This window comes from Salmo salar, chromosome 12, assembly GCF_965601325.2.
Source record: "Salmo salar chromosome 12, fSalSal1, whole genome shotgun sequence".
Taxonomy (NCBI): Eukaryota; Metazoa; Chordata; class Actinopteri; order Salmoniformes; family Salmonidae; genus Salmo; species Salmo salar.
This window is the reverse complement of record NC_138302.1, coordinates 93,667,881-93,739,494: the sequence shown is the minus strand read 5'-3', so window position 1 is coordinate 93,739,494 and position 71,614 is coordinate 93,667,881. Positions and strand designations below refer to the sequence as shown.

Below are 71,614 nucleotides of genomic sequence, written 5' to 3'. Positions count from 1 at the left end.
AGAAATTAACAGCGGTGGCTGTGGAGATATTTGGGGCAGTGGAGAAAATGATAACAGTGTATGAGGAAGAAATGTCCCGCTCAAACGAGGAGAGTAAAAGACTACAAAGACTACTGGATTCTGTTTACAAACCAGAGATAAGATTACATAAAACAGGTTTGTAGCTAACAGACTGGCTTACTGGGGAGGGTCAAGTGTTTTTTTATTTAAATCTAGTCCAGGGGAGGGTCATGTTATTTGTAATTATGAAATGTCAATATTGATCAGTGTTTTAGAATGATTTGCTTATTAGCCTATACGCTGAGTGTACAAAACATTAAGGACACATTAAGGGTAGTCTAGTCTATCATGTCTTTCCGTGACATTGACTGATCAGGTGAAAGCTCTGATAACTTATTGATGTCATTTGTTAAATCCACTTCAGTCAGTATAGATGAAGGGGAGGAGACAGTTTAAATAAGGATGTTTAAGCCTTGAGACAATTTATGAATGGTCAAGACAAAAAATGTAAGTGCAAAAAGAAATGCAACAATGAACGAGTATGGTAGTAACTGCCAGGCGTATTGGTTTGTGTCAAGAACTGCCACGCTGCTGGGTTTTTCACGCTCGACAGTTTCCAGTGTATCAAGAATGGTCCACCACCCAAAGGACATCCAGCCAACTTGACACAACTGTGGGAGGCATTGGAGTTAACATGAGCTAGCATCCCGGTGGAACTTTTTTGACACCTTGTAGAGTCCATGCCCAGACGAATTGAGACTGTTATGATGGCTAAAGGGGAGGTGCAACTCGGTTTTAGGAAGGTGCCCTTAATGTTTTGTACATCGATGCTGCCCCTCATGATTCTCTGCTGGAGCGCCATATCAAGTGCGCCTCTAAGCTATTTAGCGTGGTCTCAATCAAATGATCCATAGCATATAGCAGGGGCGGAAATCGCGGGGGGGACGGGGGCGACACGACCCCCCCATCCTGGGAAAAATATGATTTGTCCCCCCCAATATATCACTGAAACATAACTATGTAATTTAAATAATATTAATAATACGCAATGAAAGCAATTGTGCTGATTATAGACACTTAATAGCACGTTTTTAAGTTTCAAAAGATTGCGACCCCCCCCACCCTTTTCCTCACAATGGTTTGATCCACTGGCAAGGTAACAGAGGGGTCGTAGCCACTGTCTGAAAGGCACTCAATGAACGTAACTGACGTGAGGTTAATCCAGTCAATCGCGCACACACACTAGCTGAATATGCAGAGCTAGTGTGCAAATATTAACTATTAAGCTAGCTAGTAGCTAGTACCTATTCCATTTATGTGGCCTCGTCAAAGATGGAATCTTTGCTATGGTCAATTTATTCCGAGATCAGCATGCAGATGATGTAAGTTAGTGCTTCAAAGTCCCTGTGATAAGGTTAGCGATAAACTGAAGTCCAAACTGAACAGAACTACACTCTCTTCTACCATTGTCTTAAATATATTTAATGGTCTCGTTGCAAAAGCTAAATTGTCGCAAGGGAACTTTTATTTATTTATTTTATTTCATCTTTATTTAACCCGGGTAGCAAAGATTATAGCAAACACCATTGAAACAGAATTGGTGCTCGCTAGCTTTGCAAATTCAGCTATTGTTGGAAGCCAGCCAATATGAAACAAACTATTAAAATTACAAAAGGTTGCAGCATATGTTGTGTAAATGGTGAACTCATACAGCTGTCAACTCTTGTCATTTTAATCCGTTTCACATTTGCTAGCTACCTTTTAGATCGAAGCCCAAATAGAATGATAAAAGATAAGATGATAGAAGCCCATCTCCTACTGTAAATAACCTACACACTGTGTGTGTGTGTGTAGCCAGCCAGCCAGGTAGAAAAATGGCAGAAAAATAAAAGACGGACATCAGAGTATTTTTCAGTACACCAAAACGCAAAGTAAGAACCCTAGTAGCCTAATATCTCAAAGACTAGTTGATAAAATGTTCATAAGAAAGAAATGAAATTCTAATGGAAATGTTTCACAATGATGTCATTAGGCAGAGCAGGCAACAGATGGCACACAGACAGCAGAGTTGGGGACAGATATGCAGGGACAGACTGGCAGAGACAGGGAGTCTCAGGTAAGTTTGTTGAGTCTTTGTTTGGCAACATTACTAAAGGTTCTCAATTTTTTTGACTTGTAAAATAGGAACATAATTGGAAAATGCCATGGATACCCCCACTCTCAACTTAAACTGGTGACTGAACTAAGATTTGTTAAAGGCAATGGTATTGCTGTTGTGATTAGTTGTGTAGTTTTGGGTACCGGTAGTTAGGAGTACGGCAAACACCTTATTTCTTTGGTTCCTCAATATACATTTACCATATTACAATGTAGGCTATGTGTTACAGCACTACTTTTGGTGTCCCCCTCAGGAATTGCTCTTGAGAAAATGTCATGTAATTGTCCCCTCCAAAGTTGATATCAGATTTTCGCCCCTGGCATATAGGCTACAAAGTGCATGCTCGGAGAAGGGCAGTTATATTTCTAAGAGCTGTTGGGGTCATGTAAATAAAACTAGGCTGCATGGATAGTCCAACCCTGAGCCCCAGGCTGCTCAGCTAATAAGTTTTTGTGTGTTGCTTAACCATTGACTGTGTTCATGCTTAACCATTGACTGTGTTCATGCTTAACCATTGACTGTGTTCATGCTGCTTAACCATTGACTGTGTTCATGCTGCTTAACCATTGACTGTGTTCATGCTGCTTAACCATTGACTGTGTTCATGCTGCTTAACCATTGACTGTGTTCATGCTGCTTAACCATTGACTGTGTTCATGCTGCTTAACCATTGACTGTGTTCATGCTGCTTAACCATTGACTGTGTTCATGCTGCTTAACCATTGACTGTGTTCATGCTGCTTAACCATTGACTGTGTTCATGCTGCTTAACCATTGACTGTGTTCATGCTGCTTCACCATTGACTGTGTTCATGCTGCTTCACCATTGACTGCGTTCATGCTGCTTCACCATTGACTGCGTTCATGCTGCTTCACCATTGACTGCGTTCATGCTGCTGCTTCACCATTGACTGTGCTGCATAGGTGGCAGATGAGGAGAGTCAAAGGTTTCTAACGTAAATATATTTTATTTTCTTGCTCGTGGACTAGACTATAGCCTATATTCTGTTCAGTTTGAGAAGGAGAGCATGAAGATGAGGAGGAACAGAGGTCAACTTTGATAGCTTGCTACTACTATCATTTATTTGATCAAAAACACTGTTTCCTGGCCATTATGTATTTATCAGAGTTATTGTGAAGTCAATAACTTACATTGTGGTGCTGAAACATAAAGCAGCTGCGGAAATAGACAGCTCGTGGTGCTGAAAGTAGGCAGAATTCATTTCAACAGTCTTCATTTTAATTAGACTGAACAAGAGGGCTTTATGTTGGAGCTTATTTCTTCTAATTTAAGAAATGAGGTAGGCCTAGCTTTTTGACGGATGAAATTGGGCTACAGGCTGCTATATCCATTAATTTGTCAGTCAATTCTTCCACCCACCATGCACTCTTTAAATAGCCTACCTCCATGTCAGTGAAGGGCTGTTAAAGCCAAGACTCTAATTGAGGGGTATGAGAGGGTATGCCACAGGCCTACCTTTTTATTAAAGAAAATGCCCCCAAAATCACAGGCCTACCCCTTGTTAGATTAACATTTTGAAGAAAATAAAATGGATCCGATTTATATAAAGTGATCTATAACAGGCTTTGGTGCGCAATGCTTTTATGCTACAAACAAGCTGTCAAATACCCGGGAAAGACGTGACTCCGATGCATATGGGGATATCATTGTTTTGAAGTCTAGAGACTTCCTTAGATTTCGTACACCAGGCCTACAAACCTGACTCGGTTACACCAGCTCTGTCAGGAGGAAAGGGCCAAAATTCAAGCAACTTAATGTGGGAAGCTATGAGGGCTGCGTGGTCCCATGGTGTTTATACCTGCGTACTATTGTTCGCACAGATGAACGTGGTACCTTCAGGCATTTGGAAATTGCTCCCAAGGATGAGCCGGACTTGTGGAGGTCTACAATTATTTTTCTGTGGTCTTGACTGGTTTCTTTTGATTTTCCCATGATGCCAAGAGGCACTGAGTTTGAAGGTAGGCCTTGAAATACATCCACAGGTACACCTCCAATTGACTCAAATTATGTCAATTAGCCTATCAGAAGCTTCTAAAGCCATGACATAATTTTCTGGAATTTTCCACGCTGTTTAAAGGCACAGTCAACTTAGTGAATGTAAACTTCCAACTTCAACTGTACAGTCGTGGCCAAACGTTTTGAGAATGACACAAATATTAATTTTCACAAAGTCTGCTGCCTCAGTTTGTATGATGGCAATTTGCATATACTCTAGAATGTTATGAAGAGTGATCAGATGAATTGCAATTAATTCAGAAGCTTCTAAAGCCATGACTTTCATTTTCAGGAATTTTGCAAGCTGTTTTAAAGGCACAGTCTGTGGAGTGGTTGAAAAATAAGTTTTAATGTCTCCAACCTAAGTGTATGTAAACTTCCGACTTCCACTGTATATACAGTGTATTCAGACTAGAGGTCGACCGATTATGATTTTTCAACGTCGATACCGATTATTGGAGGACCAAAAAAAGCTGATACCGATTTTAATCGGCCGATTTGTATTTATTTGTAATAATGACAATTACAACAATACTGAATTAACACTTATTTTAACTTAATATATCAATCTATTTAGCCTCAAATAAATAATGAAACATGTTCAATTTGGTTTAAATAATGCAAAAACAAAGTGTTGGAGAAGAAAGTAAAAGTGCAATATGTGCCATGTAAAAAGGCTAACGTGTTAGTTCCTTGCTCAGAACATCATCAGATCAGAGCCTGAAGGTATGGAGGTGCCGTTCCCTTCACAGCTCCGTAGGCAATCACCATGGTCTTGTAGCGGATGCGAGCTTCAACTGGAAGCCAGTGGAGAGAGCGGAGGAGCGGGGTGACGTGAGAGAACTTGGGAAGGTTGAACACCAGACGGGCTGCGGCGTTCTGGATGAGTTGTAGGGGTTTAATGGCACAGGCAGGGAGCCCAGCCAACAGCGAGTTGCAGTAATCCAGACGGGAGATGACAAGTGCCTGGATTAGGACCTGCGCCGCTTCCTGTGTGAGGCAGGGTCGTACTCTGCGACTGTTGTAGAGCATGAACCTACAGGATCGGGTCACCGCCTTGATGTTAGTGGAGAAAGACAGGGTGTTGTCCAGGGTCACGCCAAGGTTCTTAGCACTCTGGGAGGAGGACACAATGGAGTTGTCAACCGTGATGGCGAGATCATGGAACGGGCAGTCCTTCCCCGGGAGGAAAAGCAGCTCCGTCTTGCCGAGGTTCAGCTTGAGGTGGTGATCCGTCATCCACACAGATATGTCTGCCAGACATGCAGAGATGCGATTCGCCACCTGGTTATCAGAAGGGGGAAAGGAGAAGATTAATTGAGTGTCGTCTGCATAGCAATGATAGGAGAGACCATGTGAGGATATGACAGAGCCAAGTGACTTGGTGTATAGCGAGAATAGGAGAGGGCCTAGAACAGAGCCCTGGGGCACACCAGTGGTGAGAGCACGTGGTGCGGAGACAGATTCTCGCCACACCACCTGGTAGGAGCGACCTATCAGGTAGGACGCAATCCAAGCGTGGGCCGCGCCGGAGATGCCCAACTCGGAGAGGGTGGAGAGGAGGATCTGGTGGTTCACAGTATCAAAGGCAGCAGATAGGTCTGGAAGGATGAGAGCAGAGGAGAGGGAGTTAGCTTTAGCAGTGCGGAGAGTCTCCGTGACACAGAGAAGAGCAGTCTCAGTTGAATGACCAGTCTTGAAACCTGACAGATTTGGATCAAGAAGGTCATTCTGAGAGAGAGATAGCAAGAGAGCTGGCCAAGGACGGCACGTTCAAGAGTTTTGGAGAGAAAAGAAAGAAGGGATACTGGTCTGTAGTTGTTGACATCGGAGGGATCGAGTGTAGGTTTTTTTCAGAAGGGGTGCAACTCTTGCTCTCTTGAAGACGGAAGGGACGTAGCCAGCGGTAAAGGATGAGTTGATGAGCGAGGTGAAGTAAGGGAGAAGGTCTCCGGAAATGGTCTGGAGAAGAGAGGAGGGGATAGGGTCAAGCGGGCAGGTTGTTGGGCGTCCGGCCGTCACAAGACGCGAGATTTCATCTGGAGAGAGAGGGGAGAAAGAGGTAGGGCAGTGTGAGCAGGACCAGCGGTGTCGTTTGACTTAACAAATGAGGATCGGATGTCGTCGACCTTCTTTTCAAAATGGTTGACGAAGTCATCCGCGGAGAGGGAGGAGGATTCAGGAGGGAGGAGAAGGTGGCAAAGAGCTTCCTAGGGTTAGAGGCAGATGCTTGGAATTTAGTGGTAGAAAGTGGCTTTAGCAGCAGAAACAGAAGAGGAAAATGTAGAGGAGGGAGTGAAAGGATGCCAGGTCCGCAGGGAGGCGAGTTTTCCAACATTTCCGCGCGGCTGCCCGGAGCCCTGTTTTGTGAGCTCGCAATGAGTCGTCGAGCCACGGAGCAGGAGGGGAGGACCGAGCCGGCCTGGAGGATAGGGGACATAGAGTCAATAATGCAGAAAGGGAGGAGAGGAGGGTTGAGGAGGCAGAATCAGGAGATAGTTTGGAGAAGGTTAGAGCAGAGGGAAGAGATGCTAGGATGGAAGAGGAGAGAGTAGCGGGAGAGCGAAGGTTGAGACGGCGCAATACCATCCGAGTAGCGGCAGAGTTTAGTGTTTGAGGAGAGCGAGAGGGAAAAGGATACAAGGTAGTGGTCGGAGACTTGGAGGGGAGTTGCAATGAGATTAGTGGAAGAACAGCATCTAGTAAAGATGAGGTCAAGCGTATTGCCTGCCTTGTGAGTAGGGGGGGAAGGTGAGAGGGTGAGGTCAAAAGAGGAGAGGAGTGGAAAGAAGGAGGCAGAGAGGAATGAGTCAAAGGTAGACGTGGGAGGTTAAAGTCACCCAGAACTGTGAGAGGTGAGCCATCCTCAGGAAAGGAACTTATCAAGGCGTCAAGCTCATTGATGAACTCTCCAAGGGAACCTGGAGGGCGATAAATGATAAGGATGTTAAGCTTGAAAGGGCTGGTAACTGTGACAGCATGGAATTTAAAGGAGGCGATAGACTGCTCTGTCAGACTGCTCTATCAAATCATAGACTTAATTATAACATAATAACACACAGAAATACGAGCCTTAGGTCATTAATATGGTCGAATCCGGAAACTATCATCTCGAATATAATATGTTTTTCCTGTCTGTGAAATACGGAACCGTTCCGTATTTCATCTAACGGGTGGCATCCCTAAGTCTAAATATTCCTGTTACATTGCATAACCTTCAATGTTATGTCATAATTACGTAGAATTCTGGCAAATTAGTTCGCATCGAGCCAGGCGGCCCAAACTGCTGCATATACCCTGACTCTGTTTGCAAGAGAAGTAACACATTTTCCCTAGTTAAAAGAAATTCATGTTAGCAGGCAATATTAACTAAATATGCAGGTTTAAAAATATATACTTGTGTATTGATTTTAAGAAAGGCATTGATGTTTATGGTTGGAGCAACATGTACCTAAGCGATTATATGCAACGCAGGACAGGCTAGATAACTACACATTGTTGATATTACTAGTTTAACTAGTGATTATGATTGATTGTTTTTTTATAATATAAGTTTAATGCTAGCTAGCAACTTACCTTGGCTTCTTACTGCATTCGCGTAACAGGCAGGCTCCTCGTGGAGTGCAATGTAAAGCAGGTGGTTAGAGCGTTGGACTAGTTAACCGTAAGGTTGCAAGATTGAATCCCCGAGCTGACAAGGTAAAAATCTGTCGTTCTGCCCCTGAACAAGGCAGTTAACCCACCGTTCCAAGGCCGTCATTGAAAATAAGAATGTGTTCTTAACTGACTTGCCTAGTTTAAATAATGGTCTAAAAAAAAAAATTGGGGGCCAAATCGGCGTCCAAAAATACTGATTTCCAATTGTTATGAAAACTTGAAATCGGCCCTAATTAATCGGCCATTCCGATTAATCGGTCAACCTCTAATTCAGACCACTTGACTTTTTCCACATTTTTTTACGTTACAGCCTTATACTAAAACAGATTAAATTGTTTTTTTTCTCATCAATCTACACCCAATACTCCATAATGACAAAGCAAAAACAGGTTTAGACATTTACAAATTAATAAAAAACATATTTACCTAAGTAATCAGACCCTTTACTCAGTACTTGTTGAAGCACCTTTGGCAGCGATTACAGCCTCGAGTCTTCTTGGACATGGCACTACAATCTTGGCACACCTGTATTTGGTGAGTTTCTCCCATTCTTCTCTGCATTGGGGCGGCAGGGTAGCCTAGTGGTTAGAGCGTTGGACTAGTAACCGAAAGGTTGCACGTTTGAATCCCCGAGCTGACAAGGTACAAATCTAAACAGGCAGTTAACCCACTGTTCCGAGGCCGTCATTGAAAATAAGAATTTGTTCTTAACTGACTTGCCTAGTTAAATAAAGGTTAAAAAAAATCCTCTCAAGCTCTGTCAGGTTGGATGGGGAGCGTCGCTGCATAGCTATTTTTCAGGTCTCTCCAGAGATCTTCGATCAGGTTCAAGTCCGGGCTCTGGCTGGTCCACTCAAGGACGTTCAGAGACTTGTCCTGAAGCCACTCCTGTGTTGTCTTGGCTGTGTGCTGTTGTTGTCCTGTTGGAAGGTGAACCTTTGCCCCAATCTAAGGTCCTGAGCACTCTGGAGCAAGTTTTCATCAAGGATCTCTCTGTAGGCACAATTGGCCCAGCGTTGTCTGGGTTAGGGGAGGGCTTGGCTGGCCATGATTTCCTTGTCCCATCATGCTCTAGCGACACCTTGTGGCGGGCCATCCCCCTGCAAGCTGACTTCAGTCGGCAGTTGTACTATTTTTTTTTTCCTCCGACACATTGGTGAGGCTGGCTTCCGGGTTAAGTGAGCAGTGTATCAAGTAGCAGTCTGGCTTGGCAGGGTCGTGTTTCATAGGATGCATGGCTCTTGACCTTCGCCTCTCCCGAATTCGTACGGGAGTTGCAGAGATGGTACAAGACTGTAACTACCAATTTGGGGAGAAAAGGGGGCAAAAGTACAATAATGATCTCTCTGTACTTTGCTCCGTTCATCTTTCCCTCGATCCTGACTAGTCTCCCAGTCCCTGCTGTTGAAAAACATCCCCATAGCATGATACTGCCACCACCATACTTCACCGTAGGGATGGTGCCAGGTTTCCTCCAGACCTGATGCTTGGCATTCAGGCCAAAGACTTAAATCTTGGTTTCATCAGACCAGAGAATGTTATTCCTCATGGTTTGAGTCTTTAGGTGCATCTTGGCAAACTCCAAGCGGGCTGTCATTTCCATTTTACTGAGGAGTGGCTTCCGTCTGGCCACTCTACCATAAAGGCCTGATTGGTGGAGTGCTACAGAGATGGTTGTCCTTCTGGAAGTTTCTCCACATGGTCACTCTGACAGAGGTCCAGAGGTCCTATCGGGTTGGTCACATCCTTCCTTGACTAAGGCTCTTCTCCCCCGATTGCTCAGTTTCGCCGGACGGCCAGCTCTAGAAAGTGGTGGTTCCAAACAAACTTCTTCCATTTTTAAGAGTGATGTAGGCCACTATGTTCTTGGGGACCTTCAATGCTGCATAAATGTTTTTGGTACCCTTCCCCAGATCTGTTTCTTGACACAATCCTGTCTCTCAACTCGACAAACAATTCCTTCGACCTCATGGCTTGTTTTTTTGCTCTGACATGCACTGTCAACTGTGGGACCTTTTTATATAGACAGGTGTGTGCTTTTTATAAATCATGTCGAATCAATTGAATTTACCACATATTGACTCCAAGTTGTAGAAACATCTCAAGGATGATCAATGAAAACGGGATGCACCTGAGCTCTACTTTGAGTCTCATAGCAAAGGGTCTGAATACTTATGTAAATAAGGTATTTCAGTTTTTGATATGTAGTAAATTTGCTAAAACTTCTAAACCTGTTTTTGCTTTGTCATTATGCGGAATTGTGTGTAGATTGAGGAAATATTTATATTTAATCCAGTTTAGAATAAGGCTGTAACGTAACATTTGGTAAAAGGCAAGGGGTCTGTATACTTTCCGAATGCACTGTAGATATGTGCCCATCTCAGTGAACTAATCCATTGCAGAGGCAGGCCTAGACTAAGACAATTTATGCTTGATCCGGAAATGTGGTCGTAGGCTCCATATGGAGGGTGTGACGAAATTGCTCAGCCTCCCGAGGCATGCAGAGGTCAAATCAAGCTCCGTACCGCATCGTCATGCACCTCCCTTCTCAAAGTAAGGTTTTCTTCACCTCAAACAGCAAGCAAACTAAGTCTGTTTTTACATCCATTGAGGATTACAATACTTCCTCAATGTGTTTGAAAAATCTTTCCAGCTCTCTCCCTTTTGATAACCACTCAGCGTGAAAGGGAAAAATGTCATGCTCTGATCCAATGGAAACATCATAAAATAGGCCTACCTGATTACTTCTTATTAGTGCTTGACTAGGTTCCGATTTTCATTTTGGGTGCTGGTACTCTTTTATATTTAGGTGCAGGAGCTCCACAATACTTTTGAGCTAATATTCTATAAGAGGAACAGGAGCTCAAGCAGTAGAACATTTGAGGTGCCGGTACTCGTCTCCGGTGAGCTCCTGCCCAAATCAAGCACTGCTTCTTATCCCTTGCACAAATAGTCTACAGCTGTGTCTGTCCCAAGCTTACTGGCACAGGAAACTCTGAAGGCCCACAATATTTTATACGTTTCAAGTTTGTTGCAGACAGGCCATGTGTAGCCAATGTGATTTATAGGATATTTTATCAGGGTTTTTTTTTTACCTGCAGGTTGCAATGTTTTTATTTGTTTGCTTTATGTAGGCTATTTCTACATAGTTGGAAATTGTAAAAGTTTTTAGGTTTATAATTAACCACATGAATGATTTTGAGACATGAAGACGTTTATTATAAATTAAATAACTGTTTCACGAAAAAGTGCATATGAAAACCATAACTGGCACGCAGATCGGTAGAAATTGTAAGATAAATTGGCATTCCACATGAGAAAGGTTGCCGACTCCTCATGTTGCCTATTACAGGCAACTTAAGGAGGGTAACGGCAGAAGGTGCCAAAGCCATCAGGAGTGGGAGGAGGATAGTTGGTTAAGGTTTTTCTTCTTCTAGATCTCTCTGGCGCCCTCAAGGCATTTAATGAAACCGTTATTGATTTTATTAAAACGGTGTATTTTTCCATATACTGAAACACCCTATAGGTCAAAAGTTTTGGAACACCTACTCATTCAAGGGTTTTTCTTTATTTTTACTGTTTTCTACATTGTAGAACAATAGTGAAGACATCAACTATGAAATAACATATGGAATCTTGTAGTAACCAAAAAAGTGTTAAACAAATCAAAATATTTTAAAGATTCTTCAAATAGCCACTTTTTTTTTTCTTGATGAAAGCTTTGCACCCTCTTGGCATTCTCTCAACCAGCTTCATGAGGTAATCTCCTGGAATGCATTTCATTTAACAGGTGTGCCTTAAGTTAATTTGTGGAATTTCTTTCCTTAATGTGTTTGAACCAATCAGTTGTGTTGTGACGACAAGGTAGGTGGGTATACAGAAGAGAGCCCTATTTTGTAAAAGACCAAGTCCATATTATGGCAATGATAAGAGAATTATCTAATAAAGGTAAATGAATAAAGAATCCATTATTAATTAGTAGTTATGTAGCATGGGTAATGAATAATTAAAGTACTGAACGTTAGTCCCATAAGGTCTAGTAGAGACCCGGAAGGGAGAGAAATGTGTGTGTGATTAGTGGGCCTAAGGGAACCGTAGACGTGTGTGTGAAAAGAGACCGGGAGTAGCCTTCAAGGTTCCCTTAATCTCGGGGGAAAGGAACAGGCAGCGCTGGATAGTGATTAACAGTGGTGGGAAGTCCGGGGAGGGATACTATTCACCTACTGTTTGTGTGTATGTATGTGCGTAGGTTATCTACTGTTTGTGTGGAGGTGTGTGCGTAAGCGGAGAGAGAGGATAAGATGAACTTCTTTGTTAATGTTGGGCAGAACGTATGTATGAACCTTTTGCAGATGCTGAGTCTTTGCCTAATTATTAACCCATTGTCTTACAAACCTTGGGAATTAGTCAAGGCCTATTGATTGTTAATTATTATAATTGGGATAGAATAATTCCCATAACAGGCAAGAACAGTTCAAATATGCAAAGAGAAACGACAGTCCATCACTAGTTTAAGACATGAAGGTCGGTCAATACGGAAAATTTCAAGAACTTGGAAAGTTTCTTCAAGTGCAGTCGCAAAAACCATCAAGCGCTATGCTGAAACTGGCTCACATGAGGACCGCCACAGAAATGGAAGACCCAGAGTTACCTCTGCTGCAGAGGATAAGTTCATTAGAGTTACAAGCTTCAGAAATTGCAGCCTAAATAAATGCTTCACAGAGTTAAAGTAACAGACACATCTCAACATCAACTGTTCAGAGGAGACTGTATGAATCAGGACTTCATGGTTGAATTGCTGCAAAGAAACCACTAACGGACACCAATAATAATAAGAAGAGACTTGCTTGGGCCAAGAAACATGAGCAATGGACATTAGACAGGTGGAAATTTGTCCTTTGGTCTGTAGTCCAAATTAGAGATTTTTGGTTCCAACTGCTGTCTTTGTGAAACGCAGTGTTGGTGAACCGATGATCTCCGCATGTGTATTTCCCACCGTAAAGCATGGAGGAGGTGGTGTTATGGTGTGGGGTTGCTTTGCTGGTGACACTGATTTTTTTTTATTTTTTATTCAAGTTACACTTAACAAGCATGGGTACCACAGCATTCTGCAGCAATATGCCATCCCATCTGGGCTTAGTGGGACTATAGTGTTTTTCAACAGGACAATGACCCAACACTTCTCCGGGCTGTTTTACCAAATAAGGAAAGTGATGGAGTGCTGCATCAGATGACCTGGGTCTCCACAATCCCCCGACCTCAACCAAATAATAATATTTTTTTAAGCCCTTTTCCTCCCCAATTCCGTGGTATCCAATTGGTAGTTAGTCTTGTCCCATCGCTGCAACTCGCCTCAGGAGAGGTTGGAGGTCGAGAGCCGTGGGTCCTCCGAAACACAACCAAGCCAAGCCGCACTGCTTCTTGACACAATGCCCGCTTGACCCGGAAGCCTGCCTCGCCAATGTGTCGGAGGAAACACCTGGCGACCGTGTCAGCGTGCATTTCGCCCGGCCCACCACTGGAGTCACTAGTGTGCAATGCGACAAGAACATTCCTGCCGGCCAAACCCTCCCCTAACCCGGACAACGCTGGGCCAATTGTGCGCCGCCCAATAGGTCTCCCGGTTGCGGAGAGCCTGGACTCGTACCAGGATCTCTAGTGGTACAGCTCGCACTGCGATGCAGTGCCTTAGACCACTGCGCCACTCGGGAGGTGACCTCAACCAAATTGAGTTGGTTGGGATGAGTCAGACCGCAGAGTGAAGGAAAAGCAGCCAACAAGTGCTCAGCATATGTGGGAACTCCCTCAATACTGTTGGGAAAGCATTCCAAGTGAAGCTGGTTGAGAGAATGCCAAGAGTATGCAAAGCTTTCATCAAGGCAAAGGGTGGCTATTTGAAGAATCTAAAATATAAAATATCTGTGTAACACTTATTTTGGTTACTACATGATTCCTTGTGTTATTTCATAGTTTAGATGTCTTCAATATTATTCTACAATGTAGAAAACAGTAAAAATAAAGAAACCCTTGAATGAGTAGGTGTTCTGAAACTTTTGACTGGTAGTGTACATGTTTAAAAATGTAAACCAATCGCTTGGTCGAAAGAACAGATTACTTTCGGTCAACCAATATTTGGGGGGGGGGGGCGGGGTCAACCCTAATTCAGAGTTTGAGAAGCTCCCCACAGAACAGAGAACCACCCTTAACTTGGCGCTACATTATTTATTTTTTTGTCGAAATGAGAACCAAGATAGTATCTTCTAAAATGTCTGTCAAATTGCGTTTGAATTTAGAAAATGGTCCGTTATTAAAATAAATGTTTTGCTCCATTAAGTAGTCCAACGATGTCTACGCCGCCGTCTTGTATATTTCAAATGTTTTACTCATTGATCGAGACAGTTGAGTGTCATCATGACATGTGGTACTTTGGGGTGGACCTAGCTCTCAAACTCTAGGAGGCATTCTGCCTTCTCTCCGCAGTTCTCAGACATTTGCTTTTCCCACGACTGCCTCGTGAACTTCAATCCCAACGCTGTTTTAACGTTTCGGAACGTCAATAATCATCGCTTTTGAAACACATGGCCCTTTAACTTTCGTCAGCGAGAAGGAATCCTTCAAATAAGAAAGGTAGATTTACTGTAGCTGTTAAAGATCCATACAGCTATGGGGGCCTGCACTTCCCGAGTTACGCTTACACAGTTGTTCAGAGCATGCTAGATAGCTCATTTAGACAGGTAGTTCGCCTCTTGTCTTCTGTCTGTTTTCCGTAAACAAGCTCTGTAACATGGAGATATGGCCATGTGGGAAGACTAACCTTATCAATGTGTGTATCAATTTAACTTTTTTTTTTTTTTTCAATGATTTCTCGCTGATATGAAAGATAAAAATCCTTCTACTTCCAATACCTTACGCAAGCGACGTGTGTTAATGTTCAGATTGAGCATTGTGGAGCATAACAAACTCTTCCATTTCCCCCCCCCCCATGGAAGACGCCTTCGTCCAATGACTCTAGTGTCATGTAATGGAAATGAGTCATGATCAAGGGCTAAGGTAGCAGCCCACCTGTCTCAATCAATGAGAGATTTGAAATAGACCAGATTTAGACCAATGACTCTCTCTATATATGTGTGTGTGTGTGTATATATGTGTGTGTGTGTGTGTATATGTATGTGTATGTATGTATATGTGTGTGTGTGTATATGTGTGTGTATATATATATATGTGTGTATGTATGTGTGTGTATATATGTGTGTGTGTGTGTGTGTATATATATATATATATATATATATGTATGTATGTATGTATGTATGTATGTATGTATGTATGTATGTATGTATGTATGTATGTATGTATGTATGTATGTATGTATGTATGTATGTATGTATGTATGTATGTATGTATGTATGTATGTATGTATGTATGTATGTATGTATGTATGTATGTATGTATGTATGTATGTATGTATGTATGTATGTATGTATGTATGTATGTATGTATGTATGTATGTATGTATGTATGTATGTATGTATGTATGTATGTATGTATGTATGTATGTATGTATGTATGTATGTATGTATGTATGTATGTATGTATGTATGTATGTATGTATGTATGTATGTATGTATGTATGTATGTATGTATGTATGTATGTATGTATGTATGTATGTATGTATGTATGTATGTATGTATGTATGTATGTATGTATGTATGTATGTATGTATGTATGTATGTATGTATGTATGTATGTATGTATGTATGTATGTATGTATGTATGTATGTATGTATGTATGTATGTATGTATGTATGTATGTATGTATGTATGTATGTATGTATGTATGTATGTATGTATGTATGTATGTATGTATGTATGTATGTATGTACGTACGTACGTATGACTTTATAACTGTAATGGCACTGTAGCACTTTGTATGGTTTACACAGTACAATGTGATTTTTGAGAATATGCTCATGATGGTGTATTAATGTCTGTTTTGATGGGGTGAAGACAAATTTCCACATTGCGTCGACACTAATGTTTTTCTAATTCAGAAATGATTAATTGAAGGTGGACTAGGCTTTTTGTGACATTTTGGACTTAACCAGGCCTCCTTTTAAGACTGTTTCATTTGTAGGTGCTACAGAGTAAACATACGTGACATATGTAACTTTACCGCTTGCTCTGTAATATGAGTAGTATTTACATTTCTAACGATTTGCTTAAATTTATGAATACTGACAAATATAAATATTGAAAATATACCATATTTTATATGGCAAATGTTTCAATATATTGTTGAACATAAAATACTACTCATTACAGAGCAAGAGGTAAAGCTTCAAATGACACTTTTGCTTTGTAGCACCTACAGATGAAACATTGTCATAAGAGGCCTGGGTAAGGACAAATTGTCACAATATTCCAACTTCAAATCATTATTTCTCAATCATGCTTTAAGATATACACTGCTCAAAAAAATAAAGGGAACACTAAAATAACACATCCTAGATCTGAATGAATGAAATAATCTTATTAAATACTTTTTTCTTTACATAGTTGAATGTGCTGACAACAAAATCACACAAATAATCAATGGAAATCCAATTTATCAACCCATGGAGGTCTGGATTTGGAGTCACACTCAAAATTAAAGTGGAAAACCACACTACAGGCTGATCCAACTTTGATGTAATGTCCTTAAAACAAGTCAAAATGAGGCTCAGTAGTGTGTGTGGCCTCCACGTGCCTGTATGCTCTCCCTACAACGCCTGGACATGCTCCTGATGAGGTGGCGGATGGTCTCCTGAGGGATCTCCTCCCAGACCTGGACTAAAGCATCCGCCAACTCCTGGACAGTCTGTGGTGCAACGTGGCGTTGGTGGATGGAGCGAGACATGATGTCCCAGATGTGCTCAATTGGATTCAGGTCTGGGGAATGGGCGGGCCAGTCCATAGCATCAATGCCTTCTTCTTGCAGGAACTGCTGACACACTCCAGCCACATGAGGTCTAGCATTGTCTTGCATTAGGACGAACCCAGGGCCAACCGCACCAGCATATGGTCTCACAAGGGGTCTGAGGATCTCATCTCGGTACCTAATGGCAGTCAGGCTACCTCTGGCGAGCACATGGAGGGCTGTGCGGCCCCCCAAAGAAATGCCACCCCACACCATGACTGACCCACCGCCAAACCGGTCATGCTGGAGGATGTTGCAGGCAGCAGAACGTTCTCCACGGCATCTCCAGACTCTGTCACGTCTGTCACATGTGCTCAGTGTGAACCTGCTTTCATCTGTGAAGAGCACAGGGCGCCAGTGGCGAATTTGCCAATCTTGGTGTTCTCTGGCAAATGCCAAACGTCCTGCACGGTGTTGGGCTGTAAGCACAACCCCCACCTGTGGACGTCGGGCCCTCATACCACCCTCATGGAGTCTGTTTCTGACCGTTTGAGCAGACACATGCACATTTGTGGCCTGCTGGAGGTCATTTTGCAGGGCTCTGGCAGTGCTCTTCCTGCTCCTCCTTGCACAAAGGCGGAGGTAGCGGTCCTGCTGCTGGGTTGTTGCCCTCCTATGGCCTCCTCCACATCTCCTGATGTACTGGCCTGTCTCCTGGTAGTGCCTCCATGCTCTGGACACTACGCTGACACACAGCAAACCTTGCCACAGCTCGCATTGATGTGCCATGCTGGATGAGTTGCACTACCTGAGCCACTTGTGTGGGTTGGAGACTCCGTCTCATGCTACCACTAGAGTGAAAGCAGCGCCAGCATTCAAAAGTGACCAAAACATCAGCCAGGAAGCATAGGAACTGAGAAGTGGTCTGTGGTCCCCACCTGCAGAACCACTCCTTAATTGGGGGTGTCTTGCTAATTGCCTATAATTTCCACCTGTTGTCTATTCCATTTGCACAACAGCATGTGAAATTTATTGTCAGTGTTGCTTCCTAAGTGGACAGTTTGATTTCACAGAAGTGTGATTGACTTGGAGTTACATTGTGTTGTTTAAGTGTTCCCTTTATTTTTTGAGCAGTGCATTTCAAGAATCCTTCTTCCAAAAGGAACCTTCTATGGATTACATTTTGTGAAAATCCCCCAAATCATGGTTTTGTTCTAGTTTCGTGAGGAATCACCCGCAAGTCTTATCAGACTGTAAGATGAACAGTATCAAAGTATTGTACATCTTATGTTGGCCTATTTCCCTTATGTTACCTTCTCCATCACTCCAGAACCCCAGCAGCTCACTGTCCCTGTCCCTGAGGAGGTTCCCCCTGAACAGCAGCACTGTGAGCAGGAGTGGAGCCCAGGTCTGGGGCAGGAGGACTCAGACCCCACACAGACTAAAGAGGAACAGGAGGACCCAGAGCACACACAGATTAAAGAGGAACCGGAGGAGATCATGACCAGACAGGAGGAAGAGCAGCTTCAGGGGCTGGAGTCTGATATCAAAGAGTTCATATTCACTCCTTCCTGTGTGAAAAATGACTATGATCAGGACCCCCCTCAGCCCTCACATCTTTCCCAAACCCTAACAACGCAGACCAGAGAGAGGGACTTAGTATGCATCAGCACAACTACAGAGATGGAAACTGAACCTGATGGCGAGGTTTACAGAGGAACAGAATCAAACAGTTACTCTCCGCCCTTCCCTGTAGTAAATGGAGCTCAATGTGAAGTCAGTGAAAATGTTAATGGGGGGGTGCCAGTGTTAAAGCTACTACCAGTGTTAAAGCTACTCAAATCAAAGAGAATGCGGACAAATGAGAGCCAAAATTCCAATACCTCTGCAGAGGGCTGGAAAACCGATGTGTTGCCCAATCAGAAATCAGCCAGTCATGGCAATGCTGCTCCTTGTTGTTGCAAAGTGTGTGGGAAGTCTTTTAAATTTTTGGTGGCTTTAATTAATCATGCGCAAACAGTACATGCAAATGATGTGAAACATATATGTGGTGTGTGTGGAAAAAACATTAACTCTTCTCAATGTATGATAGAACACCAACAATCTCACATTGCAGAAAAACCTTTTTGTCATATTTGTGGCAAATGTTTCCATTGTAATGCTAAACTGAGAACGCATATGCGTGTCCACACAGGAGAGAGACCATATTGGTGCCAAAAATGTGGCAAAGGCTTCAGGCAGCAGCAAAACCTGAAAGAGCATATGAGGACTCATACAGCGGAGAAACCGTATCGGTGCGAAGAATGTGGCAAATGCTTTAAACACTCGAGCAGCCTGACCGTGCATATGAGGAACCACACGGGGGAGAGACCATATAAGTGCCATTTTTGTGAGAAATCCTTTGTCTCAGCAAGTAAACGAAGTCTCCACCAACGGATTACATTGGAAAGAACTGGAAACTGTTTCAGTGCAGCCAGTGCAGCAGAAGCTTTAGTCATGTGGTGACCCTGAGAAAGCACATGAAGAACATGCACAAACAGTGCCCCCAATTCCAAACCAACACCGCACTCCTAGAGACTCACTTTGCATTCCTTCCAATGTCACGTGTTTCTGAACTTAAGAGCGTCACTTTCAGAATAGTTTCTAATTAGCCCCTAACCCCTCAAGAATTTTCACTGATTCATCTTTGGGAGAACAATGAAATCTCCTGCAGTGATCATTCAGTGACAGACATGTAATGTACACAGAACCATGTAGTGTGATATACATTTAGATCTTATCCAGAGTGACTTACAGTTATTGCGTTCATCTTAAGGCAAGGTTTCCCAAAGTAGGTCCTAGGCCCCCCCGGGTGCACGTTTTTAGTTTTTTGCTTAGCACTACACAACTGATTTCAAATAACCAACACCTCATCAAACTTTGATTATAACAATCAGCTATGTAGTGCTAGGGGGAAGAAAATAAAAAAGTTCACCCAGGGGGGACCCAGGACCGACTTTGGGAAACCCTGTCTTAAGGTAACTAGGTGAGACAAGACCATATATCACAGTAATAGTAAAAAAAAATGTTTTAAAAGGTGAAGATGCTGTAAATCTATATAAATGCATCTAGTGACCACTGAACTGCTGTTACTGTAGGATAGACACAGTCCTACACCCTCCCACATTCTGTGGTAATATATTGTTTGTTTTTTGTCTACCAAGCTGAGAATATATGGAAAATCTGTGCTGTCATGTTTTAGGATGTTCATGTAACGGTGTTGTTATTGAGGCATAGTTTTACTTTGTCTGTAATATCTCTGCTGTGAAAAAATGGAAAATAAAAGTTAAAAAAATAAGCGCTCTCCTTTGTCTTTTGCTGCCATGCAGCTTAGCAAATGTTATAATAAAATAGATATTGAATTGAAATCATTTTAAAAACATGTTTTGGCTTTAGTGTGTATGCTTAGGCTACTTAAGGCATTTAAATCTAGTTAACGATTAACTGAATTGAGAACAGAGACTGAATGCAATATGACATTTTATTAAATAGTTTGGGAAATGGCCTTGTCTCTTGAGGGAAGATCCTCGGAGCCAGATGTGATTGCAATTATGAGAATTTGGGTAAGTTTGACACACAAATACATTGCAAGAGTTACTCCCATTGGTTGAGAAAGATTATAATTGTAAGAGTAAGCAGATATGTTAAACAGCAAGCGTGAGTAATGTAAATTATTGTGCCATGCTCATACTGTAGGTTAAGGTAAATAGGTGTATGACATTTCCCACGGCTAATAGAAAAGATATGATAACATGTATAACCGCTAACATACATTCCCACTAAGCACATAGAATAGGAAACTGAATTATATATTGCATAATGTACTAAGTTAGTGAGTATTCAGAACACCTTAATGATTGAACTTTTGCAAACTATATTGAGTATGAGAATCAGGATGAGTTATAAAGTCCTCAATATCCAAATTCAACCTCTGGGCTATTTCACATCATGATAAACAACTTCATCTGCAGTCTAATGGAAGTGAGACGGCCATATTTGAGCACTGACAAAAGCCTAAACAAGCTTTTTACAGCCCACTTTACCCCAAGACACACCCCTAAACTTAAAACATAAACAACCCACTTGGCCAGGATGGTCAAACCCCATATAAATGTGGTGTTAAATCTTGGTCTTTTTGCCAACCCTAACTCTTTTCCTAACCTTAACCTAATTATCCTAACCTGCTATGTTAACTCTCCTAACCTGTTACAAAAACTCAATTCTGACAGACTATACCCCTTTTAGACATAGCCATACAGCATTGTCCTTCGGTGTTCTAAATAGTCCCTAACCACGTTTCCATCCAGTTTTTATGAGTAAAGTCATACTGTATATATATATATATGAAAACGAATTCAAAATAAAATAAATTGTCAACATGAAAAATAAAGTTGAATGTAAACATTTTCGAGGACGGGTGAAATAATGGATGTTGAAATCAAAAACCAAACAATTGAAAGCAAAATGTGTAGAATTTTAAACAAAAATAAGACAAAACCCCAAAACTTGTAAGCAAATCATTTTAAAACGACCGCAAAACTCTGACAAATTATGAAAATAAAAATATTTGAAAACGAATGCCAAAAACGTTTTCGGTTAAACTTTTCCAGCAACCAATCTTATTGAATACATTTTGCCTAGGCTCTTTCTTGCCTGCATGTGTACTACCTTTGGGTTACGCTACTCGTATCTTTGCTTTCGATGTATTTTTCTTTGCTTTCACTGCCAGTCTTTTCGATTGCGAGTTTTGGCATCATTTTTTCCGTGAAAGGCGGGTTTAGAGGAAAGCGTAGACAATGAGTCTCCATTGGTCCGCTAGTTTTGGAGTGACGGTTCGTCTTAACCCAATCAATGAACATGATGGACATACTTTTTTCTTTTGCCTACTTAAGTAGACGTTCTGACGTCACCACTACGCGCCAAATCTCCCCCTTGTGTCCGCATGTTCTTAACATGCGGACATGGTGGAAGATTTGGCGCGTTCTGGTGACGTCAGACGTCTACTAAGACAGGCTTTTTTATATTGCCTACTTATCGTGTTCAAATATATTTTGTAATAAATTGTCATAGAGTTATGCTCTCGCTTTAAAATTTGTTGATTACAAGTTTTGGGGTTTTGCTTTTGAAGCCTTATTTCTGTTTACAATTCTATACATTTTGCTTTCAATTGTTTGGTTTTTGATTTCAACATCCATTAATACACCCGTCCTCGAAAATATAATGTTTACATTCTTAACTTATTTTCATGTTAACGATTTATTTTATTTTGAATTCAATACATATGGCGTGAAATTGACCCCATACACTAGCCTACCAAATGTATCTGATGGCAAGATCGCAGGTTCTGAAACCAGAGTAGGCACTTTGCTATTTAACGCAACAGTTTTGTGACAGACTATGGGAAAATGCGATGGAAACACATTAAGATTTGTACTTAGTACATGAAAAGTTAAGCGAAAGATTACTTTTTATGTGAACTATGTCATCACGCACTGATTTTTTATCCGCACTAAATCCGTTAGGTGGAAACACCACTGTTGGGAAAAATCTGTCGCTATCGGATGGAAACCTAGATACAGTGTCAACATTTTGTTACTTCGAATGGGGCCCGTGTCTATACATTTTTTTGTTATCTGAGGGAAAATGACTAACATTTATCTGCTCTTGTGCTTAATGCCCTCTGTTGGTAGGGTTTCGGTACCGCAATATCGTCACTCTTTGTATACCACGTGACTAAATGCAGAGTAGGTCGTCCACAGAGTTTCAATCTTTGGTTCGTCACTCCCGCCGCCCTTGTGGTTTCACTTCCGCCATCTTTGTTTGAGCAGAGCTACGGAGTGAGCAGAAATAGCATAAACGTATTGACTTTAATTTCCCTCAAAATGTCCAAACTACAGCAGTTGAATGTGTTTCTCTCACAGCGCTTGACGGAGGCAACTGTTGAGATATTTGGGGCAGTGGAAAAAACAATAACCGAGTTACAGGAAGAAATCTCCAGTTCGAAGGAGGAGATCGAACGTCTACAGAGGCTTCTGGATTTGGCTTTGAAACCCGACTTAAAGTTACATAAAGCAGGTTAGTAGTGGCCACTGCTAACTAGATTATAAAAAATAGGAGGGTGATGTGCACATCCTAAACTCGAGTAACGTTGCTGGGCTAAACAATTATATAGCTAAAGAATTGAAAGTCCCGCACACGGTAGTAGCTCCCCAGTGTTTTTGGGTGCGGTAAAGCACCGGGGAGAGACTAGCTAGCTAACTATATTACGTGTGCGGGCTTTTCATTTCTTCATCACTAACGTTACTAGATCAATGGCATCGCTAGAGTTGTTGCAAATACAATTGTTGCAGTCAGGCTGCCAACAACTGTAAACAAATGTAATGAAATATATAAACAAAAATACATTTCTGCCACAAACTGAATGTTCATATAATTTACCCCACCAGATGCCCAGCAACTCACTCTCCCTGTCCCAGAGGAGGTTCCCCCTGAGAAACAGCACTGTGAGCAGGAGTGGATCCCCAGTCTAGGCCAGGAGGAGCCAGAGCCCACACACATTGAAAGGGAAGAGGAGGTCAGGACCAGTCAGGAGGAGCAACAGTATCAAGGACTGGAGCCCGACATAGAGTTCATATTTACTCCTCCCTGTGTGGAAAGTGACTATGATCAGGACCCACCCCAGCCCTCACTAACCACCAACACAACTGAAGAGATGGACACCGAACCGGAGGGGGAGAGAAATGGGGCATCATTAACAACCAGTGACTTCCAGTCCCTCTCTGTAGAAAATCCAGGATCCCCTGCAGCTCAGAACAACACCAGTGGAAGTGTTGATGTAGTGGCGAGTGGAGGACTACTGTCAGCGTTGGGGTTAATACGTACAACCAGTATGCAAGCAAGTGTTGGAGGCCGGAGAACCAAAAAATTACCCCACAAGAAAGTACAAAGCTCCCATTCCAGTGCAGTAAGCAGGAAGACTACCAAGTTGCCCCTTAAGATAGTGCAAAGCCCAGATACCAGTGATGGAGGCAAGAAGACTACCAAGTTGCCCCTGAAGACAGTGCAAAGCCCAGATACCAATGTAGTAGGCAGGAAGACTACCAAGTTACCCCTCAAGACAGTGCAAAGCCCTGATACCAGTGCAGTAGGCAAGAAGACTACCAAGTTACCCCTCACGACAGTGCAAAGTCCTGATACCAGTGCAGTAGGCAGGAAGACTACCAAGTTACCCCTCAAGACAGTGCAAAGCCTTGATACCAGTGCAGTAGGCAAGAAGACTACCAAGTTACCCCTCAAGACAGTGCAAAGCCCTGATACCAGTGCAGTAGGCAGGAAGACTGCCAAGTTACCCCTTAAGACCGTGCAAAGTCCCAATACCAGTGATGGAGGCAGGAAGACTACCAAGTCACCCCTCAAGACAGTGCAAAGCACCAATACCAGTGCAGTAGGCAGGAGAACTTCCAAGTCACCACGTATAAGAGGAGAGGAGACTGGAGGACTACGGTCAGCACTAGGGTTAGTTCGGACATTGAGAGCACGGGTCAAGAAAGAACAAAGCTCTCCTGCCAGTGCTGAAGGCAGGAAAACTAAAAAGTTACCCCACAAGAAAGGACAAAGTTATCTTACCAGTGCTGGAGGCAGGAAAATCACCAAGTTACCCAAGGTAACAACAGCCAATAAAAACCATACTGCTCCTCATTGTTGCAAGATGTGTGGGAAGTCTTTTGTTTTCATGACTTATCTAGTTAGTCATGTGCAAAAAATTCATTTAAAGGATAAATACCATCTTTGTGGGGTTTGTGGGAAAGATTTTAGGTCCACAGATAGTATGGTGAAGCATTTGCAAACCCACATGGGAGTGAAGCATTTCTGCCACGCCTGTGCTAAAGTCTTCACTTGTAGTTCCAACCTGAAAGTACATATGAGGATCCATACAGGGGAGAAGCCATTTCAGTGCAAACACTGTGGGAAAGGCTTCACTGTGAGAAAATCCCTGGAAGACCATGAGAAGACTCACACAGGGGAGAGGCCATTTAAGTGCACTTCATGTGGAAAATGTTTCTCATCCACGACTCATCTAAGTCGCCACCAGGAAATTCACACAGGAGAGAAACCCTATCAGTGCAATGATTGCGGGAAAAGCTTCAGTCGGAAGGAAAAACTGGCAGAACATACGAGGACCCATACAGGGGAGAAACCATATCCCTGCCCTGAATGTGGCAAATGCTTTGGTCTGAAGGGAAATCTGACCACCCATATGATAAGACACACAGGGGAGAAACCATGCAGGTGCGAAGAATGTGGCAAATGTTTCTCTTTGAATGCAGACCTGAAAATTCATATGAGGACACACACGGGGGAGAAAAGATATAAGTGCAATGTTTGTGACAAATCCTTCACTCAGAAGGCGTACTTGGCTAGCCACACTATGAAACACACGGCAGAGAAACAACCGGTTCAATGACTGTGGTAAATGCTTCAATCAAATGAGAATATTGAGAGAACGTGAAGAGCACTCGCAGAGTAAAAACTCCTCCTTTCATTGTGAATTTATTTCTGTCATTTTCTGGTGTGAGAGAAAATGACAATACACCACCCCAGTTCAAAAGGTTGAAAGAGACCTGTGTGGGGAAAATGTGAGGTTAGAACCCAGTTTGAGAGCGCATTGTACTCTATATACCATTAGGAACCTCAGAGGACGACTGGGTAGAATAAACTTAGGGTATGCATGAATAAACATGCAGAACATTGTAGAACATTTTGTAGATTGAGTGGATTTTAAGGCAGAAGCAAAAGTCCCAGCTAATTTATCAAATGTCACAACAATTTAGTCACTATCTTCTATTAGTAAAAACTCTGTTTTGTTTGATTAAAGGGTTAGTTTGCCCAAATTACAAAATTACATTGGTTTCCTTACCCTGTAAGTAGTCTATGGACAAGGTATGACGGCAATCCATGTTTTGGTTTAGTTTCCTTGGCACTGTTTTCACATGCTAACGTTTTAGCATTTGTGGCACAAATCCCATTCAAGTCAGGGAACGATTTATTTGTGACTGAGGATTACAATCCATTTCAGATACTTTCAGATGATTTGGACATGATGCGTGAAAAATGATAGTATCAGTTACATGACTTGAATGGGATTTGCACCACAAACACTGAAATGTTAGCATGTGGAAACGGTCATACCTTGTCCATAGACTGCTTACAGGGTAAGGAAACCAATTTGGGTGAACTATCCCTTTAAGGCTAATGCGTTGTTTGATATTAATGTATCTATATCACAGGAGGTTGGTGGCACCTTAATTGGGGAAGACGGGCTCGTGGTAATTGCTGTAGCAGAATCGGTGGAATGGTATCAAATATAGGGTTTCCACGTGTTTGACGCCATTCCATTTGCTCTGTTCCAGCCATTATTATGAGCCGTCCTCCCCTCAGTGCTGATCTATGTAATACTATATCATTGGTATCGGCTTGATTTCATCTTATGAAAGTATTTGTTGCAGCAATAACGAAGAATTGTGTACATGTTGTCATTTATTGTAATGGACTTCCTTGGCTTGACACCCAAATTAAATGTGTAGCTTTTTGTTTGACCTAACATCAGCATTTTGTGTGAAACCTATGAATATTTGTCCATTACATTTACCATTCATTAAAAAGGTACATTTTTGCTCTTGAAATAGCCTACTCCTTGAGTTTGCACCCTTTGCACACAAAACATCCATAGATATCATAGATCAGAATCACCTTTATTCCCCAAATACATTTGCATTTAAAGGAATTTGACTTGGTGAAATAGTGCTGCCACAGTAAACAGTATACAGACGATGATAAACAGGATATACAGCCAGCATAATAGAAGCAGAGTTTACACAAATCCACATGCGATATGCACTCTATATACGCCAATTGAACAACTACAAGCTACATTGTACAAAACATTAGGAACACCTTAATATTGCGTTGCACCCCCTTTTGCCCTAAGAACAGCCTCAATTTGTTGGAGCATGGACTCTACGAGGTGTCGAAAGCGTTCCACAGGGGTGCTGGCCCATGTTGACTCCAATGCTTCTCACAGTTGTGTCAAGTTGGTTGACTGTCCTTTGGGTGGTGGACCATTCTTGATACACACCGGAAACTGTTGAGTTTGAAAAGCCCAGCAGCGTTGGAGTTCTTGACATACCCTGTTCAAAGGCACCTAAAGGGGTTGTGTTAAATGCGGAAGACACATTTCAGTTGTACAACTGACTTGATATCCCCCTTTCCTCAATAGTTTGTCTTGCCCATTCACCCTCTGAATCGCCCACACACAATCCATGTCTCAAGGCTTAAAAATCCTTTAACCGGTCTCCTCCCTTCATTTATACTGTTTGAAGGTGACATCAATAAGGGATCATAGTTTTCACCTGGTCAGTCTGTCATGGAAAGAGGATGTGTTCCTAATGTTTTGTACACTCAGTGTACATTATGTATGTAGAGATGTATGAATAAAAAAACACTTTACCAGGATGATGTGCGGTGAGGAAAATATGTTTCTGAAAAAGAATCAGGTGCATATAATGTGCAAAGAGCAATGTGCAGTTCTAGGATGATAGTGCAGGGTGCATAGTCCATGAATGAGAAGATCGTTGTGGACCAGGTAGCCGGTTGGCAAATCATTTCAAATAGGAAATGCGTGTTCAATAAGATCTTCTCTCTGCTCCGGCAGGGTTGCATAGCAAACCATCTGATAATCACTGTCACTGCAGAGGCTATAGTGGAGACATACCTTTTTTGACTTCAGTATTATGAGAGACCATGGAGGAGACATACCACTTCAATCATCTAGGTTTGTTTCTTATTAACTTCATTTTATGCATAATGAACTTGGCTATTATGATATCCAGTGGCTCACATAGCCTACTGTTGGAGTTTAATTAATGTGTCAAATGTTCTGGTCAAAAAGCTGAAATAATTATTCACTCTAAATCAGTCATACTGTACAGCAGGTGGCGGTAATGTAGCAAGCTGTTCTACACAGCCAATAACTTCCCAGGGCAAGAGCTATAGAGGCTGCGCATGTGTATCCGTTTATTTGCGTTTGAGAGAAGAAATGCAATAAATATTGTTGATTCTGTGGATTAAGAGCATTAATCTATCTGAAAATGTCCAAACTGCAGCTGTTGAATACGTTTCTCACCGAGCGATTAACTGCGGCGGCTGTTGAGATATTTGGGGCAGTGGAAAAAACGATAACGGAGTACCAGGAAGAAATCTCCCGTTCAAAGGAGGAGATCGATCGTCTACGAAGGCAACTGCACATCGTTACCCAACCGAAGATAAAGTTACATAAAGCCGGTTTGTGGCCACCTACCTACCATTACAGATAGATCTCGTTATTAATTATGCTACACAATTCAATAAATTACACATTGATTGCGTCCCAGGTAGGCTGTATTGGTGTCGCGCTTATCTAATATCACCTTGAGGGAAGGAAGCACACGCTAGTGTAATATCTCAGGAAGCAAATATACTAAGCAATTTTCTGAGATGCACAGATCGACTGCAATAAAGTTACCATGGCATGCGAATACTGTTGGCTGATTAAATAATCTGTGCAAGCCTCTAGAGTTTTTAGAACACCCATTCATTTATAATCAAAGTGAATATTTTAAAATATTACTACCTAATACTTGGACAGATTACATCTCATCTTGTCACCACTATGAATATGGCGATCTAGACAACTCTTTCATCCTCTGTCCTTTCTGCCAGATACCCAGCAGCTCATTCTCCCTGTTCCTGAGGAGGTTCCCCTTGAGCAGCAGCACTGTGAGCAGGAGTGGACCCCAGGTCTGGGGCAGGAGGACTCAGACCCCACACAGATTAAAGAGGAACAGGAAGAACTCAGGACCAATCAGGAGGAAGAGCAGCTTCAGGGGCTGGAGTCTGATACCAACATTCTAACATGTTCTCCTCCCTTTGTGAAAAGTGACTGTGATCAGGATGACCCACATAAGTCCTCCCAACTTTACCACATACAAACTATAGAGAACAGAGAGAGGGACTCACTACCTACCAGCACAATTGAAGAGATCAAAATAGAACCCGATGAAGAGGATTACAGAGTATCAGAACCAACCAGTGACTCTCAAACCCTCTCTGTAGTAACCCCTTACAGCTCCGTGAGCACATTAAATATAAATCAGCTAATTGGCAATGCAGAATCAGACAAACCATTTCAGTGCAATGTATGTGGCAAATTCCTCAAAAGGGAAAAAAGTCTTATCGTGCATATGATGGGTCATGCAGGAGAGAAACCATTTACATGTCCTTTATGTAACAAAGGCTTTGTTGCGGTAGGCACGTTAAAAACACACCTGAAACTTCACACAGGGGAAAGGCCACACCGTTGCCATGTTTGTGGAAGATGCTTTAAACTGAAAGGAGCCCTGACGGAGCACATGAGGATACACACTGGGGAGAAACCATTTAGCTGCCATGATTGTGGCAAATGCTTCAGTCGGACGAATGCCCTTACGAATCACATGCTGCACATTCACAAGAAGAAAAGAACGTACAAGTGACCTGCGGAGAAAGAGTCTGTCTGAAAAGTAGCCTTCTATCTATATGGCACACTTAAGTAATGCCCTTTTAATTGAATAAAGTATGGGTCAATAGTTGAAGGAATAAACGCATTGACCATTAACTAAACAACAGGTGTTCTCATTTTATGAAGCTATAGATAGTTAGGAGCCTCTGTCAACTATCTATTATTCAAAACAAATGATTGAAGACCAACATACACGTTCAAGTCTACTCATTTTATTTATTAAAAAAAATAAAAGTCTGTGGGTCTAAAAAAGCACATTTTACATTGGAATAACAAAACCCAAGGGATAAGAGGTGTTTACATTTGCCAACCTTGAATAGATGTCACTAATCCACTGCAAGAGAATGTTTTTCCCCGCTGCGAAGGTAGGAATGTTGTACAGCCTTCTGTGACACGCAGAAGTAACATGCTTACTAGGGAGAACTAACAGCAAAGAAATTGAGTTTCATTCTAGGTCGACCATGGAAGTTTTTTCAATTTCTTGAAGGACCTTTAGACCAGTAGCTTTGTAATTTGGAACATGGCCATAAGAAATGTAAGGGTGCATGTATCAGTTTTACATTTAAGATACTAAGGAGAGGAGAAAGGGTTAAAAGCATGTCTGCGATTTAGAGATATATGCAATGTGTGTATTATTCTTAATTGGATTGCTCTAATGCGATTACAGATAGATATATTGTTTTTGCATGTCTCCAAATGTCCTCCCACATCTCCTCAACAATAGTAACAGACAGTTCATTCTCCCACACTCGCTTGACCCCCTGTGTGTCTACAGTAGAAAGGACCTTAAAGTATCATAAAATAAACTTACAGACATTTTGCGTTGTGAAGAAAACAAGCATTCTTTCAATGACAGACATCAGGGTTGCCAACCAAGTTGTTGGTTGAAAACGTGTCTGACTTGTAGAAAGCAGGAAAAGTCCTGCTTTGGGAGCCGATATTTCTCAACCATCTGCTCAAATGACATTAGAATCTTGTCAGCATATAAATAATTTAGTCTGCCTATGCCCTTATTAATCCAAAGGTTATAGCCAACATCCACCAATTTTGGTACAAAATCTATGATCTTAAGAATCTGGGTAAGAGCGCAGAGGTTATTTTGGACCTTCCCTCAAAACGTTGAACTGATCCTCCATGCCTTGAGTGTATTAATTGTAATGGGATTATCTCAGCTATCTTTTACAGATTTGAAGCTTCTGAAAAATAAAATATCCTGCTAGGGGTATTTTGAAAAATAAGTCTCAATATCTAACTGAATAGAGGAGTTGTCATTTGTAATCCAGTCAGAAATATACTGTATATATATATATATATATATATTTTTTTTTAAAGAGAGTACTTTTAAATTTTTTAGGGGACTATGGCTCCCTCTAATGTTCCACTTAAATAAACACAGTCTGTTATCTGTCATTGCACTTTGACCAATCAATATGGTCAAAGTGAGATGCAGTGCCTTAGGCTGCTGCGCCACTCGGGAGCCCTACAGGGGTGGTGGTTTTGGTTGAGTTCTTAGTAGTTCTGCTGGGCATGTTGTCAGAAACGTTTTACATATCCGTCAAGACTCATTGTAGAGTAACATATTTTGCAAATTGTACTACTTTTTCAAGCTAAGAAATTAATATAAAGAGATAAATTAACTAATGCCACGGGAGCTCGCTGAAACACGGTGTTCACTCTAACCAAAAGGGTTTTAGAGTTGAGACAATAGGTGGCCATTTCCAAAACCCAAACAATGCATTTGGGGCAACAGTGACCTCCAAAGAACATTTATTGCAGTGCAGAACCGAGAGAGCCACTTGATTTTAGGTCTGTCTGGCCGGATCATACCCGGTCTGATTAGCATCATTTGCCGATGGGGGCGCATAATATGTGGGCCAGGCATCATCTGCATGTGGCCCATTGGTGTTCGCTTACCTGACCTACAGGAAAGCAAACATCACAGATATCTTAACTGGTTTCACTTGTTATTCACATTAGATCCTAATCATGGTTGAGTATACATGTCCCTTGTGAATCCATTCTATCAAATTTTGGTGAAAAATACATCTCAAAGTTATGACCTTGACCATGCATGAACTACTGTATTTTGTTCAATGAAGATATTGGTGATCAGCAGTAGACACATTGTGTAAACGCAGGTGAGAACTTGTAGATCTTTAATCCAATTCCTATCAAAAATATATTTACATCAACAATATATAATTTAAGTGTTGGGGCAACAATCTCACCTCCAGGCATCATTCCATGTGGTGGGGGGCCCCTCATTTGCATCATAGGAGGACCATGACCACCCATATGGGGCCCGGGTACTGGTAGCATGCCTGGGCGTGGAGGGCCACCTGGGGTTCACAAATCACAGGTTTATTGCTGCGTTCATAACCAAGTGGGAAGGGGGTAATTACCAGTTGTGAAGTCATAAAAAACAGTTGAATGCTTTCACGGTGAAATGGTTGAGAAACACAAATTGGCTAATGGCAAACAAGCTTTGTCAACCATAAACTAAAACAACAGCTATCATGCTTGTAAACAAATTATAGTGTTCAAAACAATATCAATAGATTGCTTTTTATAAATAATGTTTTGTTGTTGCATTTAACTGCTGAAAATTGTTATCAAAGTCATTTATTTAGTAGGTGATATCAGAGTTCAGCATGTAACAGAAGTCAGAGCTCAGGGATCCCACTAGTAAATATGAGCTGGAGGGGCGTTTTCCAGTCTCGTGCTCATTTTTACAATAGTAGGAGATGTTATGAACGCTGCAAAATCTCAGTCCCCAACACACCAAGTTATCAGTATAGGGCCGGCATTATTGGCGGGCCTTAGTGGGCCTGGCCCACCGTACCGTACCTCCTTGCCCATCCAAATAAAACATTTAAATATTGATCATTTATTTGACCGAGACGCAAGCCGAAATAATGACACATCAATCCTAGATTCAGCATCTGAGCGAGAAAAACAGTGCCCCTCTGTCTCAGTATGTGTAGCCCATTAATCTGATGCTGTCTGGCCAAAAAGAGTAAGGCATGTCATACTCTTTTTTGCCAGACAGCATCAGATACATGGGTGACATATAGTAAGACAGAGGGACGCTGTTTCGCTCGCTTGAATGCTTTCTCCAGTGAAATTGTTTCAGCCACTTACAAATTCAAGGGAAGTTGGCGGGTGCACAGTACACTGTTCGGATGCTGGAATTATTTTGGATGAACGTGCGAAGTTACCTTCATAAAGTAGGTTATTTTTTTTGACAAGCCGATAAAAACATAACGGACTAGGGAACCAGTGAACGGACTAGGCGGGATCTTCCCCGATTGGAAGGCATCCGCTGAGGAGGAAAACACAAGGCAACATGTTAACCTATTGTAGCGACCCAATACCTTAACAAACAACACCTAGGGCTAAGGTGTTGGGTTGACAGTGTCTGGAACCTGGTTTGGGTCCCGGTCGGGGCTACCCCTCAATTCACTACATTGGTGTGAAACGTGGGATGGTGCCAGTGAGGCCATCGGAGAGGCGTTTGTTAAAGTGAAGGTCTTGGCATAAAGAAGCCGAGAACGCAAAGGAAGGGGTTAGTGTCGTGACCTTAAAAGAGGTTGGGATCTCTTTGTTTAAAAGAGGTTGGGATCTCTGTCCTTGATGATTAGTGCGTAAGAGCTAAGGTGTTGGGCTGACAGGCGCTGGACTGGAATTCAAATCCTGGTCAGGGCTACCCCTGAATTCGCTACATTATTCACACTATATGATTATTATGGGTGTGTGGGGCTTGTGAATGTTTTGTATCTGCACAAGCTGTTGCTTATAAACAAAACTGCATAGAATCTGCTGAATGTTTAGCTATCCCCCTTCATATGTGCTTACTTGTTTTCAGGGTTGGGGAGTAACGGATTACAAAAAACGGTAATTGTAATTCGTTACATTACCAGCAAAAATATTGTAATCAGATTACAGATACTTTTGAAAAACGAGATGATTATTTAGAGGATTACTTTTAAATTCAGAAAGGATGTTTTCAACAAAAAAAATCTGACACTTCTCTGTTTTCTCAGATATTCAAATCAGCATTGAAAAAAGACACAAATTTAAGTTTGTTCCACCTGAGTGAGTCTGACCACAAGTCAAAGACCACTATGATGACACACCAAATGTGTTTGATGGATCGCGGTAAAAGAGCAGAGCTGTGTTTGAATACTCATACTAACTGCACTAACCATACTATTTGTGATGTGAATTGAGTATATAGTATGCTTATTGGTCATAGTATGGATATAGTTAGTATGCCAAAAGTTCCAGGATGTTGTACTAAATTCGCCAAAATATGCAGTATACACGCAGAGGACACTGTTTCCATACTTCAGGCCCATAATGCAATTCTTCAGGAAATGGGTGTGGCTTCACATTGTTTCCAGATTTGAAGAAAATGGCGGAAAATATGCAGAGAGCGGATACAAATTCATTGCTTTAACTAATTATGACAAATGTTAAGAAAATGTTGAGCAATATAATAAAGTAATGACTTTTCAAATAAGTTACCTCACACGTTATATTGGCTGACAATTTGTTAGCTACGCTGTCCTTATGAACCACGTAGCGTATCATTACAGCAGTATGTACCAGTATGTTGTTAGTTAGTGTTGATGATTAGTTATTTGAGAAGGAAACCAAGTCAAGACGATGGACCAGGTGGATTCAGTATATAGTAAGGCAGTTTATTATGAGACAAAGATATTTGGCTGAGCGTGCACGGGCTCGTTCGTTTAGCTCTTAGGGAACTAGCAGAAGAGAGAGCCCCGAAACATAGTGTACATCCAATTTATACAATGAAATAACAGTGTGTTGACGTTGAGTCTAGTAGGTCCGCTCTCCTGACTGGTCGATGAGTGGAGGGACGGTCCACTCTCCAGGTGGTGTCGACTTCCCATTGGCCCTTGGCAGTGTCCTTTGTCCTCGGAGTCCAACACACCTAAGTGTGTGTGTGTGTGTGTGTGTGTGTGTGTGTGTGTATTTCTGGTAATTCGTGTCTGGGTGCTTGCGATATTCATGGAATGTTGTTCTTTACGCCAGTGGTCAGTTCGTGTGGCTAGGGCGCCTTCATGTCTTGACATTTTTGTGTGAGTTTCTTAAGTCAGCCATCTGTCCTCTGGGTGTGGTCGTGATTGGTATCACTTGGTTGCTCAATATGTCTCTGGAATTTTGTTGTGTGCTGTTGTGAAACATGTTGTGCAAATGCCCTCCTTATATATCATTAGGTAAATCGTTAGATTATCTTTATTACATTAGCTACCTAACGTTAGTTGGCTACTTATACATCAAACTTGCCAGTATATTAAATATAGGCTATCTAACTAACTACTCAATGTTTATTGACTTGATTATTCCCGTCATTCTTAGCTTAGCTAAATGGTATAGTCATTGTGCGTTCTATCTACTCCGATTTCAGAGCACTTTCATAATGAATTTGCCAGCGCTCAACACCTGTTGAATATGGCCGGTGTCAGTAAACCTCTAATCAAATTGTTGCCAGCAGCACAGTTACCAACGCTCTGGGTAACAGGAAAACTGCCTAACCAGCTCTGTTAGGGCGAGTAAAATGGTCAGAGTGGTCTCATTTGTGTCTGTAAGTAGCTAGCAAGCTAGCCAATGTTAGCTTGGGTGCTTGACTGCCGTTGTAAGGTCAGAATGCTCAAACCAACCCTACTCCTCGGCTTGAGCGTCCAGTGTGCACTCCGAGAGCGAAATGCTCTGAATTTACAAATGGACAATCAGACAACGTTCTGAATCTACGAGCGCACTCTGGCACTCCAGATTGAATTTAAGAAGTGCCTTGGTCCTCCTTTCTTTTTGATGACCAATTCACCACTTATACCAAAGAGCACCTTCTGTCTACCAAAATGTACTATTGTGTACCTAAGTAGCACTTCCCTTCCTCCTCTTTCTAACACACCCGAATGTCTAACTAGTAATTTGTTATGCTAACTAGCTAGCAAGAGGTTGCATAGCAACAGCATCAACTTCTATGGTAGACAGGTGAAGAGCTACTGCGCTCAACTGAAAGCATACTGTTCATTTATATTAAGTAAAATTAACTAATTGTATATAGTATGTAGTATATACTCATTAAGTATGTTGTATACAGTATGTTAGTGCGGGTATTCGAACTTAGCTCAGTAATAGGCTTTTGTAGGCTACAGTCCAAGCTATGTCTATCAATGGTGCGACTGCTGTCGGCATCCAAATATTATCCAACTTGAATAAACACTTGGAGGTACGAATGACAGCAGTTGTGTAGTCTACGGCGCTACGGATATCACTTATTATTATTATTGATATCTACATAGCGCATTGATGTGAATCCCACTGCTGCTCTTTCATTTAGTTATTGCGCCTTACGGATTGTGGTTATTGTGGATAGCTGTTCACGCTGTTCTAACCCAATAATGGTTGAATTCAAGAAGTTTAAGCTGCCTATCAATCATTGTTTTTAAAACCACTTGGCAGCCAGTGAAAAATGCGTTCTTGCAACAGCTGCAAAGTGTGGATCCCAGCCTATGGAATAAAAGTGGGGCTTTTATTGCTCAATCTAATTCATGCTGATAAAATAAATAAATCCATAGGCCAAATGGACACATGCTCAAACTCACACACTTTTGATAGACTGAAAGAGGTAATCTGTAGTTGCTACATCCATTTTTGGACTTTTAAATTATATCTATTAATGTAAAGATATCATTTAATTGTATTATATGTAATGCTGTTTCCAACCAAGATCTCAGCGATCATTGCCTCATTGCCTGCATCCGTAATGGATCAGCGGTCAAACGACCTCCACTCATCACTGTCAAACGCTCCCTGAAACATTTCAGCAAGCAAGCCTTTCTAATCGACCTGGCCCGGGTATCCTGGAAGGATATTGACCTCATCCCGTCAGTAGAGGATGCCTGGTTATTTTTTTTTAAATGCCTTCCTCACCATCTTAAATAAGCATGCCCCATTCAAGAAATTTAGAACCAGGAACAGATATAGCCCTTGGTTCTCTCCAGACCTGACTGCCCTTAACCAACACAAAAACATCCTGTGGCGTTCTGCATTAGCATCGAACAGCCCCCGTGATATGCAACTTTTCAAGGAAGTTAGAAACCAATATACACAGGCAGTTAGAAAAGCCAAGGCTAGCTTTTTCAAGCAGAAATTTGCTTCCTGCAACACAAACTCAAAAAAGTTCTGGGACACTGTAAAGTCCATGGAGAATAAGAACACCTCCTACTGCACTGAGGATAGGAAACTCTGTCACCTCCGATAAAGCCACTATAATTGAGAATTTCAATAAGCATTTTTCTACGGCTGGCCATGCTTTCCACCTGGCTACCCCTACCGCGGTCAACAGCACTGCACCCCCCACAGCTATTTGCCCAAGCCTTCCCCATTTCTCCTTCTCCCAAATCCAGTCAGCAGATGTTCTGAAAGAGCTGTAAAATCTTGACCCCTAAAAATCAGCCGGGATAGACAATCTGGACCCTTTCTTTCTAAAATGATCTCCCGAAATTGTTGCAACCCCTATTACAAGCCTGTTCAACCTCTCTTTCGTGTCGTCTGAGATTCCAAAAGATTGGAAAGCAGCAAGCTGCGGTCATCCCCCGTCTTCAAAGGAGGGGACACTCTTGACCCAAACTGCTACAGACCTATATCTATCCTACCCTGCCTTTCTAAGGTCTTCGAAAGCCAAGTCAACAAACAGATTACCGACCATTTCGAATCCCATCGCACCTTCTCCGCTATGCAATCTGGTTTCAGAGCTTGTCATGGGTGCACCTCAGCCATGCTCAAGGTCCTAAACGATATCGTAACCGCCATCGATAAGAAACAATACTGTGCTGCCGTATTCATTGACCTGGCCAAGGCTTTCGACTCTGTCAATCACCACATCCTCATCGGCAGACTCAATAGCCTTGGTTTCTGAAATGATTGCCTCACCTGGTTCACCAACTACTTCTCTGATAGAGTTCAATGTGTCAAATCAGATGGCCTGTTGTCTGGGCCTCTGGTAGTCTCTATGTGGGTGCCACAGGGTTCAATTCTTTGGCCAACTCTTTTCTCTGTATACATCAATTATGTCGATCTTGCTGCTGGTGAGTCTCTGATCCACCTCTACGCAGATGACACCATTCTGTATACTTCTGGCCCTTCTTTGGACACTGTGTTAACAACCCTCCAGACGAGCTTCAATGCCATACAACTCTCCTTCCGTGGCCTCCAACTGCTCTTAAATACAAGTAAAACTAAATGCATGCTCTTCAACCGATCGCTGCCCGCACCTGCCCGCCCATCCAGCATCACTACTCTGGACGGTTCTTACTTAGAATATGTGGACAACTACAAATACCTAGGTGTCTGGTTAGACTGTAAACTCTCCTTCCAGACTCACATCAAACATCTCCAATCCAAAGTTAAATCTAGAATTGGCTTCCTATTTCGCAAAACAAAGCATCCTTCACTCATGCTGCCAAACATGCCCTCGTAAAACTGACCATCCTACCGATCCTCGACTTCGGTGATGTCATTTACAAAATAGCCTCCAACACCCTACTCAACAAATTGGATACAGTCTATCACAGTGCCATCCGTTTTGTCACCAAAGCCCCATATACTACCCACCACTGCGACCTGTACGCTCTCGTTGGCTTGCCCTCGCTTCATACTCGTCGCCAAACCCACTGGTTCCAGGTCATCTACAAAACCCTGCTAGATAAAGTCCCGCTTTATCTCAGCTCGCTGGTTACCATAGCAGCACCCACCCATAGCGCGCGCTCCAGCAGGTGTATTTCACTGGTCACCCCAGGGCCAATTCCTTCTTTGGCCGCCTCTCCTTCCAGTTCTCTGCTGCCAATGACTGGAACGAACTACAAAAATCTCTGAAACTGGAAACACTTATCTCCCTCACCAGCTTTAAGCACCAGCTGTCAGAGCAGCTCACAGATCACTGCACCTGTACATAGCCCATCTATAAATAGCCCAAACAATTACCTCATCCCCTACTGTATTTATTTATTTATTTTGCTCCTTTGCACCCCAGTATTTCTACTTTGCACATTCACCTACTGCAAATCTACAATTCCAGTGTTTTTTTAATTGCTATATTGTATTTACTTTGCCACCGTGTCCTTTTTATTGCCTTTACCTCCCTTATCTCTCCTAATTTGCTCACATTGTATATAGACTTGTTTTTGTACTGTATTATTGACTGTATGTTTGTTTTACTCCATGTGTAACTCTGTGTTGTTGTATGTGTCGAACTGCTTTGCTTTAACTTGGCCAGGTCGCAGTTGTAAATGAGAACTTGTTCTCAACTTGCCTACCTGGTTAAATAAAGGTGAAATAAAAAACAAATAAAAAATAGAAAGCGATGGGTTAGAAGAAGCCTACATAAAAAAACATAAAGTAAAATGTAACATCCATATATGGCCAGCTATGTAAACTTTAACATTGATTTATCAGGCAATAGATGTCGTTCAATTGGTAACATACATTTTACTCTTCTTCTAATGCCTCTTAAAGGGAAAGTAATCTAAAAGTAACTGAATGTAATCAGATTAAGTTACTGAGTTTTGGTAATCCAAAAGTTACGTTACTGATAACAATTTTGGACAGGTAACTAGTAAAGGATTACATTTAAAAAGTAACCTACCCAAGCCTGCTTTTTTTATCGATGAGGCTCTGTGCCTGCTCCTCCATCCATTTCTGGTAGTAGTCTTTCACATTCTCTTTATGTTTTCATCTGCTGCAGTGGGTCTTTCTCATCGATGTTGGCCCCCAGGTTGACCTTGGCAATGGAGAAAAAGGGATTACCTTGACTATTTCAATGATGATCAAAGAGCACAACCAAGGCCAGACAGAAGGGTGGTTATAGTCAAGAGGTACCCACTGAAGGATTTTAATGAAATTCATTTCTGTGACCGTTTCGGTATGTACAAAGAAAATGTACTTGACATTTGTTTGCTTGAGCCAAGACTTTAATCTGACTCTCTTCTGGGAAGACCCATCACTCCTTCCGTACAAGTACTTTTTTGGCATCTGGAACCTTCCATTGTGAAACAGGAGATTTGTGTGGTGTAAGTGAACCGACTGTATGCAGAATACTCCACAAAGTCTGCAATGCTATATGTGAACTGAAATATGTCATTGAAATACAATTACATAAAGGTCCCTGATGCTGCTGCCCAAGCAAAAAACGTTGGTAGGGCCTTTTAAAATCCGTATTTGTTTTTATTGTTGTTTACTTTTCCCCCCCCCAAATTCCATTTTCTCTGTAATTTTTTTCTCCAGGTTTTGAGTTGTTTTTACACAGAATATTTATAGAAAAACAACAACATTTGATTTTCTGTGTTCACAAAAGGGGATGACTTTTGAGTTCTGGGAAAAAATATCTAAGCTACTTAGATAGTAGATAGTTGTTGCCCTTTAATTCAGTGAGCATGCCCTGCCCTGTTGTTTGGTTAGTTGGTTTTCTGTTGTGCAGTAAGCCATATGTGATGATTATGTATTCAATATTCAGAGCCCCATGAAATGACACCATATATACATTCTAGAGACACTACTGAGTATTCCCTACAATACTTTTACTGCGGCACCCAGAATAGTTATTGCTTTAAGCAGTGGAGCCTGGCTTCCCTAAATATTTGACCAATAAAAAAATTCAAATTATAAATGAATTTCACTTTCGACACTGTGTTTTCATAATTTCCGTCGATTCGCAAGTGGCTGAATCTCACAGGAAAAATCATCAGAGCGCTCCTCTGTCTCAGTATGTGTTGCCAATCTATCTGATGCTGCCTGGAACAAAAGAGTATGACATGTTGCCACTGTATTATTTCATTGACTGATGATGCCTGCAAGCATTTGGCCTCCCTTGATATTATTATTTATTTATTTGTTAGCCAATCAGCATTAAGCTGAGCTTAACTGTGGATTGTCCTAGAGCAGCAAAATGACTCCCAAGAGAAGCCAGTTTGGATTTGGCTTCACACCAATCAAATCACATCCTAATCAAAACGTCATCATTGTCATCATTGTCTGTTTCTGGTCTGCTTGTGTTGATGTCCTGCAGTAGCTAGCTTGCTAAATCGGCCATGGATGGAGATGGGGATTTGTACTTGTGGTTTTGACTTAATTCTCTGTACAGGTCAATGATTATGACGGTGATTCGGATCTAACCATAAATTCATATATTGTGCAACTGGCCTGAGACGATTGAAATTCAATATGTAGCCTGGATGTAGCCTAGCTTACGCAAACTAGCTAGCTAACTTAGCTGATGCATTGTTGCCCATGTGAGGTAGTCAGGCTAGCAAGTATTTTAGCTAGGTAGCCTAAGAAAACAAAAACTAAAAGTGTACAGAGCCATAGACCGTTTTGCCAACATGAAGAAGAGTAGGATGGCATTGGTGTTCAACTAGTCTACATCTAGGGTGAGTCCAAAAATTGCACAAACACATATACACATACACACAGACAGAAATCAGTACCATGGACAGCCACATGATATTCAGCAACATTGATTGGAATAAATAGTTTTTGGTTTCTTTACGTTTGTTTTCAATGTATTAAACTAAGCATATATAGCCTTGTGATTTGATGATGTTTAAATGTTTAAGTAGAAATGGGGCTGGAATAGTCCTCCTGTTGTCTTTGTGCTGACTTGCGGCAACTCTGTGGTTCTAAATCATTAGTTGTTTAGTAAACTGTCAAACATTAACTTGCTTGACCATGCTGCAGGTCATATACTGTTTGTTACATGCAATATTTGCTTTGTGGACAGATGTTGCTCTCCGGTTTCGTGATGAAACAAACATACACTATGTATAGTTGAATTATTCCGCCACTGTGTGACTGTTGTCTTTTTGTTGTCATGGCTTTATTAACCTTTATTTATTGTAATTTAAAATAGTTTGTAGTAGTTGAGTGTTGAGTTAGATTACATACTGTAGCTACCTCAATCATTAATTTAAATAATATCGGTGACTTCACAGCAATGGCTAGCTAGCACAAATGTAGCTAGATAGCAGGCTCAGCTAAATAAAAATCCCCCTATCTACAGCCACGTCTCATAGTCACGTCATGAAATGTGTAAATGAAACAGGAATATAATAATACAAATTGAATGCAGTTTCCACATCTCCCCATTTAGTTTCTGGCACAGCACAGAAATGCCTTATCCAGATGGTGTGACAAAGGCATTTCCTAACAGACTGATGAATGTTTCTTGCCTTTATTTGTTTTTACTTTTAAGGTTGGAGCCAACATGCTGTACCTCCAGCAGGCAGAAAGGCAAGAACCATTCATCTGTCAGCTCGGGGTCAAGCTACACTATTCACAGCCCTGTGTAATGTTCAATGTAATTACATTGCTGGACTTTTTGAAACTTCATGTATTTGTATTGTTTTAAAAATGTAAAATAAAAGGAAATATATGGTTTAAACATGTCTTTAATATGTATTTGTTTTAGCTGTTAATGATGATTCCCTAATTGTTACTACATTTGTGTTTTCATCATTAGGCCTTTATGTACGTGTTAGGAATTACCAAAGGTGTTTGACTTTATAGTGAGTACAGCATCATATGATATGTGACTCGTTTCAGGAAACTAGGCGTATGTCGAAGTGTCACTACTTCACAGGAGAGCCATTTGAAAGTAAGCTTTTTTTTAATCAAAATGCGTTTTTTGTCAGAAATGCCTTCTGGAATATGTGAATTGTCATGTGCCTTAATAACAAAATTGTATGCCATCTGTAAATACAAATACAATTGTTAAATTACGAGCCTAGTTGCTTTAGCCACAGAAAAAGTGAGCAACCTTCCCGCTAGTCATGATTGGCTGAGATAATGAGTAGGCTGGACATGTCGAGAGATGAATTCGGATTTGTATGACATGTAGCATGCTTCTGTCTATTTGAGCTGGTCAGTATGTGTAGGTAATCATGGCTTTAAAAAAAATGTTTTGCGTAGTAGAACTGCGTAAGTGTTGCTCTCCACTTTCTGGAGGACCGAGTTTTGAAATCAGTGGAATTAGAGTATGATAGCTAAGGAGATGGAGAAAACACCTGTCTGCGGATTACATCTTCAAACTAAGAGCAACCATGACATCTATAACAGAGAGGGAGAAGCGTCCATCCACGTAAATGGGTAAGATAGTCTAGCTAGCTACATTTTCAGATATTACACATTTCTAATTTTGTCAGAAAGTCATTTTCATTTCAAGTTAAAGTGTACTGTTAGCTAGATGGATAATGTTAGCTGGCTGGCTCGCTAATTAAAGTTACATGTATGAACTGTGTAGTAATATTATTCGTATCTCAGAGCCATTTGCTTTGCTAGTTATAGACTAATGTTATCTAGCTAACATTGAACCTGGTTTTAGTTAGCTACCTGCAGATTCATGCAGAGTAATAACGTTGTGAGTTGGGATTATGTTTAATTGTTTAGCTAGCTAGCTACATGTCTTAACAAAAGACTCCACTATGCAAGTATCAATTTCAATAGAATGTTCATGATGTCATTGCGACAGCTGTTGATAGACGTAGCTGGTAAATTCTCTCTGGCTATCTACCTAGATTTCAGAGCAATCTCGTCTGAGTGTGCCCGAGCGCAGAATAACTGACGAATTTACGAACGCTCAACACCTGTTGAATATGGCCTGTGTCAGTTAACATTGGCAAAAAAGCATAAATTGTTGCCAGCAGCACAGTTGCAGTCACCAACGCTCTGGATAACATAAAAACAGCCTAACCAGCTCTGCTAGGGCGAGTAAAAGGGTCAGAGTAAGCTGTTCTCTCATTTGTGTCTGGAAGTAGCTAGCTTGGGGCTAAAGCTTAAGAGGGTGTGAACAATGCTGAATGTGTGTAGACAAAGAAGAGCTCTCCAGTAGGTCTACCAAAACATTCAAAGGCCATTTTCTCAAAAGTGAGGTTACCAGTTTATCAACTTTCAAAGCAGAATTCCTTTCTCATTGTTCCTCAACTGTAGTGTATGATATACTATTTTCTAGCTCGGAGGCTCTACATTATCCAATGTAAAAAACACAATTTCAAATGTTGCTACATAAGACCGAATCGATCCGGTTGGTCACATATAAGGCATTTATGTATGTGTTATGAATGACCAAAGGTGTCTGACTTCATAATAAATACAGCGTCATATGATACAAGGCATTTATGTATGCGTTATAAATTACCAAAGGGGTCTAACTTTAAATTAAATACAGAGTCATGCGATATGGACTAAGTACTACAGGATACTACATAAAGTGTGAATAAATAGGTTATTAACGTTCTGAGTATTTATGAAGGTTCTCTCATGATCCACAGGTTACTGTAGGGTGTGAGGTATTTAAATAGGTTGATGGACCTGCAAAGTTTGTGTGTGTGTGCGTCAAAACCTGAAAATTAAAGGCTGGCGAGTCATGTGTAAGGCACGTATCACCCGTAAGGTAAATAGCTTGCATAGCTTTTATGTATCTGTGGGATACAACAAAGCAGGTTAACCAAGTTACTGAAATCCAAATATATAGCTGTGCCATGGACCAGAGCTAACAATACTGAATTTTTTTATTTAAACGCAACATGTAAAGTGTTTCATGGGCTGAAATAAAAGATCCCAGAGGAGGAGTATTTCTGTCTGAAATAAATCCCTTTTGTGGTGAAAAACTGACTGGGTTTGGCTCCCAAGTGGCTGTGGCTAAGCCCTCCCATGGCTGTGCCACTGTCCAGTCATGTGAAATCCATAAATTACGGCCTAATGAATTTATTTCAATTGACTGATTTCATTCTATGAACTGTAACTCAGTAAAATCTTTGAAATTGTTGCATGTTGCGTTTATATTTTGTTTATTATAGTAACTACAAAAGGACGGATGCATAGCATTAATTGAATGACCTAATCTGTTTTATCATTAACTAAAGAAAACCCAATGAAAATAATAATTCGAATAGCAACAGATGACGTAAACAAAAGTCCACACGTAGAGATCCAATTCAATTAATTATTTAAATTCCTAATTCTAGTCCACACACCGTGACGAAAGGTGACGTTCGATTGCACAGACGTCCAACGTTGTCCCTCCCGCCGCCATGCGTATTACGCTTGTTGTTTTTGAACTGGTTGTTATGACTAGACAAGGCCTCGGACTAAATTAGGAGAGAACCCCTCGTCGCTGCCACGGGAGACCTGCCAATGGAGGGCATGGACATAGACCTGGACCCGGAGTTCGTTCAGAAATTCAACTGCATGGGCACCACTGACAAGGACGTCCTCATCTCAGAGTTCCAAAGAGTGCTGGGGTTCCAGGTCAACCCGGCAGGATGCGCTTTCTTCCTTGACATGAGCAACTGGTGAGTTCGGGGATGTGGGGCCTAGCTTGTATAGTAGCTAGCTAGGTACATTTTGAGTAGTCCCTGAGGCTCTCTTTTTGTCTTGCATGTATAGCTTCTTGTGTCGATATTTTGCACGGACTGTCATTGCTGCTAGGACATCGCTATGTGAAACTGAAGCTAATGCCAGATACTTTGTAACAGATGACCAGTGACTAAGTCTAGCTACCTTTGCTAAAAACAAAAGGACGTATTGCAACATAAATATTCACCATAACTAACCTGACCAGATTTGTTAATTGTGTAACGTTAGCTAGCTAACATTAGTTTGAAGTAGTTGGGGTCTAGATATACCGCTAATGTTAAAGCTTGCGCCAAGGGGCTCTAGGCGTACATTTTATATCACCTAACAAGTGTTTGTGATATGATGACGTCATTTAATCGGTAGTGAGCTACACTAGGCTATTGATCAAGACTATCACTGAACAAAATAAAACAATCCTGATAAATGACCTCGACTCATTCTTGCAAGGGAAAATCATTATCAGCAAGATATACTTTATTTCTTTTTTTCTTCTTTTAAATGTTCTTGTTGTGAAGTAGTTTCAGGAACTGGAACAGGTTTGAATACTTGATAATTTAACATGGCGTTGACTCACCCACTCTTCTAAATGCCTTTTGCCATTAAAATAGGAATCTACAGGCAGCCATCGGTGCCTATTATGATGTTGAGAGTCCCAGCATCAACACACCATCCATGTCCTTTGTGGAGGATGTGACGATTGGTGAGGGAGAGTCTGTTCCCCCCGACACACTATTCACAAAGACCTGGAGGATACAGAACACAGGTGGGGTTACCTTTCAGACATCTACATCATATCACCATACCTATGATTCATCAATGTAATGTCACACAAGAAGAAAAACCTTCACTGCAATGTAAGACCCAGAAACCACTGGCCTGTAAACGTGTGTAATCTCTTTGTCTGTCTCTTTCACAGGTGCAGATTCCTGGCCACCTGGGGTATGTCTGAAGTACATTGGAGGGGACCAGTTTGGCCACGTCAACATAGTGATGGTGCGCTGTCTAGAACCCCAGGAGATCTCAGACGTCAGTGTGCAGATGCGTAGCCCCGCAGCGCCCGGCATGTACCAGGGCCAATGGAGGATGTGCACACCCACAGGGCTGTTTTATGGAGGTAGGTCCAAACGGCGCAGACACACTGTTTTGTGGACAATATGTTTTTTATAAGGGTGTAACAAAGTCTAGAAATTATCCAAACATGTTAACCTTTGCATGTTTGTGGCAGGTTAGCGTTAATCGACATGGATCATGTTCTGGAGGCAGCTCTGCCGAGTGGTCAGTAGCTGGCACTGCCACAAAGTCATAAAATTTGATTTTATTCCTAGCCTTAGCCACACTGCTAACCCTAATGCCTAACCTTTTAATTAAGACCAAAAAGTTCATGTTTGTTTTCATGAATTTGTACAATATTGCCAATTTTGACTTTGCTGCTGGCCCATCTAGCAGAAACAGCTCAGTTCTGCCTAAAGGGCAAGACTCATGACATTAAACGTCAACCTGCATGTTTGTGTGCTGACTACAGGTCTTCGGTTTCAACAGACCTGAAATTCTGAGATCTGACACGGGACCATAGCGGGTCTGGGTCCTAAATTCTGTCTTTTGTCTCAGATATTGGTCGGGTCTGATATAATTGCCACGGGTCTCGGGTATGTGCAATTAAAATGCATTTACTGACTAGACCCAATTCGACCTGTCCTAATTTTGTGTTTGTGTGATGAGAACTGCGAGCTTGTTATCTGTCAGCCAATTGCAACTCAATAATACGTGCAGCTTATGTCCAGCTGAAACTGGTTCCGGCTGCTTCCCTCACATGCACCTGCTGATGAGGAGAGAGCGAGAGAAGGGGCGAGTAAAAATAACTTTGGCCTAGGCTACAGTTGATTGCTAAGATGAAGTCCTTTTTCATTGAAGTTAAAGTTAGAGGAGAAAGAGTATAGTGAAAAGAAGCCGACAAGGGGAATGTCCTCGGGGACAAGTTTCAATATTGTAGTGGACAAGGATAAGAACGCTGACGTGGCCAAATCGACTGTGTGCATCTCGCTATTTAGGTTTGATGCAATTTTCGACCTTTTATTTATTTTTTATTTATCAATTGTTTAGTCATCATTGTTATTGTAAATCATTATTATTATTGTAGGCCTATTTAATCATCTTAATCAGTTATTTAAATAACCTATGCAAAAAGTGTTTTGTTTCATTTTGTTGATACATTTTCGTTGGCTAAATTAAGTTCTAACAGTATAATTTTGTCCTCCCTATTTAGTTCAAGGTTAAAAGTAGGCCTGTTGTAAAATAAATAGCATTAGCGTATTGATGTCATTTCCTGGATTGGCCTACGGTAGGCAATCGACTTTTGTTGGTCATTAATTTCATCCGTTTATATAATAACCTGTTCGTATTTCCCCTATAAACAATGACTTGACTTACTTTTGATATTACCCTAATAAAGTTAAGCAACTTCTGTGAAGGTTTGGTGGCGTATGGCTATTATTAGGCTTAGCTACAGCAGGCATATGAAGGCGGTGCGCACCGGCACGCCAACTAACTTCGACAGTTGAATTTGAGGTGAGGAAGGTTTTAGGCCAACCAGAGTTACTCCTTTAATCTAATAATATAATTCTTAAATGTCTCCTTTTTAATATAAAAATGTAGTTAATATTATACAATATCATTTAGACCTATATGCATGCAATGCCCTGATGGATTTATCGCTCAAATCTCCGACAGCTGAACACTGACATCGACAAATATTTTTTTTAGGAAAGTAAAAACTAATAAAGCAATAAATAGATTCTAATGTTTTGAATATGCTGCACATCGATATATATATATACTTTTCGGACCCATGAAGACCTCTTGTTCTAACGTTTTTAGTGTGAAGTACTTTTTCAAGACATTGAGTCGTCAATCAATGTCTTGAAATTGGTCAACTTGACCAAAATGTCATGTAAACTTTTTCTAATTGATTGCTGAGCATTTTGGGTATTTAACTCCTATCACTACCACCAGTGCTGTCTCCTGGACAGAACAAGTCACCCTTAATGCCTGGTGTGTGTCACTCTCTGTCCACACAGATGTCATCTGGGTGATCCTCAGCGTGGAGGTGGGTGGCCTTTTGGGTGTGACACAGCAGCTTTCCTGCTTCGAGACGGAGTTCAACACCCAGCCGCACCGCAACATAGAGGGAGACTTCAACCCTTTTGCCTCGCCACAGAAGAGCAAACATGACGCCAGAGACGACAACAACTTCAAAGAGCCTGGAGGAGCCTGGGAGGGTAGGCAGGACGCTATCCAGCAAGATGAAAACGGACTGTCTCACAATGCTGTAAATAGAGCATCGAATGGGCTACAAAACAATCTATCAGTAGTGACTTACAGTCAGGTATGTATGAATGAATGAATGAACCAAGGTTAGCTTGCCTCGAGACAAGCTGATGTCCACTCCTCACTGTTTTTTGCTTAAACATCGGGATACTTGTGGGAGCACAAGTTCAATTTATGTGCCACGTTTGGATGTGTGTAAAAAGTGCTCTATTCATGGCTTGCTTTGAAACTTCCGATTCAAAATTAAAAAAATTGTTCTCACAAAAGAGTACAGTGTTAGAGGTTTTTCCAGATGTTGCCACTACTGTACAGTTACAGTATGTGTGGACAAATCACAATAGATCTCTGCTCTGAATTGTGGCACAGATAAATTGTTCTACATCAGTATTGTTAATCAGTAATCTATGAAAAGCATTGTTGTGATTTAGACACTGGTTAATGTTACAGATTTTTCCAGTGTTTACTGCACCCACACCTGGCTCAAAAGTAAGCCTACCTGTCAACTTAGTGACCATACACAACAGACAGACCTTCTAAAAATTCCACCATTCTCCTATGCAAAACAATAGTAGTAGAGGAAAATGTAACATGTCAACCACCGTGCTCCATGAGATTGAACAGATGTAGAAAACACACATGAGCTCATTGGTATTCTATGTATCTGTGCAGTTTCTCTAAGTTCCCAAACTTTTTCACTCATGCCCCACCCTTCCAGCATTGGGGAATATCCCTGTGAGGTCTGGAGGGCTGCACTTAAAATTGGTTATATTTCCCCACCATAAAAATGACTATCGCTTTTGGAATTTTTTTCTGCTCCCTTACTGTTAACGAGCTGGACAGAGTGAAGAGACTGTAAATGTAGCTCCGTTGTCATTTCTACTCAGTTTCATCTATATATTTTTTGTACTTTTACCCATTTTTCTTCCCAATTGGTAGTTAGTCTTGTCGCATCACTGCAACTCCCCTACGGACTCGGGAGAGGCGAAGGTCAAGAGTCATGCGTCCTCCGAAACAGGACCCTGCCAAGCCACACTGCTTGCTTAACCCGGAAGCCAGCCTCACCAATTTGTCGGAGGAAACACTGTCCAGCTGGCGACTGAAGTCAGTTTGCAGGCTAGAGCGTGGTGGGACAAGGAAATCCCGGCCAACCAAACCCTCCCCTAACCCGGACGACGCTGGGCCAATTGTACGCCGCCCGGTCACGGCTTGCTGACACAGCCTGGGATCGAACCCGGGTCTCTAGTGACGCCTCAAGCACTGTGATGCAGTGCCTTAGACCGCTGCGCCACTCGGGAGGCCTAGTTTTAGTAATTTCCATGTTGATTGAGATTGTGTGTCCCCCCCCCCCCCCCCAAAATTCTTTTTTTGCTATTTTGTTTGCTCAAACCACCGGATTGAATGGGTTCATGGGCCGTATGTTTGACACCCCTGCTCTAAAGGTAAACTCTACGGGTTTCCCAGACCAATATTAAGCCTAATCCTGGACTAAAAAGCATTCTCAACTAAGATTCTCCATTGAAAGCACCTTGTAGTCCTAATCTGTTTCTGGGAAACTGGTCCTACGTGTCAGTTGGTGGCTTTCACTGAGCAATAACATCCACCATCTGCCCAATTTATTCCCCTTTTATTAATTTACCTGTTTATGTGATAATAACCCTTTGTCAGTTCACAACCATATACTGGTGCAATAGCCCTCAGAGCTGTGTGTGCCTGCTCTAAATCACCTCCTACTTCTGTCATAGCAATTAATTTTATTCCAGCCTTGTAAACTTACTGCCACTCTTGGCTGGGTAAACTAGTCTGTTCAGAAACACGTGCCTCTGTTGCTCATTCACAGATTTTATTGAGCCAGTAATGGACTGAGGTACTTCCTTACGTACGGCTGAGCTTATCTTTCTGAAAAATACAGCTGTGCTGTTTGTAGGGGCCTGCCCTGTTCAGAATGGTGCTGCATTACACCCAGATTAAACCTGGGTGTAAACACGGCGTCTCCGTGAGAGGCATGTGCTGTTCAGCATAGAATTGCACTATGGCTCTATTTAAGATTAACAGGTAGCTCACACCCGAGAACAATAGGATACATAAAATATAGATGTATTCGTCAAATGCGCCGAATACAACTGGTGTAGAGTACCGTGAAATGCTTGCTTTCGAGCCCTTCCCAACGATGCCGAGTTTAAAAAAAAAAAATAGTAACATGAGGAATAAAATGGAGCTATATACTAGAGGTCGAACGATTATGATTTTTCTACGCCGATACCGATTATTGGAGGACCAAAAAAAATCGGTACCGATTAATCGGCCGATTTGTTATTTATTTATTTATTATTATTATTTTTTGTAATGACAATTATAAACAAAACTGAATGAACACTTATTTTAACTTAATATAATACATCAATAAAATCAATTTAGCCTCAAATAAATAATGAAACATGTTCAATTTGGTTTAAATAATGCAAAACAAAGTGTTGGAGAAGAAAGCAGAAGTGCAATATGTGCCATGTAAGAAAGCTAATGTTTAAGTGCCTTGCTCAGAACATGGGAACATATGAAAGCTAGTGGTTCCTTTTAACATGAGTCTTCAATATTCCCAGGTAAGAAGTTTTAGGTTGTAGTTATTATATTATTATAGGAATTATAGGACTATTTCTCTCTATACGATTTGTATTTCATATACCTTTGACTATTGGATGTTCTTATAGGCACTTTAATATTGCCAGTGTAACAGTATAGCTTCCGTCCCTCTCCTCGCTCCTACCTGGGCTCGAACCAGGAACACATCGACAACAGCCACCCTCGAAGCAGCGTTACCCATGCAGAGGAAGGGAAAAAACTACTCCAAGTCTCAGAGCGAGTGACGTTTGAAACGCTAAATGCTTACGAGCCTGCTGCTGCCTACCACCGCTCAGTCAGACTGCTCTATCAAATCATAGACTTAATTATAATATAATAAACACAGAAATACGAGCCTTGGGTCATTAATATGGTCGAATCTGGAAACTATCATCTCGAAAACAAACGTTTTTTTCTTTCAGTGACATACGAAACCGTTCCGTTTTTTATCTAACTGGTGACTAAGTCTAAATATTCCTGTTAGGCATTGATGTTTATGGTTAGGTACATTGGTGCAAAGACAGTACTTTTTTCGCAAATGCGCTTGTTAAATCAACACCCGTTTGTCGAAGTAGGCTGTGATTCAATGAAAATTAACAGGCACCGCATCGATCATATGCAACGCAGGACACGTTAGATAAACTAGCAATATCATCAACCATGTGTAGTTAACTAGTGATTATGTTAAGATTGATCGTTTTTTATAAGTCTAATGCTAGCTAGCAACTTACCTTTGCTTCTTGCTGCCCTCGCGTTACAGGTAGTCAGCCTGTTAATCCTTGTGGAGTGCAATGTAAGGCAGGTGGTTAGAGCGTTGGACTGGTAACCGAAGGTTGCAAAAACGAATCCCCCCTGAACAAGGCAGTTAACCCCCGTTTCTAGGCCGTCATTGTAAATAAGAATGTGTTCTTAATCTGACTTGCCTAGTTAAATAAAGGTGTAAAAAAATCGGTGGCCAAAAATACCGATTACCGATTGTTATGAAAACTTGAAATCGGCCCTAATTAATCGGCCATTCCGATTAATCGGTCGACCTCTACTATATACGGGGAGTACCAGTACCAGATCAATGTGCCCCCCCATCAATCTATACACAATACCACATAATGACAAAGCAAAAACTGTTTTTTAGAAATGTTTGCAAAAAAAATAATTATATAACATTTACATAAGTATTCAGACCCTTTACTCAGTACTTTGTTGAAGCACCTTTGAAGGCTATTACAACCTTGAGTTTACTTGGGTACGACGCTACAAGCTTGGCACACCTGTATTTGGGGAGTTTCTCCCATTCTTCTCTGCAGATCTTCTCAAGCTCTGTCAGGTTGGATGGGCAGCGTCGCTGCACAGCTATTTTACATTTACATTTTTTTTTAAACATTTTAGTCATTTATCAGACACTCTTATCCAGAGCGACTTACAGTAGTGAATGCATACATTTCATTTCATACATTTCATTTAAAAAAAATTATGTGCTGGCCCCCCGTGGGAATCGAACCCACAACCCTGGCATTGCAAACACCATGCTCTACCAACTGGACATTCAGAGACTTGTCCCGAGGCCACTCCTGTGTTGTGTTGTCTTGACTGTGAGCTTAGGGTCGTTGTCCTGTTGGAATGTGAACCTTCGCTCCAGTCTGAGGTCCTGAGCAGGTTTTCACCAAGGATCTCTCTGTACTTTGCTCCGTTCATCTTTCCCTCAATCCTGACTAGTTGCCCAGTCCCTGCTGTTGAAAAACATCCCCACAGCATGAGGCTGCCACCACCATGCTTCATCATAGGTTTGGTGCCAGGTTTCCTTCAGACATGACGCTTGGCATTCAGGCCAAAGAGTTCAATCCAGAGAATCGTGTTTCTCATGGTCTGAGAGCCCTTTAGGTGCCTTTTGGCAAACTCCAAGCAGGCTGTCGTGTGCCTTTTACTGAGAAGTGACTTCTGTCTGGCCACTACCATAAAGGCCTGATTGGTGGAGTGCTGCACAGATGGTTGTCCTTCTGGAAGGTTCTCCCATCTCCACAGAGGAACTCTGGAGCTCTGTCAGAGTGACCATCTGGGTCTTGGTCACCTCCCTGACCAAGGCCCTTCTACCCCGATGGCTCAGTTTGACCGGGCAGCCAGCTCTAGGAAGATTATTGGTGGTTCCAAACTTCTTTCATTTATGAATGATTGAGGCCACTGTTCTTGGGGAGCTTCAATGCTGCATAAATGTTGTTACCCTTCCCCAGATCTGTACCTCGACACAATCCTGTCTCGGAGCTCTACGGACAATTCCTTCGACCTCACTCTGACATGCACTGTCAACTGTGGGACCTTGTATAGACAGGTTTGTGCCTTTCCAAATCAGGTCGAGTCAATTGAATTTACCACAGGTGGACTCCAGTCAAGTTGTAAAAACATCTCAAGGATGATCAATGGGCCTCCCAAGTGACGCGCAGTCTTCTAAGTTACTGCATCGCCGTGCAAGAGGCGTCACTACAGACCCGGGTTTGATCCTGGGCTGTTCGCAGCCGGCTGCGACCGGGAGATCCATGAGGTGACGCACAATTGGCCCAGCATCGTCCGAGTTAGGGGAGGGTTTGGCTGGCTGGGTTGTCCTTGTCCCATCTCGCTTTAGCGACTCCTTGTGGCGGGCCGGGCGCATGCAAGCTGACTTCGGTCGCCAGCTGTATAGTGTTCCCTCCGACAAATTGGTGCGGCTGGCTTCCGGGTTAAGCGGGCAGTGTGTCAAGAAGAAGTGCGGCTTGGCGGGGTCGTGTTTCGGAGGACGCATGGCTCTCAACCTCTGCCGAGTCCGTACAGGTGTTGCAGCGATGGGACAAGACTGTAACTATCAGTTGGATATCACGAAATTGGGGAGAAAAGGGATGATCAATGGAAACAGGATGTACCTGAGCTCAATTTCAAGTCTCATAGCAAAGGGTCTGAATACTTATGAAAATAACTATTTTTTATAAAGTTGCAAAAATATCTTAAAACCTGTTTTCACTTCGTCATTGTTGTGTGTAGATTGAGGACATTTTTAAAAATCCATTTTAGAATAAGGCTGTAACGTAACAAAATGGGGGAAAAGTGAAGGACTCTGAATACTTTGCGAATGCACTGTATATAGTCTAGTGAGTGTGCGTAGGGCCAGTGAAGATAGTTTGGGCACCCTTAATGGACTATTTAGCAGTCTTATGGCTTGGGGGTAGAAGTGGGCTCGGAGACTGTTGGCCATGTCTCCAATATTGTTTGCCGGACGGTAGCAGAGTGAACAGTCTGGCTTGGGTGGAGTCTTTTGGCATTTTTTTCAGGCCTTCCTCTGACACTGCCTGATATAGAGGTCCTGGATGGCAGGGAGCTCGGCCCCCAGTGAAGTACTGCGCTGTCCGCACCACCCTCAAGCGCTTTGCGGTCAAGGGCGGTGCATTTACAATATCAAGCTGTGATGCATCCAGTCAAGATGCTGTCGATGGTGCAGCTGTCAGACTTTTGGAGGATCTGAGGGCCCATACCAAATCTTTTCAGCCTCCTGAGGGGGAATAGGTGCTACCGTGCCCTCTTCACAACTGTGCAGGTGTGTGTGGACCATATTAGGTCCTTAGTGATGTGGACACCAAGGAACTTGAAGCTCTTGGCCTGCTCCACCACAGCCCTATGGATGTGGATGGGGACGTGCTCTCCCGTCTTTTAACTATAGTCCACAAAGCTCCTTGCTCTAACTGGCGTTGAGGGAGAGGTTATTGTCCTGGCACCACACTGCTAAGTCAATGATCACCTTCCTGTAGGCTGACTCATCGCCATCAGTCCCAGGGTGCCTAACTTGGTGATGAGCCTGGAGGGGACTATGGTGTTGAACGCTGAGCTGAAGTCTGAGTTATTTCCCCTCTTATCCAGGTGGGAGAGGGCAATGTGAAGTACAATTGAGAGAGCGTCATCTGTGGATCTGTTGGAGCAGTATGCGAATTGGAGTGGGTCTATGGTGTCTGGGATGATGGTGTTGATGTCTGTTATGACCAGTTTTCAAAGTACTTCATAATTACAGATGTGAATGCTACAGGGCGATAGTCATTTAGGCAGGTTACCTTGGAGGGGCTCACGCTATGCTTACGCCAGCAAACAAAAAGTTACACGTCCAGTGCAGCAGTTAAATAAAAAATAATATACTATTTTCCCAATTCCCTAGTGTAGGTCCTATGTTAGAGAAAGTTTAGCTAGAAATACAGTGTGTAGAACAAATTTGATTGCCTGTCTCTTATAATGGGGAATGTTCTTAGCGTTTCACCTTTCTGAACTCCTATCATGCAAATCAAAAATAATAAAAATATATATATTTGTCACATGCTTCGTAAACAACAAGTGCAGACTAACAGTGAAATACTTCCCAACAATGCAGAGAGAAAAATAACAGAAAGATAACTCGTAGAATAGATTTACATTGTGTTGACTGTGTTCTGTCTCTCCCCTCAGGGTGTTCATGGACCCTATCCGTTAGGCCAGAGTTAGACAGATGGAGACCCAGGCCAGATGGTGCTGAACAGACCTGGGCATGCTGATGCTGACCTGCGGCAGGGGCACTGGAGAGGGGAGGGACACATATTTCATACAGACTCTAGACAACTCTCTCCCTTGGGCCCTACCCCATTCCACCAAAACACAAGCTACAGTGAGAACAAGGAGGCACCTATCCCAGTGAACACCCTACCAGCATCATCAGCACCCTCCCAAGATCGGCATGAGTGAATGCTACATAAAGAGTGCTATAAATCCTAAATTCTACTACATACATGTTTTATTATTATTTTTAGCTGTCAACACACCTCATTAGTGTAGGGTAGGCACTGCTGGTTGAGCTTAGCAAAAGGATGGATGTGTGTGAGCTTGAGCAAATGAAATGTGTGAGAAAAAGCCATCTAAAACTGTTTTGCCTGTTGAGATATTATTGTAGGATTTGAATCCATGTCTGTGTTTTCTGAATTGTGCATGTGTACGCACGTGTATAGTTTCCTTTTGGATTTTACTAAACACAAAGTGGTGGATACAACTTTGGTAAAGAAGTTGTGGTGACCTATGTATGTAGGTTATGTATCCAAATAGATTAAACAAAAATAATACAAATTAAAAAAATGATAATTCTCCACAGGTGTTTAAGAAATTAGGATACAGGCCTGTGAATGAGTTGCCCCGTAAATAAGCCTTTGCTGTATTGTACTTACGACACAGATATGGATCATTCAGTGGTAAAGCTTGTTCTTTAGAGCCAGCAGATGGTGCTATTAACTAAACAACCAAACCAAATGGTCTCTGACACATCACGACAGACATTGAAAAATAGACTTCCCTTTCCCATCATAGGGAGAGGTATTTAAATTCTGTGTTTGTGACTGCTCAAGCCATTGACAATATCAGCACCATTTGTTTTGTTTCTGCAGTTTGCACGATGTCACTTCAGATGTTTACAAGTGGTGATTTGATTTAGTTTCTGTATGCTGTCTGGATCTAGATATTATTGTCTGTTGTAATAGTATATATTCTCCTTGTTTAAGTTTTCTTCCAAACTTGACAATGTTGAGTCCCGTTTTGATTGTCAAATTAAGTAGATTGGGTACATACGCTCAAAAGGACAGGTACAACCCTGGAATTCATTCATTCCTCTGCGTCAAAGTGGAATGTTCTATTAAGAGATGTAGTCATATTAATTATTGTTTACAATTACATGGTATCAACCAAGTTAACATCATGTTATGCAATTTGTTTCCCATTTGGAATGTTTTTTTAAATTTTTTAATTTACCGTCACGTTCTTCAAGCAATCAAGATTTCTCTGCTTCCAATGTTTCACAATTTCCACAAGGTTATGAGTAAGTGAAAAACAAGGAAATGTATGACAGTTGTTATTCATAGACTAAAGATCTTGTAGATGCTCATACAAGAGTCGTATCTTATGGTTTCTTCTGATGGAAAGTCCCTGTTTTCTTGTGGCTGTTGTGCTTTCACACCAGCCTTTCATATTTCTGTATTTGTCAAGGGCATTATGTTAGTCCTCTGTGTTCATTGTTCTGCATTTTACTCTTAAACCAGAGAGTTGAATTCTTAGCTTTATTCGGGTTTTTTATTTTGGGGGGGGGGGGTGCAGTTTTAAGCAAGGTGGCATGGTGAGTAGAGCGTTTGCATAGTCTTATGATAGAACATTCATGAGAAGAGAAAATGTCAAATTAAAGCCTTTTCCTATATGTATAAATTAACATTTGTATGATTAAATTAACACTGAAACAAAAAATGTGGCACCAGGTTTATTTTTTGATTGACTCAGTTTTGACTTATGTAACACATTGGTTAGCAGGTGACGGTAATGACTTCCTAGGAATCAGCCCCGTTTGGCAGGGAGAGTTACATGTCCTCTTTTGCCAGGATTTTTATTTTACTAGTTAAGAACAAATTCTTATTTGCAATAATGGCCTAGGAATAGTGGGTTAACTGCCTTGTTCAGGGGCAGAACGACAGATTTGTACCTTGTCAGCTCAGGGATTTGATCTTGCAACCTTTCAGTTATTAGTCCAACACTCTAACCACTAGGATGAGGCTGCGGTTCCCAAATGACAGAACAATGAGGTATTGGGTCCCCGAGAAAAACATTTCTGTGGCAATACAAACAACTGCAAGTCTATTGGTGAGAAGTAAGCAGTAGTGGTGACAGAGGGGCTGCTTCACACATTTATGGTGTGGCCGTTGGTTTATGGGACAGGTATGATGTTTCCTCACAGTGGGCTCTTCTATCCAGGGTTCAGTGTAGGCCATCTCACTTCTTCATCTTACTGTAAACTGACTTAAGTGGTGTTATCACGATGACTAAAGTTCAGACATGCTCAAAAGCAATAAAACATTTTTTTACTACTTGCACTGACTTTGCTGATAGCTACACCTTAAATCACATTGTATGTCATAAGAGCAGAAAATAAACTATATACAGTGCATAAACATGTAAAAAAAAAACATTTTACAGTTGGCAAATGGTAGAAAAATTGACATTCATTAAACAACCCATCACTTTTGTTGCAGACGGACAATATGAACATTATCATAAGCATAATTCAAGAAATGTATATTGCCTGAAAAGAAACAACTTATTTATTCTGAAACAACCCCACTTAATGTTGGAGACAATAGAATACGTGGATTTTTTAGGGACTAAAGTCTGTAGCCTGAAATGACCAGACTTGAGTGTGTAGGGGGGAGGGGCTACTGGAAAGGGGAGAAATTGATGTCCTCATTGAGATAGGTGGTGCGTTTGAGAGTACGGATCCAGTATGTCAGTGCTGTAAAGTACTTAAGTAAAAATACTTTAAAGTACAATTGAAGTAATTTTTTGGGAGTATCTGTAATTTACTATTTACATTTTGGACAACTTTTGCCACACTACATTCCAAAAGAAAAGTATGTACTTTTTACTCCATACATTTTCCCTGACACCCATAAGTACTCGTTGCATTTTTAATGCTTATCAGGACAGGAAAATGGTCAAATTCACACACTTATCAAGATAACATCCCTGGTCATGCCTACTACCTCTGATCTGGCGGACTCACTCAACACACATGCTTAGTTTCTAAATGATGTATGAATGTTAGAGGTGTGCCCCTGGCTATCTGTAAAAATAAAATAAAATGTTGCCATCTGTTTTACTTAATATAAGGAATTTAAAATGATTACATTTACTTTTGATACTGAAGTATATTTATAACCAAATACTTTCAGACTGGGTCTATTTTACTGGGTGACTTTCACTTTTACTTGAGTCATTTTCTATTAAGGTACAGTTGAAGTTGGAAGTCGGAACATACACCTTACACGAAACTAAAACCAGCTGCGCGCTTGCGCAATCGTGCATACATTTATTTTGTCCCCCTACACCAAACGTGATCACGACACGCAGGTTAAAATATCAAAACAAACTCTGAACCAATTACATTAATTTGCATCAGAAATAGAAAGGAGATCTATTTTAGCCCTTGGCAACGCAGAAGCTCGTTGACGCGCGCGAGCAGTGTGGGTGCAATAATTGAATAACATAGATTTCTACATTTATTTTGCAACACTCACACACGCGACGCGAGCGGTGTGGTCAGCCTATTGCGTCGCATGCGCGAGCGTTGCAAAATAAATTTTGAAATCTATGTTATTCAGTTATTGCACCCACACTGTCGTGCGCGTCAACGAGCGTCTGCGTTGCCAAGGGCTAAAATAGAACTCCTTTCAATTTCTGACGCAGATCGCGCTGCAAGTCCTGCCTCTCCCATCTCCTCATTGGTTTATAGAAGCAGGTACCCACGTGCCATCTCCTCATTGGTTATACCCACGTGGGTGATTGAAAGATGAACTGTGTTGCTGGTCGGTGTAGTAATACTATGAAAGTTTATATGCCAATCACCATATGTTCAAAGATGAAAAAGCCTGGAAGGAGGAAAGATGAAACGATTCGGTTGACCATTTTATGTGAGGATTAATTGTCGAAGTTGAGGACCTTGTGCATTTCAGGTAAAATAACAACTCAATGTTTATATCCCAGGACAAATTAGCTAGCAACAGCAAGCTAGCTAAATAGGACAAATTTGCTAGCAAGTGCAAGCTAACTAGCTAAATTGCCACGAATGTTTAAAGCTTTTCGACCTGTTCCCAAATTAATGTAATTGGTTCAGAGTTTGTTTTGATATTTTAACCTGCGTGTCGTGATCGCGTTTCGTGTAGGGGGACAAAATACATTTATGCACGATGGCGCACGATGTGCACGCGTGCAGCCGGTTTGGGTTCCATGTTAGCCAAATACATTTAAACTCAGTTTTTCACAATTCCTGACATTTAATCCTAATACAAATTCCCTGTACTAGGTCAGTTAGGATCACCACTTTATTTTAAGAATGTGAAATGTTAGAATAATAGTAGAGAGTATGATTTATTTCAGCTTTTATTTCTTTCATCACATTCCCAGTTGTTCAGAAGTTTACATACACTCAATTAGTATTTGGTAGCATTGCCTTTAAATTGTTTAACTTGGGTCAAATGTTTCGGGTAGCCTTCCACAAGCTTCCCACAATAAGTAGGGTGAATTTTGGCCCATTCCTCCTGACAGAGCTGGTGTAACTGAATCAGGTTTGTAAGCCTCCTTGTTCGCACACACTTTTTCAGTTCTGCCCACAAATTTTCTACGGGATTGAGGTCAGGGCTTTGTGATGGCCACTCCAATACCTTGACTTTGTTGTCCTTAAGCCATTATGCCACAACTTTGGAAGTATGCTTGGGGTCATTGTCCATTTGGAAGACCCATTTGCGACCAAGCTTTAACTTCCTGACTGATGTCTTGAGATGTTGCTTCAATATATCCACATCATTTTCCTGCCTCATGATGCCATCTATTTTGTGAAGTGCACCAGTCCCTCCTGCAGCAAAGCACCCCCACAACATGATGCTGCCACCCCCATGCTTCACGGTTGGGATGGTGTTCTTCGGCTTGCAAGCATCCCCCTTTTTCCTCCAAACATAACGATGGTCATTATGGCCAAACTGTTCTGTTTTTGTTTCATCAGACCAGAGGACATATCTCCAAAAAGTGTAATTTTTGTCCCCATGTGCAGTTGCAAACCGTAGTCTGGCTTTTTTATGGTGGTTTTGGAGCAGTGGCTTCTTCCTTGCTGAGCGGCCTTTCAGGTTATGTCGATATAGGACTTGTTTTACTGTGGATATAGGTACTTTGTACCTGTTTCCTCCAGCATATTCACAAGGTCCTTTGCTGTTGTTCTGGGATTGATTTGCACTTTTCACACCAAAGTACGTTCATCTCTAGGAGACAGAACACGTCTCCTTCCTGAGCGGTATGACGGCTGCGTGGTCCCATTGTGTTTATACTTGCGTACTATTGTTTGTACAGATGAACGTGGTACCTTCAGGCGTTTGAGAATTGCTCCCAAGGATGAACCAGACTTATGGAGGTCTACAATTGTTTTTTGTCAAGCAAAGAGGCACTGAGTTTGAAGGTAGGCCTTGAAATACATCCACAGGTACACCTCCAATTGACTCAAATGATGTCAATTAGCCTATCAGAAGCTTCTAAAGCCATGACATTTTTGGGACTTTTCCATTTTGTTTAAAGGCACAGTCAACTTAGTGTATGTAAACTTCTTACCCACTGGAATTGTGATACAGTGAATTATAAGTGAAATAATCTGTCTGTAAACAATTGTTGAAAAAGTTACTTGTGTCATGCACAAAGTAGATATCCTAACCGACTTGCCACAACTATAGTTTGTTAACAAGAAATTTGTGGAGTGGTTGAAAAACAAGTTTTAATGACTCCAACCTAAGTGTATGTAAACTTCCGACTTCAACTGTGTCTTTACTTTTACTGAAGTATGACAATTGGGTACTTTTTCCACCACTGCAGTATGTCTCTCATAGCTTGAGGCATTTGTCTGTCAACAGCCCTGGCATCTGAACAAATAACCTCAGGAATTCCCATGTTTGGCTTCCAGGTAGTGTTTAAAAGCAAGTTCTCATAATAGTTCTTACAAAAGTTGTTGAGACAGTTTATGTTTTTATGGTGATAGGTAACATCTTCTTCGAAATTCTGATGCACACGGATTCACCCACCTAAAAAGGCTAGTTTTGACAAAGACAGATTGAGGTCGAAAATACTAACAGAAGAATAAACTATATTACTAAACTGCATGTGCAACAGCTAGTTTAATAAACTAAACTGTACAACTACAGTGGCAAGAAAAAGTATGTGAACCCTTTGGAAATACCTGGATTTCTGCATAAATTGATCATAAAATTTGATCTGATCTTCATCTAGGTCACAACAATAGACAAACACAGTCTGCTTAAACTAATAACACACAAACAATTATACATTTTCATGTCTTTTTTTATTTTATTTTACCTTTGTTTAACCAGGTAGGCAAGTTGAGAACAAGTTCTCATTTACAACTGCGACCTGGCCAAGTTAAAGCAAAGCAGTTCGACACATACAACAACACAGAGTTACACATGGAGTAAAACAAACATACAGTCAATAATACAGTACAAAAACAAGTCTATATACAATGTGAGCAAATTAGGAGAGATAAGGGAGGTAAAGGCAATAAAAAGGACACGGTGGCAAAGTAAATACAATATAGCAATTAAAAAAACACTGGAATTGTAGATTTGCAGTAGGTGAATGTGCAAAGTAGAAATACTGGGGTGCAAAGGAGCAAAATAAATAAATAAATACAGTAGGGGATGAGGTAATTGTTTGGGCTATTTATAGATGGGCTATGTACAGGTGCAGTGATCTGTGAGCTGCTCTGACAGCTGGTGCTTAAAGCTGGTGAGGGAGATAAGTGTTTCCAGTTTCAGAGATTTTTGTAGTTCGTTCCAGTCATTGGCAGCAGAGAACTGGAAGGAGAGGCGGCCAAAGAAGGAATTGGCCCTGGGGTGACCAGTGAAATACACCTGCTGGAGCGCGCGCTATGGGTGGGTGCTGCTATGGTAACCAGCGAGCTGAGATAAAGCGGGACTTTATCTAGCAGGGTTTTGTAGATGACCTGGAACCAGTGGGTTTGGCGACGAGTATGAAGCGAGGGCAAGCCAACGAGAGCGTACAGGTCGCAGTGGTGGGTAGTATATGGGGCTTTGGTGACAAAACGGATGGCACTGTGATAGACTGTATCCAATTTGTTGAGTAGGGTGTTGGAGGCTATTTTGTAAATGACATCACCGAAGTCGAGGATCGGTAGGATGGTCAGTTTTACGAGGGCATGTTTGGCAGCATGAGTGAAGGATGCTTTGTTTTGCGAAATAGGAAGCCAATTCTAGATTTAACTTTGGATTGGAGATGTTTGATGTGAGTCTGGAAGGAGAGTTTACAGTCTAACCAGACACCTAGGTATTTGTAGTTGTCCACATATTCTAAGTCAGAACCGTCCAGAGTAGAGGTCGACTCATTATGATTTTTCAACGCCGATACCGATTATTAGAGGACCAAAAAACCAGATGCCGATTAATCGGCTGTTTTTTAAATTTATTTATTTGTAATAATGACAATTTCAAAAATACTGAATGAACACTTATTTTAACTTAATATAATACATAAATAAAATCAATTTAGCCTCAAATAAATATTGAAACAATATATTAAATAATGCAAAAACAAAGTGTTGGAGAAGAAAGTAAAAGTGCAATATGTGCCATGTAAAAAAGCTAACGTTTAAGTTCCTTGCTCAGAACATGAGAACATATGAAAGCTGGTGGTTCCTTTTAACATGAGTCTTCAATATTCTCAGGTAAGATGTTTTAGGTTGTAGTTATTATAGGAATTATAGGACTATTTCTCTCTATACAATTTGTATTTCATATACCTTTGACTATTGGATGTTCTTATAGGCACTTTAGTATTGCCAGTGTAACAGTATAGCTTCCGTCCCTCTCCTCGCTCCTACCTGGACTCGAACCAGGAACACATCGACAACAGCCACCCTCGAAGCAACGTTACCCATGTAGAGGAAGGGAAAAAAACTACTCCAAGTCTCAGAGCGAGTGACGTTTAAAACGCTATTAGCGCGCACCCGGCTAACTAGCTAGCCATTTCACATGGGTTACACCAGCCTAGTCTTGGGAGTTGATAGGCTTGAAGTCATAAACAGCGCAATGCATTGCGAAGGGCTGCTGGCAAAACGCACGAAAGTGCTATTTTGAATGAATGCTTACGAGCCTGCTGCTGCCTACCATCGCTCAGTCAGACTGCTCTATCAAATCATAGACTTAATTATAACATAATAACACACAGAAATACGAGCCTTAGGTCATTAATATGGTCGAATCCGGAAACTATCATCTCGAAAACAAAACGTTATTCCTGTTACATTGCACAAACTTCAGTGTTATGTCATAATTACGTAAAATTCTGACAAATTACCCGAAGTGTTGCATATACACTGGCTCTGTGTGCAATGAACGCAAAATGACACAATTTCACCTGGTTAATATTGCCTGCTAACCTGGATTTCATTTAGCTAAATATGCAGGTTTAAAAATATATACTTCTGTATATTGATTTTAAGAAAGGCATTGATGTTTATGGTTAGGTACAGTCGTACAACGATTGTGCTTTTTTCGCAAATGCGCTTTTGTTAAATCATCCCCGTTTGGCGAAGTCGGCTGTCTTTGTTAGGAAGAAATAGTCTTCACAGTTCGCATCGAGCCAGGCGGCCCAAACTGCTGCATATACCCTGACCCTGTTTGCAAGAGAAGTGACACATTTTCCCTAGTTAAAAGAAATTCATGTTAGCAGGCAATATTAACTAAATATGCAGGATTAAAAATATATACTTGTGTATTGATTTTAAGAAAGGCATTGATGTTGGAGCAACGTGTACCTAAGTGATTATATGCAACGCAGGACAGGCTAGATAAACTAGTAATATCATCAACCATGTGTAGATAATCACTGGTTATGATTCATTGACTGTTTTTTATAAGATAAGTTTAATGCTAGCTAGCAACTTACCTTGGCTTCTTACAGCATTCGTGTAACCTCGTGGAGTGCAATGTAAAGCAGGTGGTTAGAGCATTGGACTAGTTAACCGTACGGTTGCAAGATTGAATCCCTGAGCTGACAAGGTAAAAATCTGTCTTTCTGCCCCTGAACAAGGCAGTTAACCCACCGTTCCTAGGCCGTCATTGAAAATAAAAATGTGTTCTTAACTGACTTGCCTAGTTAAATAAAGGTCAAAAAAATATATTAAAAATAAAAAAATAAAGAAAAGAAAAATCGACCAAATCGGCGTCCAAAAATACAGATTTCCGATTGTTATGAAAACTTGAAATCGGCCCTAATTAATCGGCCATTCCGATTAATCGGTCGACCTCTATTCCAGAGTAGTGATGCTGGGTGGGCGGGCAGGTGTAGGCAGCGATCAGTTGAAGAGCATGCATTTAGCTTTACTTGTATTTAGGAGCAGTTGGAGGCTATGGAAGGAGAGTTGTATGGCATTGAAGCTCATCTGGAGGGTAGTTAACACAGTGTCCAAAGAAGGGCCAGAAGTATACAGAATGGTGTCGTCTGCGTAGAGGTGGATCAGAGACTCACCAGCAGCAAGAGCGACATCATTGATGTATACAGAGAAAAGAGTTGGCCCAAGATTTGAACCCTGTGGCACCCCCATAGAGACTGCCAGAGGCCCAGACAACAGGCCCTCCGATTTGATACACTGAACTCTATCGGAGAAGTAGTTGGTGGATCAGGCGAGGCAATCATTTGAGAAACCGAGGCTGTTGAGTCTGCTGATGAGGATGTGGTGATTGACAGTCGAAAGCCTTGGACAGGTCAATGAATACGGCTGCACAGTATTGTTTCTTATCAATGGCGGTTAAGATATCGTTTAGGACCTTGAGCGTGGCTGTGGTGCACTCATGACCAGCTCTGAAACCAGATTGCATAGTGGAGAAGGTACGGTGGGATTCGAAATGGTCGGTAATCTGTTTGTTAACTTGGCTTTCGAAGACCTTAGAAAGACAGGGTAGGATAGATATAGGTTTGTAGCAGTTTGGGTCAAGTGTCCCCCCCTTTGAAGAGGGGGATGACCGCAGCTGCTTTCCAATCTTTGAGAATCTCAGACGACACGAAAGAGAGGTTGAACAGGCTTGTAATAGGGGTTGCAACAATTTCGGGAGATCATTTTAGAAAGAAAGGGTCCAGATTGTCTATCCCGGCTGATTTGTAGGGGTCCAAATTTTGCAGCTCTTTCAGAACATCAGCTGACTGGATTTGGGAGAAGGAGAAATGGGGAAGGCTTGGGTGAGTTGCTGTGGGGGGTGCAGTGCTGTTGACTGGGGTAGGGGTAGCCAGGTGGAAAGCATGGCCAGCCGTAGAAAAATGCTTATTGAAATTCTCAATTATAGTGGATTTATCAGTGGTGACAGAGTTTCCTATCCTCAGTACAGTAGGCAGCTGGGAGGAGGTGCTCTTATTCTCCATGGACTTTACAGTATCCCAGAACTTTTTTGAGTTTGTGTTGCAGGAAGCAAATTTCTGCTTGAAAAAGCTAGCCTTGGCTTTTCTAACTGCCTGTGTATATTGGTTTCTAACTTCCCTGAAAAGTTGCATATCACGGGGGCTGTTCGATGCTAATGCAGAACGCCACAGGATGTTTTTGTGCTGGTTAAGACCTTCATGTCTTAAAGTAATGATGGACTGTCGTTTCTCTTTGCTTATTTGACCTGTTCTTGCCACAATATGGACTTGGTCTTTTACCAAATAGGGCTATCTTCTGTAAACCACCCCTACCTTGTCACAACACAAATGATTGGCTCAAACGCATTAAGAAGGAAAGAAATTCCACAAATTAACTTTTGAGAAGGCACACCTGTATATTGAAATACCTTCCAGGTGACAACCTCATGAAGCTGGTTGAGAGAATGCCAAGAGTGTGCAAATCTGTCATCAAGGCAAAGGATGGCTACTTTATAGAATCTAAAATAGAAAATATATTTAGATTTGTTTAACACTTTTTTGGTTACTACATGATTCCATTTGTGTTATTTCATACTTTTGATATCTTCACTATCATTATACAATGTAGAAAATAGTAAAAATAAATAAAAACCTTTGAATGAGTAGGTGTCCAAACTTGACTGGTACTGTATATACACTAAGTTATTAAACATTAGCGTCACCTTCCTAATATTGAGTTTCAGTTTGTCATTATGGGGTATTGTGTGTAGATGGGTGTGAAAGAAAAAATGTTTTAATCAATTTTGAATTCAGACATTAACAACAACATTTGGATTAAGTCAAGGGGTATGAATACTTTCTGAGGAGACTTTACAATAACACAAACCTTACTGTATACAAAAACATTGGAATGGTCTCTGACTATATGATGGACAGGTACCATGATGGTTTTTGAATAAAATAATATGTGTGTAAGGGGATTATTTTAGTGGGACAGTGCAGACATGGTGTCAACAGAACAAATGAGGACAAATATTGACTTTGACTCTGCAGTACATTGGCAACTTGAATAAGGAAGACATGGCAAACCGCTGTTAATCATATCTGGGATCTGCAAGTGCATTTAAGTTAATGATGTAAATTACATTTACATTTTACATTTATGTCATTTAGCAGACGCTCTTATCCAGAGCGACTTACAAATTGGTGCGTTCACCTTATGATATCCAGTGGAACAACCACTTTACAATAGTACATCTATATATATATATTTTTTCCCCCTTTTTTTGGGGGGGGGGGGTTAGACGGATTACTTTATCCTATCCCAGGTATTCCTTAAAGAGGTGGGGTTTCAGGTGTCTCCGGAAGGTGGTGATTGACTCCGCTGTCCTGGCGTCGTGAGGGAGCTTGTTCCACCATTGGGCTGCCAGAGCAGCGAACAGTTTTGACTGGGCTGAGCGGGAACTGTGCTTCCGCAGAGGTAGGGGGGCCAGCAGGCCAGAGGTGGATGAACGCAGTGCCCTTGTTTGGGTGTAGGGACTGATCAGAGCCTGAAGGTACGGAGGTGCCGTTCCCCTCACAGCTCCATAGGCAAGCACCATGGTCTTGAAGCAGATGCGAGCTTCAACTGGAAGCCAGTGGAGAGTGCGGAGGAGCGGGGTGACGTGAGAGAACTTGGGAAGGTTGAACACCAGACGGACTGCGGCGTTCTGGATGAGTTGTAGGGGTTTAATGGCACAGGCAGGGAGCCCAGCCAACAGCGAGTTGCGGTAATCCAGACGGGAGATGACAAGTGCCTGGATTAGGACCTGCGCCGCTTCCTGTGTAAGGCAGGGTCGTACTCTGCGAATGTTGTAGAGCATGAACCTACAGGATCGGGTCACCGCCTTGATGTTAGCGGAGAATGACAGGGTGTTGTCCAGGGTCACGCCAAGGCTCTTAACACTCTGGGAGGAGGACACAATGGAGTTGTCAACCGTGATGGCGAGATCATGGAACGGGCAGTCCTTCCCCGGGAGGAAGAGCAGCTCCGTCTTGCCGAGGTTCAGCTTAAGGTGGTGATCCGTCATCCACACTGATAAATCAACCCAATTATTAGATATGAAGGAAAACGCATTGTCTAGTTATGGTGGAATGGACACCACGGCCGCCAGAGGGCGTTTTTGCTATGGCTCCATCTCTTTATTTCATGACAATATTTTTTTTAAATGTGTGTGAAAGTTTTGATCCTTCCCGAAAATGTTCATGGCCCCAAACTTGTACAAGTGCACCAATTTTTATGCAAAAATTAACATTATTTTCACCTTTATTTAACTAGGCAAGTCAGTTAAGAACAAATTCTTATTTTCAATGATGGCCTAGGAACAGTGGGTTAACTGCCTGTCCAAGGGGCAAAACAACAACGGGGATTTGAACTTGCAACCTTTCGGTTACTAGGCCAACGCTCTAACCACTAGGCTACCCTGCCGCCCCATATCCTTGACTTTCTTGACTTAAAGGAAAGATTCATCTATTTTGAATGTAATATTTTTTTTGTGCATCTCTGAGCGATGTTCTATCAATTCCCGGGGTAATTTCATGTTTTTATGTGTATCTGAGCAATAGTCCGGTACAGCGGTTGCATCATAATACCCATAAAACCTAGCGGTACATTTGAAATGTACATTTAAGTCAATTAGCAGATGCTCTTATTCAGAGTGACTTATAGGAGCCATTGTGGTTAAGTGCTTTTCTCAAGGGCACATCAGATTCTTCACATAGTTGGCATGAGGATTCAAACCAGCAACCTTTCGGTTACTGGACCAATGCTCTAAATCCCAGTAATGGTTCCAATAGTTTTTTCACCATTAACTATTGTGTCTGGGATTTTAGAACTACTTCATATAAGGTCTGTATTTTGTGTAGGCTTACCCTGGCATGACGTTGTGATAACAGCATAATTCTCTCTTGGACAAGGTGAGTTTTATCAATTTACTCCCCACAAAATGTAATGAAAATGCTAATTAGCAAAAGATAAGACCTCAGCAAGACAACAAATTCCTTCAGGAAGCTCCTGCACGTCATTTCTGGCCGACACTCAGCTACCTTTCACCAGCGTGATCAGAGACCTGTGCCCAATCCAGGAACTTCTTATGTCCCCTTTCTCGGTTATAGCTAGCCACTGACCACACTTTACCTAGCTAGTTAGCGGAGCAGTAGATCAAAATTAGTGACATTTATAATTGTTTGTTGACTTTTGTGTCTATTTTAGATCTTATGGCATTTTTCAAGTATGATCACTAAAAGGGGAGAAGAGGGACAATTTATCGGTTTGGTCAGGTCCACCATGAGGGATAAACGTTTATCCTGTCTACGTGAATGTAGCTGTTAAGTTTGAGAGTCTTAGCAATACAATATGTTCTATAGTGCTGCCAACATTCTACAAGGAAAGAGCCATTTAATCATTAACCAGATTACCCCATCACGTTTTTATTTATTTATTTATTTCACCTTTCTTTAACCAGGTAGGCAAGTTGAGAACAAGTTCTTATTTACAATTGCGACCTGGCCAAGATTAAGCAAAGCAGTTCGATAACATACAAAAACACAGAGTTACACATGGAGTAAAACAACATACAATAAAAGATACAGTAGAAAAAAATAAGACTATATACAATGTGAGCAAATGATGTGAGATAAGGGAGGTAAAGGCAAAAAAGGCCATGGTGGCAAAGTAAATAAAGTATAGCAAGTAAAACACTGGAATGGTAGATTTGTAATTTGAAGTAAGTTCAAAGTTAAACTATAAATAATATGGTGCAAAGGAGCAAAATAATGAATAAAATAAATAAATACAGTAGGGGAAGAGGTAGTAGTTTGGGCTAAATTATAGATGGGCTATGTACAGGTGCAGTGATCTGGGAGCTGCTCTGATAGCTGGTGCTTAAAGCTAGTGAGGGAGATAAGTGTTTCCCGTTTCAGAGATTTTTGTAGTTCGTTCCAGTCATTGGCAGCAGAGAACTGGAAGGAGAGACGACCAAAGGAGGAGTTGGCTTTAGGGGTGACCAGAGAGATATACCTGCTGGAGCGCGTGCTACAGATGGGTGCTGCTATGGTGACCAGTGAGCGGAGATAAGGGGGGACTTTACCTAGCAGGGTCTTGTAGATGACCTGGAGCCAATGTGTTTGGCGCCGATTATGAAGCGAAGGCCAGCCAACGAGAGCGTACAGGTCGCAGTGGTGGGTAGTATATGGGGCTTTGGTGACAAAACAGATGGCACTGTGATAGACTGCATCCAGCTTGTTGAGTAGGGTATTGGAGGCTATTTTGTAAATGACATCGCCGAAGTCGAGGATTGGAAGGATGGTCAGTTTTACGAGGGTATGTTTGGCAGCATGAGTGAAGGATGCTTTGTTGCGAAATAGGAAGCCAATTCTAGATTTAACTTTGGATTGGAGATGATTGATGTGAGTCTGGAAGGAGAGTTTACAGTCTAACCAGACACCTAGGTATTTGTAGTTGCCCACAAATTCTAAGTCAGAACCATCCAGAGAAGTGATGCTGGACAGGCGGGCAGGTGCAAGCAGCGATCGGTTGAAGAGCATGCATTTAGTTTTACTTGTATTTAGGAGCAGTTGGAGACCACGGAAGGAGAGTTGTATGGCATTGAAGCTCGTCTGGAGGGTTGTTAACACAGTGTCCAAAGAAGGGCCAGAAGTATACAGAATGGTGTCGTCTGCGTAGAGGTAGATCAGAGACTCACCAGCAGCAAGAGCGACATCATTGATGTATACAGAGAAAAGAGTTGGCCCAAGAATTGAACCCTGTGGTACCCCCATAGAGACTGCCAGAGGTCCGGACAGCAGGCCCTCCGATTTGACACACTGAACTCTATCAGAGAAGTAGTTGGTGAACCAGGCGACGCAATCGTTTGAGAAACCAAGGCTACTAAGTCTGCCGATGAGGATGTGGTGATTAACAGAGTCAAAAGCTTTGGCCAGGTCAATGAATACGGCAGCACAGTATTGTTTCTTATCGATGGCGGTTACGATGTCGTTTAGGACCTTGAGCGTGGCTGAGGTGCACCCATGACCAGCTCTGAAACCAGATTGCATAGCGGAGAGGGTGCGGTGGGATTCGAAATGGTCGGTAATCTGTTTGTTGACTTGGCTTTCGAAGACCTTAGAAAGGCAGGGTAGAAAGGATATAGGTCTGTAGCAATTTGGGTCAAGAGTGTCACCTCCTTTGAAGAGGGGGATGACAGCAGCTGCTTTCCAATCTATGGGAATCTCAGACGACACGAAAGAGATGTTGAACAGGCTAGTAATGGGGTTGCAATAATTTCGGCAGATAATTTTAGAAAGAAAGGGTCCAGATTGTCAAGCCCAGCTGATTTGTAGGGGTCCAGATTTTGCAGCTCTTTCAGAACATCAGATGAATGGATTTGGGAGAAGGAGAAATGGGGGAGGCTTGGGCGAGTAGCTGTGGGGGGTGCAGTGCTGTTGAATGCAGTAGGGGTAGTTAGGTGGAAAGCATGGCCAGCCATAGAAAAATGCTTATTGAAATTCTCAATTATAGTGGGCTTATCGGTGGTGACAGAGTTTCCTATCCTCAGTGCAGTGGGCAGTTGGGAGGAGGTGTTCTTATTCTCCATGGACTTTACAATGTCCCAGAACTTTTTAGGGTTTGAGTTGCAGGAAGCAAATTTCTGTTTGAAAAAGCTAGCCTTGGCGTTTCTAACTGCCTGTGTGTATTGGTTTCTAACTTCCCTGAAAAGTTGCATATTGCGGGGGCAGTTCGATGCTAATGCAGAACGCCACAGGATATTTTTGTGTTGGTTAAGGGCAGTCAGGTCTGGGGAGAACCAAGGGCTATATCTGTTCCTGGTTCTAAATTTCTTGAATGGGGCATGCTTATTTAAGATGGTGAGGAA

General features: G+C 41.7%; 4 protein-coding genes across 7 annotated transcripts in view; all 4 read left to right on the top strand.

The window, feature by feature from the left end:
• LOC145859554 (uncharacterized) overlaps window positions 1-20,063 on the top strand; it is a 20,187-nt gene extending 124 nt beyond the window's left edge. Inside the window, exons 1-4 of one of the 3 annotated variants that reach the window (XR_014379804.1) lie at window positions 1-156; window positions 2,033-2,116; window positions 3,083-3,114; window positions 18,057-20,063. The exon at window positions 1-156 is cut by the window's left edge and continues 124 nt beyond it. Coding sequence is in view for 2 of the 3 variants with exons in the window: in XM_082959447.1 (XP_082815573.1) it covers window positions 1-156; window positions 2,033-2,116; window positions 18,057-19,231 (1,415 nt within the window). In the remaining variant the exon portion in view is untranslated. The remainder of the gene's footprint in view (window positions 157-2,032; window positions 2,117-3,082; window positions 3,115-18,056) is intronic. The other 2 variants (XM_082959447.1, XM_082959449.1) reach the window with 2 other exon arrangements.
• Window positions 20,064-22,535: 2,472 nt separating this feature from the next.
• On the top strand, window positions 22,536-26,448 carry LOC145859553 (uncharacterized). The gene is made up of 2 exons (XM_082959446.1): window positions 22,536-22,840; window positions 23,212-26,448. The coding sequence occupies exons 1-2, from the start codon at window positions 22,648-22,650 to the stop codon at window positions 25,227-25,229; spliced, it is 2,211 nt and encodes a 736-aa protein (XP_082815572.1). The 5' UTR covers window positions 22,536-22,647; the 3' UTR covers window positions 25,230-26,448.
• Window positions 26,449-27,724: 1,276 nt separating this feature from the next.
• Window positions 27,725-29,907, top strand: LOC145859555 (uncharacterized). Its single transcript, XM_082959450.1, has 2 exons — window positions 27,725-28,105; window positions 28,523-29,907. Exons 1-2 carry the CDS (start codon window positions 27,913-27,915, stop codon window positions 29,332-29,334), a joined length of 1,005 nt encoding a protein of 334 aa, XP_082815576.1. The 5' UTR covers window positions 27,725-27,912; the 3' UTR covers window positions 29,335-29,907.
• Window positions 29,908-44,434: 14,527 nt separating this feature from the next.
• On the top strand, window positions 44,435-55,831 carry LOC106566010 (protein ILRUN). Of its 2 annotated transcripts, none has more exons than XM_082959445.1 (5): window positions 44,435-44,734; window positions 45,407-45,561; window positions 45,715-45,912; window positions 47,873-48,073; window positions 55,188-55,831. In XM_082959445.1, the coding sequence occupies exons 1-5, from the start codon at window positions 44,577-44,579 to the stop codon at window positions 55,271-55,273; spliced, it is 798 nt and encodes a 265-aa protein (XP_082815571.1). In that variant the 5' UTR covers window positions 44,435-44,576; the 3' UTR covers window positions 55,274-55,831. The 2 variants fall into 2 exon arrangements, with proteins under 2 accessions (XP_082815571.1, XP_013989251.1); XM_014133776.3 differs by having other exon boundaries at window positions 44,437-44,734; window positions 47,873-48,180; window positions 55,188-55,485.
• The last annotated feature ends 15,783 nt before the right edge of the window (window positions 55,832-71,614 follow it).

Excerpts from the sequence above, each read along its gene's own strand:
- LOC145859553 (XM_082959446.1), top strand. The coding sequence starts at position 22,648 with ATGTCCAAACTACAGCAGTTGAATGTGTTTCTCTCACAGCGCTTGACG. Across the intron at positions 22,841-23,211 it reads CTTAAAGTTACATAAAGCAG|ATGCCCAGCAACTCACTCTC; the intron begins GTTAGTAGTGGC and ends TTACCCCACCAG.
- LOC145859555 (XM_082959450.1), top strand. The coding sequence starts at position 27,913 with ATGTCCAAACTGCAGCTGTTGAATACGTTTCTCACCGAGCGATTAACT. Across the intron at positions 28,106-28,522 it reads GATAAAGTTACATAAAGCCG|ATACCCAGCAGCTCATTCTC; the intron begins GTTTGTGGCCAC and ends CCTTTCTGCCAG.
- LOC106566010 (XM_014133776.3), top strand. The coding sequence starts at position 44,577 with ATGGAGGGCATGGACATAGACCTGGACCCGGAGTTCGTTCAGAAATTC. Across the intron at positions 45,562-45,714 it reads CTGGAGGATACAGAACACAG|GTGCAGATTCCTGGCCACCT; the intron begins GTGGGGTTACCT and ends TCTCTTTCACAG. Across the intron at positions 48,181-55,187 it reads CAGTAGTGACTTACAGTCAG|GGTGTTCATGGACCCTATCC; the intron begins GTATGTATGAAT and ends CTCTCCCCTCAG.